A 72,089-nucleotide genomic window follows, 5' to 3' on the forward strand; every position below is an offset into this window, starting at 1 on the left:
GATTGGGCCGGGTGCTGGACCCCAGGTGTGAAGTATTTCGGAGTAAACATGTCTGAGTAGCTGTTATTAGGTTATATCTAGATCACATTTTATAGTTATTTAATAAAGCTGCAAGTTGATGATATCTTACTTTTTTTCAATGTATTGCACTAAAAATATTCTTTAATCTACTTATCTCATATGTTGATTGTTCCATATATAAATATTGGGATAACATATTATACTGTGGTGCAAATAGATAAAGTTGTCAGCCTTGTATTAGATGTAAAGGATTTTCACCAGGAACTTATTTGTACAATCTTCATTTACCACTGTGCAGCCAAATAGACCTGAAGTGGTTTTCCTGGGGTTTGTACCATCTTATTTATGCTAACACACATAATCCTTTTATTCAGTGTGACTAAGGCTGAGTGTGCTACAAGTTTTGCAGAGGATCAGGTCATTTTCCAGAGGTGTGAAGTTCTGGTAATACAATCTTCCAGTTCTAATTTTGTTCTGCAATTCTACACTGTATTTGTACATTCCCATTGCACTGTAGTTTAGGAATAGAGTTGGGATGCTGATGGTAAAGTCATTCTGCAGTGTGGTTGGGGTAGGATTGGGAACACTTAAGGCCAAATCCAACAGCGAAATGTGCAAACTTTGGAACAAGGTGAAAACTTTGTGGAACTGTTTTGAAAATGTCTCTAGTTATGACACTGGGACATCTATTGTTGAGCTGTACTTGGAAATGCTTCTAGTTTCTATGATGAGTCAGGGGAACATCGATGAATACGATGCCCCATTGAACTAGGGTGAAGATCTCCAGATGCTGATGGCATGAGACTCCTTAAAGAGAAATCTCCACCCAAAACCTAAAAGTTAGGGGCCTACTTATCGAGCCCTAAACCATCATCATCATCATCACCATTTATTTATATAGCGCCACAGATTCCCCAGCGCTGTACAGAGAACTCATTCACATCAGCCCTGCCCCTTTGGAGCACCCAGAGGAAACCCACGCAAACACAGGGAGAACATACAAACTCCACACAGATAAGGCCATGGTTGGGATTTGAACTCATGACCATAGCGCTGTGAGGCAGAAGTGCTAACCACTTAGCCACCGTGCTGCCCATAATGTAATTATATACATCAGTACGAAAACGGCTTTTTCCACATGGTTTAGGCATTTTTTTAAATAAACTGACTATTTCAGAAAAGCACAGGAGTTCCTGGAGGTCACTGAAACAACAGATAGCATGTAGTTGATGTTGAAGAAGAGGAAGTCAGAGATAGAATACATTTGCTGTGCTCTGATAAAAATTGAATTGTATTAATAGAAAGTATCATCTTCTATTGCAGTGTTATCCAAATGTTTTCATATCTTGCCCTGAATATGTTATGGATTCATACTGGCCAGAAAATTCTAAACCACTTACTAATATCCATGACACAGAAACTACTTGGTTCTCTTGTAAGTTGCACTGTACTACAGGGTCACCGTCTGTTGTCTGATGGAAGTATCCAAGGGTCCATGCACTACGGCCTCTTTGTTTTGTGCTATAATATCTGACACATTCAATTTAATATATTTTGCTTGTAAGTGGAGCAGATGTAGGAAATAGACTTCCAGTAAAAACATATTAAATGAACATACTGTTGTGAATTTATTAAACAGATAACTACACAAAAATGGACGATGTGGTCTAGTCATGTAGATATATCAGTGATGTGCTATAGACAACAATATGTAGCAGTGTACACTTAGAATGGGACATATTAATATTTATTGATTTACAGCTCTTATATCTCTGGTCATGTTGATTTAACAGTGTTAATAATGTAACAAGCTGATGTCCAATACTGTTTTACTGTGTTTGTTTCCAGTGTATAAAGTATATATTTAACATGTACTTTGCATCAAAATGCTGTTTTGCATTGCAATAAATATACATTTAATAGATTAATGAAATATACGCGTATAGTTGCCACACAGAATATCCGTTAATTACATTGATTTTTTTCATGATGTTATTTATTAAAGCAGCAATGCTCTGTCTGATACTTTCTGCTGTTGCTGGACTACTACTATCTTTAGTCGCCCTGTATCTGTTAGTGTTAGTCATCTTGCATCTTGTTGTTTTTGTACATTTACCTGCAACGTCTTTACAGACCCACCAGCCTAGTCATATATAGCAGAAATAGCCTATTTCAGGACAACCTGTGCCTCTTCAGGTGTTGTGAAACTACATCTCCCAACATACTCTGCCAGGTATCTGCTGACTATCAAATGACAAAGCATGCTGGGGCTTGTAGTTTCACAACAGCTGGAGAGTCACAGGTTTCCAGACCTGGATTATTCCAATAAAAATGTGCTTGTATTTCTCAGCTTGTGCATTACTGTTTAACTACTAACCCACAATGCAATCCGGGACTGAAATGTTAATTTTTGGAGATAGCAACAAGATGCGATTCACACTTGGTCATGGAGGAGTGATAATTTAAAAAAGAAAAAAAGAAGAAACAATGCCAATATGTATTTTTTCTTCCGGGACCCACACCAAGGATAATTGACATCATCTCTACTTACATACTGCCAAGATATTTTGGCAACAGCTGTGCTATACTATTGTGTAAACTAAAATATACTCTACAACACATGGCTTGGAGATAGAATATTGCATTTCTACTTACACGCCTTCATTCTTGACATTAGGTTAAAAAAAACTTAAACTGTTGCTCAGCCTTGCCATGTCCTCATAGAATCATTTGTGCCAAGTTCTACATTAATCCTAGCTGAAAGCCAAAAACATTTGTATAGATTCCTATCCAAATTATCACAGAAACAAAGTAAGCAGTGGTTGAAAGTTTAAAACTACACATTATCCAATATTTAAAGGAAAGTGTTTATGACATGCATATAAGGATATATATGCATTCTTGTAAACACCAATATATATATATATATATATATATATATATATATATATATATATATATATATCCACATTACTGCATACCAACTCAACATATAGTTTAATTTAATGTCAGCATTTTCTTCTTCAAAAGTTCAAGGTCTGGGACATCATCTTCCACCACTCCATGAGCTCCTGCTTTTCCTCCTCTTTCCTTTCTGATAGAGACTCCAGATCAAAATCAATCTGTTTTAATGAAACAATGGATACCAGTGAAACCAAGATTTGTAATCATTCTAACATGGTGCATGTAAATGCTGAATTCAAGGATGTGATCTTAGTACAGGTTTGATAGCAGCATTTTGTGGATTAAAGAATATTATTTGCAATATCCAATTGTGTATGGAATATGACAGGTTATGTGTGTTCCTGGGTCGGCAGGAGTGCAGCAGACATCGCTGGACTCTCCTCATTCCATTTTAGTCAGAATGCTGTGTACTGGCATCACAGTGTCTGATTTGTGACTTAAAGGCAGAAAAAAAACAAGAAATGTAAAAAAACCTCCCAAAAACGGAGCACAAAATGTACTTAAAATCTAGATATGTCATTCATTTCAAATAATGTACAAATATCTAATACTCAGTCACTCAGTTCAACCTCAATAGTGATGGTGCGGGCTCCAGCCAAGGACAGCTCCCTAAATGAACATCTGGCAGTTCTCAACTTTTCTGTTATGCAAATTGTGTTATTCTACACTGCTACTTACTATCACTCAGAATTATTCTATTTATCAATAGAAGAAAACCCATAAATCCAGTGAATATATAATTTTTCCTATTTATCAAACCCCTCTGGCCATTGAAGACTATGTGGGGCAGTCCAGCAAAGGTTCCCCTCCAAGCGTATTTAACAAGAACAGCGGCAGAACAAGTACTGCCACTGTTCTCTGATTGCTAATGCCAGAACATGGAAAAATGCTTTATTATTAAAATGAAGCATATTTTCTTATTTAATTTTTATTTTCTTTCTATTTTTTTATTTTTTTTGTTTCACTTTATTTCTTCTACTTTTTTGTCTTTTCCTTTTCTGGGCTTTCTGTTCCAGTGCACATGTGCTGATTGACAACAGGCTGGCCGGGTGAGCAGTAGGACTTCTCTTACTGCTACCAGACAGTGAGCCAGGAAGCCCCAGCGACATCATTTTTTTTATAAATTGTCAGGTTGAAGATTTTCTATTGCTTCTTAATGGCAGGGGTCTTGATGAATAGAGTCCTTGGTGTATTTTCACAAGAGAACTAGTTATTCGTTTGTGTTATAAATGTGAGAACTGGTTATAGACCGCAACAGTGCTATAAAAATAAACAGTATCTCTATGGACATATATGTGTCTATCACAATCAAAGTGTCTTAGAAGTAATGGGTTCTGCTAGCCACTTACCTTGGTAGCAGGGCTATAGGCAACAGCTACTTTTTTAGTGATTGCAAGATACCCAGGAGCTGACGCGGTGACCTTGTAGTTCCCAGGTGAAAGCAGCCTCCAGTAATCACCATCCTTACCTAATAAACACAGGAAACAACTAGTAAACTTAATAAATTAGTTGTGCTGCTTAAATATACAGCAGCATAAATGTAAACAAGCGACATTATTACATTTGTTTGTATTCCAAATGTGGGACTGATCTGGCTGACACTGTTATGACAGGTAGGTACTTCTTTTTTATCCCTCTTTACATAACTACATTAACAGGATCTTTTCAATTTTCTAGACTTCCTGCTGAATCTTGATCACCCCTCTCAGTTTCTCATGTGTCAGTGGAGAAGTAGATGGATGAGAGGGATACAAGTGTTCATTACTCAAGAAATAAGCATTACTAGGATAAACAGACCAGCCTAAGATATAGATAGCTTATGTTATTCCATTGTTGTTTTGCTCTAGTTGTTATCACATTCGTTTCTTAATCACTTTGAATGTTTAGCAGAATAATTTTCAAACATTCCATTTTGAATGCATTGATATACAATTGTAAAAAATGTCTTATTTGTTAGCGACATTTATTTAATTTAAATCTTAATTGCAAACAGACGGGGCAGTCACAGACTGAGAAGTGGGAGTTCTTAAGCTGGTGGGCACATTCCCATTTCCATACAGTATGTCCACATTGTTATAAATTAGAATAATGAATATGTGAGAAATTACCTTGTGCACACTACAGTTACACTAGGCCCCCATCCAATAGGCACAGCAGACATCCACTTTCATAGGCTACAACACCTGTCCTCCCAAAAATGGAGCTGATATTTGGGGTTACATGTAATGTAAGTGTATAGTTTTCTGAGTACAAACTACGATTCTCCGCAAACCCTCCTATTGACTAGTTTTCTAGCATGATAGCAGTGTAAGTTTGTGTCTGTGTGTGGCTGAAGGGATAACACTACAGGATTACCGGTCTGTATCCCCACCACTACTTCTCCCCCTGTGTCCATATATGCCCCCATTATTCCTATAGATCTCTTTGCATCTCTGCTTCCCAAGTCCGACTTGACCATAGCTGTTGTTTTTTGCTGATATCCAAATCCACATTCACACATCACAAAATAACTTGCATATTTTTACTACAAGTATTACTGTCATGCTTCTCATCCATCAACAGCAGAGGGTTAACCAACAAAAGTCATCAATAAAACAGAATAGCAGCTGCGGCTCTCTCATGGATGGGTGTCACAGATAGTATTGCAAATAAAAGACCCCAAACTAGACCTCTTACTCCCTGGTCGTCTATAGCAACTCAGAACGGAGTTCTTGCAAATACTTTCTAACAGGAGCTCTTCTCGTGGCTGTTGCATATGTCTACTAGTGCTCAGCATTACACCCTAGAAACCTGATTGTTTGGCTGCATTCACCTGAGATTACATCATGGTTGATTCCATCTACAGATATTGTAGAATTAGCAATTGGATTCCCCTGGTGGTCTTTGACAAATCCTTTCACCCCACGATGCACCTGAAATACATATGCAAGTCATTGGTTTACTGGAAAAGTTCAAGTCATATACATAAATTGCCAGCTCTTAAAAGTATCAAAACAATATTATAGAATGTTACAAAAAGAGGAGAACCTTACAGAAAAAACTGTTAATGAAGTGTGCTGAGAAGAGTCTTTCATGTTTCAATTTTAACATTTCTATTTAGTAAATGTGAATGCTATTAATTTAATGTCAGTGCTGGTTGGAAGGAAATAGATCTATTTAGTAATGTGAATGCTATTCATTTAATGTTGAGGCTGATTACAGGGAGGTTGGCCTAATTATTAAACGTGGGTGCAATTGATTTAAAGCTGGAGTTGGATGGAGCTTTCTATACTTCATGTACCAATCTTTATTTTCCAAACATTCCAGGATCCAGACAATTTACTTTTTCAATCTTTTACCCTCAATGAGCTAGAAACAGTAGAGAAGAGCTTCAAGATCAGACTAACTGCATAGAAGCAAACTAATAAACTGTTAGAATGGCAGTATGAAAGTACTGAGGGGCTTATTTATGAAACTAAAAATCTGACGTTTTCAAGGATTAACCTCAAAATTCTTATTTACTGTCACTGCATCACAGCAGATATCATAGATATCTGTTGCTTTGCATATCTCTTAGTTTTACTGAACAGTCCCCATAACAGTGTATGGGCACTGCTCAGTATCGCTATTTACTAAAGTTTGATAAAAAAATGTTATAATTTTTTTAGCATGTTAATGTACGCCAGCTGACAATATCATAATTGAAAAATTTCAGTGCTGTTAGCGCATGTGTGGAGGGATCATGTGATCCCTTTCTCTCACACACCGCTCTCTCTCTCTCTGCAACTGTATAGTGCAGATATGTTTGTGTGCATGCCCGAGGTTTTCAGTCGGCGCATGAGCACTGGAGTGAGAAGAGGACACCCGTGGATCGCATACTTCTTCGGAAGTGTAGAGGCAGTGGTAAGTATGTTTTCCACTTCAAAGGAACAGCAGTTTTTCAGAACTGCTGTTCCTGTGTTGCTTTTTTCATAAATATGAGAAATAGTTCAATCCTTATCAATGCGATAAGGATCGAAAACTAATTTTCATTTTATACGATGGTTGATTAATGTGCCCCTGAGAGTGTTAAAAGTCACTTTACTTTCACTTTAGGAAATAATCTAATTTCAGATCAGATGGCATTGTCATCTATACCATAAGTAAACTGTCATATAGGTATATGGTGCTGGGAAAGTTTAGTTATTCTTTAATAAACACAAGCAATGTAACGATACAACATATATGTAAAAAAGTATATTATACCTGCTTAATATAGTTGACCAGAGAGTCTTTGTTTTCTTCCCAGTAATTCTTCAGTAATTCCTCAGGTGGGAACTTGTCACAGCTCAGCTCCACAGTTATTTCAAAACAGTTACTGCTCAAATAATTGAAATCTTGCATACCTATAATTATAACGCATTGTTTAATGGTGTTCACTGAACAATCCACAACAGCATATTATATATGCATATTATATATGTTGGCAATAATTTAGTTTACTTTTTAGATATGATCTTTAAAGCAGCTTTGAGAACACTAAAATAAATACTCTGCAAAGGGCTGGATACACCACTGTGCATCAGGTATATTATAGTCTTGAGAATTATTAAGATTTAATGACATCTTCAGTGCAGTTTCAACACTAGCACTATCCACACAAGTTTGAAGCACATCCAGCTACCGTTATAAAGGCAAAAAAGAACCTTCCACTCCACTGTCCACCATCTACCTCATGGGGCTAGATTTACTAAACTGCGGGTTTGAAAAAGTGGGGATGTTGCCTATAGCAACCAATCAGATTCCAGCTATAATTTTGTAGAAGGTACTAAATAAATGAAAGCTAGAATCTGATTGGTTGCTATAGGCAACATCCCCACTTTTTCAAACCCGCAGCTTAGTAAATCTAGCCCATAGTCTTAAAAATGATTGTACGATTTTTAAGAGCCTCCCCCTCTGCCACTCTGATATGGGATCAATTGAAACCCTCTTCTACACCTTCAGCACCAGTCCTTTCCTACTGCTAAGTTCATTTACTTAACTTTGTGTGGTTGTGCATCAACAACATCTGACTATAAGCCAGAGCCAGGTGATCACTGTGGGAAAAACATATTGCAGACCATACACATCTACTTTGCATTTACAACTGCATGTCACCATGTACAATGTAAATGTCACACACATATCTAGTACACAAACCTGCGCATGTCTAAGTAAGGAAAATATTTACTCCTTGTTCATTTCACTGCGCATAGGTCACATATGAACAGTCACATAATATATAAACACTTGACTGCAAATTTCACAGTTTAGAATATGATATACTATATACACACTGGTCCAATTAGATGAATAAGTACATATCAAACACGCACTAGAAGACCACAGACCCACTCACAAGATATGTGCGCGAAAAATGGCTGGCACATTGTTGAGGTTACAATAGTGGTAAAAGGTGTGAAGACATTTAGGAGTGACATTTAGTAACAGAGGTTTAGGCAGATATGGGTAGGTACCCTAACTGTGCAGCAAAACAGACTTAAGTAAAACGTGGTTGGAGCAGACATCTGTTCATGAGTAAAACGGAAAGAGACTGAGGGATATAGCAAAAGGAAAATCAATCTATGATAGCTAAGTACAGAGAGAGAAAATAAAGAAAGACAGTAATTAGTGGGTGAAAGGATAGACGTGGGAGTTGAAGCAGAGAGAGAGAGAATGAAGGACGTAAACATGGGTGAAAAGTAGAAATATGACAGAATGGATGCACAAACTTCAAGCGGTGTGGAAGTATAGTAAATAGACAAATAAAAAAGATAAACACTGACATATAATGAAAATGATCCACAAAGTCTAATCCACAAATTCCAATCTTTCAGTATGTCCATATCCTGATGCTATGAAAATTATGACGATCTGGTTGGCTACATGGTGTTCTAACCCAGACCACTTCAAAACTGAAGACATCCCAGATGAACAGAAGATGGAGATTAAATAGAATAGGAACTGAGGGATGAATATAAGCCCGAGGGATTTTAAAAGCTGAGGATGGCTCTGTGGACTGTAGTGATACTCTAGGTTTAATAATTTGACTAAGGGAGTACTCCCATCTGATGTCACGGAGGAGGGATCATCGGTGGCGATATATTGGATGGGCGGAGAATTAACAGTATCTTGTGCTGCTGGACGTTGCCCACCCACCCTCCCTGTTGTTGGATGTTGTTTGGAGACCATAGGTGGATGGTTTGGTTATCTGCAGTTTTGAAGGCAGTCTTGGTATGTGAGAGTGTATGGTGGACATCACATGTGGCAGGGCCGAAAATCGCAGTGTAGTCAACGGCCAGTGGTGAGGGCACATTACGGTAGTGGGCACACTTAACCCACCTCTTTTCGATGGAATTGGCTATAGTCTCGGTCCAAGTACCGCAAGGGAGGGTTGGCTTGTGGTTGCTTTCATTAGCCCAGAAGGGGGAGCGGGTTCTGTAGTGCTTGGGGCGGCTGCCCCATTTATGGTAGATATGTGTGCCCAGGGTGTGTTGGCTGTCTCCCGTTTGCGGATGTCCCATGGTAAATGCTGGGGCATCCTGGGTTGCCTGGCGGATGTCAAACTGACTGCTCTCTTTCTCCACCACCATACCATTACAAAATAAATTCCTTAACTTTCGCCCACATCTAAGTTGTTGTGTTATTTATTTCATGATTAGTTAAACGGAGTTTAAGGGAAGGAAAGGATGTCAGCCGTTAAGCATTTTATAGGGTGCTCAAACCCTAGACAAAGACACTGTAAAAAATATCAATTGGCTACATTTATTTTACTCTTTGATCCATTATGTCTGTTGAATAAATACAGATTTGTGAGTAAAACGTACCTCCAGGAACACTGTACCATGCAGCACCATTCGTGGTTCCATCCACAAAACTGCTCTCATCATCATTCTTGCGACATGGTGTCCGGTTTGGGTCAGACATGGCTGGGTTTAGAGAAGAATATGAACGGGCCAAGCTTTGGAAAATGCTGTCATCAGGACAAGCACTGTATTCATGAGCACTGCCTGCAGGTAGAAGGAATACAATGAATAAACGAGGAAGCAGTAGAAAGGCAAGTCTTTAACAAATGGTATTTAGTAACCAGACCATAGAAAAATAAAATATTCTCGTACTCAAAACAGTGATTACATGTAACCATGCAGTCCATAAATCTAATATTACAGTAAGGACTTTGGCGATTACAGAACGGGTATTGCATGGTCATACTTGTTAAGGTATGGGGAAACCATCATCAGGGAAAGCTTAGGAATTGTATCGAGAAGCTTTTCATGTATAAAGCAAATGAAGAAAAAGCCCTATTGCCAGCAAAAACACCTGTTTTTGCCAGCAATAGGCCTTTTAGCCCTTTGATAAATCAGCCCGTATATCCTTGTTTACTTAAGTAAAAAAAAGTTAAAGATACAATATTTATGTAAACTGCATATTTAATTTTATTAACAAAGTAACATAGTTGATGAGGCTGAAAAAAGACACCAGACCATCAAGTTCAACCTATTTTGGATCTCCTGCGATCCTGCACTTATATTTGAAATTGATCCAGAGTAAACAACCGCCAATCTGTTTCAATTGTGAAAATCCCCCCAGACCCAATATTGCAGTCCTATTTTTACCCTATATCCACTACTATCCTTCATTTTAATTAACGGTCGTATCCCTGGATACACTTTTCCGCTAAAAAATTGTCTAATCCTTTCTTAAACATATCTATTAAATCTGCCATTACAACCTTCCCTGGCAGTGAATTCCATATCTTGACTGCCCTTACTGTAAAGAACCCCTTCCTTTGCTGGTTGTGAAATTACTTTTCCTCTAACCTTAGGGGGTGACCGTGTGTCCTGTGTATAGTCCTTGGGGTAAAAAGTTCCCATGAAAGTTCTCTGTATTGACCCTTAATATATTTGTACATAGTAATCATATCTCCTCTTAGTCGCCTCTTTTCTAAAGTAAACATGCCTAAACTGGCTAACCTTTCCTCATAAGTTAATGACTCCATACCCTTTATCAATTTTGCTGCCCTTCTCTGAACCCTTTCTAGTTCCAAATTATTTTTTTTATAGAGTGGTGCCCAGAACTGTACTGCATATTCAAGATGAGGTCTTACCAACAATTTATACAGTGGCAAAATTACACTGTCTTCCATTGCATCTATGCCCCTTTTTATGCATGCCAATACTTTGTTTGCCCTTGCAGCTTCTGCTTGACATTGAGCACTATTGCTAAGTCTACTGTCTACAAGCACTCCCAAATCCTTTTCCATTATAGATTCTCCTAAATTAATTCCATTTAATTTATAGATTGCGTTCTTGTTTTTGATCCCTAAATGCATAACCTTACATTTATTCATGTTAAACCTCATATTCCATTTGGCCGCCCAATCCTTCAGTTTTTTTAAGTCCCTCTGTAGAGAAGCTACATCTTCCTCTGATTTTATTACCTTACAGAGTTTAGTGTCATCTGCAAAAATAGAAACTTTACTCTCTAAACCATCACCAAGATCAATAATAAATATATTAAAAAGGAGTGACCCCAGCATGGAACCTTGAGGTACTCCACTTAAAACTTTTGACCAATTACAAAATGTTCCATTTATCACAACTCTCTGTTCCCTATTCTCTAACCAGTTTTTGATCCAAGTACAAATGTTGTTTACTAGACCCAGTCCCCTTGTTTTGTAAAACAAACTCTTTTGTGGCACAATATCAAAGGCCTTTGCAAACTCTAAGTAGACCACATCTACTGTGCTGCCCTGGTCTAAGTTTCCACTAACTTCCTCATAGAAATGAATTAATTAGTTTGACATGACCTATCCCTCACAAATCCATGCTGATTCCCACTAATAATCTTATTGCGCACCAAGTAATCCAGAATACTATCCCTTAATATACCTTCCAGTAGTTTCCCCACTATTGATGTCAGGCTTACAGGTCTATAATTCCCTGGTTGTGATCTCGTCCCCTTTTTAAAGAACGGCACCACATCTGTTACTCACCAATCCTTTGGTGCTGAGCTGATGAGATTGAATCTTTGAAAATTAAGAATAGCAGTCTAGCTATTTCTGAGTTTAGTTCCATAAGAGCTTTAGGATAATTTTTAGGGGAAAAAAAAGTTAATTTTGTCCTTACAATTATTCTACGTTAGTTTGTCATCAAGTATACTGATTAGAAAACTATGTGCAATCCAGTTATATTATATAAAGCAACTATATTCATGTTACTTTAAAATAGTCTACAACTTGCTATGAGGTTTTCATGACTACGCACTGAACAGAGGGGTTATTATTATTATTATTATTATTATTATTATTATTATTATTATAACAGATTTGTAAGGCGCCACAGTGCTCTGCAGCACCGTAAAGTAGGGAAAATAGAAAATATAAGGACATACAGGGCAGACAAAAAATATACAAACATGAAAACAAAGGGTATGGAGGACACTGCTCATTAGAGAGGGTACATTCTAAGTGGAAGAGGGCACAGGTGAAACAAGAGGAGTGAGGTTCAGAGTGGAGATTGGGTCAGTTGTGAAGGTGCATTAGTGTGAGTAGCATCATCAGGGATAAAGTAATTTCTAAAAAGGAGACATTTTTTCACAGAGCATATAAAGATGAAAAGGCTGTGGGAAAGCCTGATTGGGAGTGGCAGGAAATTCCATAAGTGTGGAGGAGCACGGGAGAAGTCTTGCTGTCATTAGTGAGAGGTGGTTACCAGAGACAAGAGGTAGATCTAAGAGGGCGGGAGGAGAGTATTTTGAAATGAGATTCGTGATGCATGAAGGGGTGGTGTTGTTGAGGGCTTTGCTTGATAAGGTGAGTAATTTGGATTGGATTCTGGAGGACACAGGGAGCCAGTGTAGGGATTTGCAAAGTTTTGCAGCAGATGTGGAACAGTTAGCGAGAAACATTAGTCTTACAGCAGCATTTAGGATGGATTGAAATGTGGTTACATTGGTGTCAGGAAAGCCAGATAGCAGGAGGTTGCACTAGTCAGGACAGGAGATGATGAGAGAATGGATAAGAGTTTTGGTAGTATGTTGATTAAGAAAGCACATATACTGGCAATGATTTTAAGGTGTTGTCAGCAGGAATGGGGGAGAATCTGGATGTGAGGAATAAAGAAGAGCGTGGAGTCAAGTGTGACACCAAGACAGCGGACTTGAGAGACTTATGAAATGGTGGTGCTATTAACAGTGAGTGTATTTTGAGGGGAAGTAGTGGGAGAAGGGAAGATAATAAGTTATTTTTTGAACACTGAGCTTTAGGTAGCATTGGGACATCCATTTGGAGAATGAGTATGGAAAAGGACACTTGGACTATGCAGTAAGCAGATCATTGATCGCATTTGGGAGAACAGTTTCAGAAGCCTGATTGCAGAGAGTCGAGAATTGAGTGAGAGAAGAGAAAGTGAGACAGGGGAGGAGAAAATAAGCTGTTAGAATGAGAGAGAGGCTGGTTCAACAGATGGTTTCCTTAGCATTGGTAAGATGAGTGCATGGTTAAAGGAGGATGGAAATGTGCTACTGGACAGAGACAGTTTGAAGAGGTGAAATAGGGGTAGACATGCGTTGAGGGAGAGGTAGCGGAGAAGTTGGGAGAGAATAGGATTTTAGGGTGAAAAGATGAGATGAATGCAGAGACTTCTTCAGTTACTGGAGAGAATGAGATGAGGGTGGATTGGGAAGTGTAGGTGAAGGTGGGTAGAGTGGGTGAAGTGTGTGAAATTTGGCATGAGGAAATATCTTGTCGAATGGTGACAATTTTGTCTTTGAAATAAGTGGCAAATTCATGGGCTGTGAGGAAGGAAGGGGGAGAAGGTGCAGGTGGACAGAGAATGAGTTGAAGGTGGCAAAGAGGTTATTGATGTGTGTTAGAAGATTGGATGGATACTAGGTTAAGTTGTGTTGACCACTAGTGCGTTCTGTTTTAGATTTTTTTTGTCTTTAAATCTCCACTCTTCCAAGCAATAGTTTAAATGTATGGGGCCTTCAAACCTATGTACTACCTCCCCTAAAATGTAATTTTATTTATACCATTTGTATACAACTTGTTAAAACACAAACAATTGAATCTTTTATTATTAAACAAGGTAAAAAAACACTCATTCTGAGATTTGCAGCCCAAAAAAAATTGCCTTCATTCTTCTGCCCCCAAAATATTCTGCTTTGGTTGGCTGCCTGGGTGGCCTCATTACAGGTCCACCCGGACAACACAACTATGCTTCCTACAGTGGCTATACCTCCTGAAACTAATGTTCTTTCAGCTATAAAATTAATGAACCAACCATATTAAGCAGCTAATTTTGATACACAGTGTTTATTATTTTTATAGGGAAAAGTAAACAAAGTAAAATAAATACAGAACATATAACATTAAATTATTACTTTTCAGCATTAATACATTTACCATGTTCCTTGTTAATGTATGATATTACACACAGATGCAGTCCACAAGTACTACCTTAAAACTGAAATCCTATGAGCAATGTAAGCAGTCGTTTGTTCATTACATACTGCAGCTGGTTTGGTGCTCACATAAGCAGAGACCAGTTTACAGAAGTGCTTTATTCTTATGTGTCCCTCCAATAGTTTTACCAGTTACAGATGTTCACTATGTTATTGTAACTTTTTTGAATAACAGTTCTTTTTTACACGCTGTCATGAGACACACATCTACGTAATAGGTGTCTGTTTATCTCCCTCAGCGGTGCGTCTCTCAAGATTACGCAAGTACTGCATCCATATACTAGGATTCAGCCAAATAACAAATACTGTTATAAAGGATTTTGCTAAATACTGTGAAATGAATCCTGGATTGAGTACATCCTGGGTTAGAGGCACAAAATATAGTTTAACAATATATCTATACATGAATAAATATTTAAGTATGGGATTTAAGTATGGGATTGAAAGTCAAATAAATATATATCCTATTTTAATTTAAGAATAATACGCATGTAATGCTAAATTGCTCACCAGCAGATTATACATATATACACATACACACACACACACACACACACACACACACACACAAATATACATATATATATATATATGCACACACACACGCACATATATATATATATATATATATATATATATATATACATACAAATGCACACACACACACACACACACACACACACACACACACTGCATGCTTTGTGTCCTTGCAAATGTGTATTTTAGTCTTATTTGTCTAGAGAGCATATATCTTACAAACGGCCAGCAGAGGGTGCTTTGTAATCAAGAATAAAAAAATAGATTTAAGTACTAGCATGTTTTATTTCTGCTGTTTAGTGGTGTGATGAATACATAGACATGCACTCATCACATCACATGTGTGAACATGGTGGCACTACCATTGGCACACAATGGAGTGGGCAGAGTTAAAGTGCACGTCCACCTTGCTTCTGGATTTTACACAATCTTCACAGTTTGTATTGTACTTGAAATTTGTGTGTGTTATAAATGCTGCTTTCTCACTGTAATACAGGCCTGTCCAACCTGCGGCCCTCCAGATGTTGTGAAACTACAAGCCCCAGCATGCTTTGCTGGTAGACAACCAGTTGATAGCTGGAAGGGCATGCTGGGACTTGTAGTTTCACAACATCTGGAGGGCCGCAGGTTGGACAGGCCTGCTGTAATAGATACAGAAGACTTACCACTGCGAGTCTTGTCATATGGATAGTTGGCGACCAGATCACCTCCATGGAGATTAGCAGAAAGAACAAAAGGGATATCCATAATCCAGTGAATTATTGCTCTAGTTTCAGGGGCAAGCTGGAAAATGCAAGTATATGGTTACAATGTATCACATCCCAACTCATTCACACTGTAACCCCAAATGTCTTTAAAATGGCTCTACTTAACTAGCGTTTTCCATGCCTTAAAAGAGCCAGGAGCTTATAAGAATGCGTAAAACATTGAATATAAAGAGTACAACATACTATGATTATTAATTAATTATCCATGTAGTTTTTATGTTGCAATAATGCATAAATATCTCTGAAATTTATGACTGATATTTGTTAGTTTTTTTTGTAAGATTATTGAAATTAGATGCGTGTGAAATATTTTTGTGGGTGAGCATAACCCCTTTAGTCCTTGCAAAAATTAGTCAGGGGTCTGGGCTTTGGGTGGTGAATCTCACATAGCAGAAATTAGATCATGATATTAAACATGTGGAGATGAGATTTATGACATCACTACTTTTATTAGGATTCTGCTGTTCTATAAAACTCAATTAATATCAGAAGTCCTTCTACATATAGAAATGGATCTTCAGTCATACTTATATTCTATGCTAGAACATATAGAGAGTTAGATAAAACAATGGACATAAGTACAACATTTTATTTGCAGTGCAATTTAGGCCTGTTTTTTTCATGTCAAACAATAGGAGCATAAATATACTCTTATGAATTTATAATTTATACAACAAAATGATTGGCTTTATGATTATAAGTTCATCATCAGAACAAACAAGAAAATATGCTTAGAAATGTGCAATGTGATACTTATTTTCTCCAAAGATGAGTTTGGTGACTCGGCATTAAACACCCGTATAAGAGAAGTGGCAAGTATGTGTGGGCATGACTTTCACAGATAAATGTGCAAAAATTAATCTTAAAACATTTCAAGGGGTTATTAACTATAAATGGTATATTCTTTGGTTGCCCTCCTCTCAAATATGGCAAAGCATGCGTCCTTCACATACAGCAGAGTCTAACCTCTCCCACTAGGGCAGCGCAGAAGAAATGGTGGTGGTCAAACGGAGACAACTATTTAAAGGGAAGAACTATTCAAGGTGAAGGAGAGCAATTAAAAAATATGTATTTTAAAGGGACTCTAGCAGAAAAGATAATTAGGGAAATTACGAATAATGACCCTCTATAAATATCTATTGGGCAGACAGCACTGCATTATGAACTCGCATGTAATCCAGAATGAAGCAAATAACACTACTGTAGGATGGTGCAGTTTCATGTAATAACGAAAGTTGGTTGTACCTTGTAAAACTCAACTCCATGTCACAAGATGTAATGGAGAGATAAGTGTACAGAACAATTTTAACTAGAGGACCTCACTTATGAGCTGCACTTGATACAAACTGCAATACACATTGCACTTGTTCTAATGCATCTGGATTGGGCCTCTAGGTAACACACTGTGTAAAAGTGTAAATACAGGGCCAGATTATCGCTAAATGATCTAGACCCTAGGTTCCCAAACTGTGCGCCGCGGCTCCCAGGGGTGCCGCGGCGCTGTCACAGGGGCGCCGTTTACAGGAAGAAGAGGAAGGAAAAATAAAAAAAATAAAAAAAAACTACTTACCAATCCGGCGGCGCCCGGGACCCAGCATCCTCCTCCTTCCTCACGTCTCACTGAATGCACGCCCGGCATTCAGTGAGAAACGAGGAAGGAGGAGGATGCTGGGTCCCGGGCGCCGCCGGATTGGTAAGTAGTTTTTTTCTTCTTCCTGTCCACGGCGGGGGCACAGTGAGGGGCAGAGGCAGAGGGGACAGAGCGGGCAGAGGCTGAGGGGACAGAGCGGGCAGAGGCTGAGGGGACAGAGCGGGCAGATGCTGAGGGGACAGAGCGGGTAGAGGCAGAGGGGATAGAGCGGGCAGATGCTGAGGGGACAGAGCGGGCAGGGGCTGAGGGGACAGAGCGGGCAGAGGCTGAGGGTACAGAGCGGGCAGAGGCAGAGGGGACAGAGCGGGCAGAGGCTAAGGGGACAGAGCAGGGAGATGCTGAGGGGACAGAGCGGGCAGAGGCAGAGGGGGCAGAGGCTGAGGGGACAGAGCGGGCAGAGGCAGAGCGGGCAGATGCTGAGGGGACAGAGCGGGCAGAGGCAGAGGGGACAGAGCGGGCAGAGGCAGAGGGGACAGATCGGGCAGATGCTGAAGGGATAGAGCGGGCAGAGGCTGAGGGGACAGAGCGGACAGATGCTGAGGCGGCAGAGCGGGCAGAGGCTGAGGGGACAGAGCGGGCAGAGGCAGAGGGGACAGAGCGGGCAGAGGCTAAGGGGACAGAGCGGGGAGATGCTGAGGGGACAGAGCGGGCAGAGGCAGAGGGGGCAGAGGCTGAGGGGACAGAGCGGGCAGAGGCAGAGCGGGCAGATGCTGAGGGGACAGAGCGGGCAGAGGCAGAGGGGACAGAGCGGGCAGAGGCAGAGGGGACAGAGCGGGCAGATGCTGAAGGGACAGAGCGGGCAGAGGCTCAGGGGACAGAGCGGACAGATGCTGAGGGGGCAGAGCGGGCAGAGGCTGAGGGGACAGAGCGGGCAGATGCTGAGGGGACAGAGCGGGTAGAGGCAGAGGGGGCAGAGCGGGCAGAGGCAGAGGGGACAGAGTGGGCAGATGCTGAGGGGACAGAGCGGCAAGAGGCTGAGGGGACAGAGCGGGCAGAGGCTGAGGGGACAGAGCGGGCAAAGGCTGAGGGGACAGAGCGGGCAGATGCTGAGGGGACAGAGCGGGCAGAGGCTGAGGTGACAGAGCGGGCAGCGGCTGAGGGGACAGAGCGGGCAGATGCTGAGGGGACAGAGCGGGTAGAGGCAGAGGGGGCAGAGCGGGCAGAGGCTGAGGGGACAGAGCGGGCAGATGCTGAGGGGACAGAGCGGCAAGAGGCTGAGGGGACAGAGCGGGCAGAGGCTGAGTGGACAGAGCGGGCAGAGGCTGAGGGGACAGAGCGGGCAGAGGCTGAGGTGACAGAGCGGGCAGAGGCTGAGGGGACAGAGCGGGCAGAGGCTGAGGGGACAGAGCAGGCAGATGCTGAGGGAGCAGAGCGGGCAGATGCTGAGGGGGCAGAGGCTGAGGGGACAGAGCGGGCAGAGGCTGAGGGGACAGAACGGGCAGAGGCTGAGGGGACAGAGCGGGCAGAGGCTGAGGGGGCAGAACGGGCAGAGGCTGAGGGGACAGAGCGGGCAGAGGCAGAGCGGGCAGATGCTGAGGGGACAGAGGGGGCAGATGCTGAGGGGACAGAACGGGCAGAGGCTGAGGGGACAGAGCGGGCAGAGGCTGAGGGGGCAGAGCGTGGGGGCACAGCGTGTTTGGATGCAGGGGGCACAGAGTATGTGGATGCAGGGGGCACAGTGTGTGTGGATGCAGGGGGCACAGAGTGTGTGGATGCAGGGGGCACAGTGTGTGTGGATGCAGGGGGCAGAGCCGTAACGAGGGTGGTGCGGGCGGTGCCGTCGCCCAGGGCGCAAGGTCAAGGGGGCGCAGCAGCCACCCGCTACCTGCCTCCAGAGAGAGACATTTACTTACAAGCTTCAACCCTTAAGTCCCGCAGTGGAACGCATGTGCGTTCCACTGACAGGAAGTTCGGCATTTGGAACGCAGTTTGCGTTCCAAATGCCTTCACCTCGTGGTCCCCCTTCTCCGCTGCCCAGTCCTTCATTCCTCCGGTGACCTGGTCCAGCCCGTTGCCCAGGTGGGCGATGCCCACCGCCCCCAGCTCCTGGCTCAGGATTTCGCCCCCGGTCAGGTACACCTTGCCCCGCAGCCGAGCAGTGTCCCGTAGGAAGAGGGCTGTGCCGAACACCTCCCCGGCCTGTGCCCTAAAGCCCAGACGGCCGAGCTTCTCCGCGTACATGGAGCAGGTCTTCGTGCTGTTATTGGTCAGGTAGAACACCCGCTTCCCGGCATGCTTCAGCCCATTAACCAGTTCGGGTGCACCGGGCACAGCCTCGTCCCCCCGCCACAGCACCCCGTCGCAGTCAAGCACCGTGTCCACCGAGGCCAGGAAACGCCGGGACAGCTCCCCTGACAGGCGTGTACACTTGGAGACCGCCATCTTTCTTCTGGGGCAGCTTGTGACAGGACTGCTTAGATCATGGAGACACAGGTTATTACTGTTCAATCTGTTATGTTATTTACATATAGATAAATGATTGTACCACACACTGCAAAATAATTGTGGTACAACTGATTTTGAGTTATGAAGCTATGACAGCTAAGTGACATGCAGTGAGTCATGTACAAAACACGATATACCTGACATGATGCATTGTTTGGTGAAAGAAAAAAGAAAAATATGTACATATTGCAGTTTTATGGCAAAAAAAATATACTTTTTTCAATACATCAGCTATGGTAAAATTTATGAGAAAATAAAATTTATTTACTGAGCTATATGAGAAAAACATATTGTGTACATCCAGTCCAGCTGTCTCCTTCTATGTCCACATCTATTAAGTGACACACTATACATATATATATATATATATATATATATATGAATTATTTCAGTAAAGTGCTAGCCACACCCACATTAGGTTGGCCACGCCCACTTGTCAAATGACACTCCTACTTACATGGGGGGGCGCCGGTGCCCTGTCTCGCCCAGGGCACCAAAACTTCTAGTTACGGCACTGGCAGGGGGCATAGTGTGTGTGGATGTAGGGGGCACTGAGTGTGTGGATGCAGGGGGCACAGAGTATGTGGATGCAGGGGGCATAGTGTGTGTGGATGCAGGGGGCACTGAGTGTGTGGATGCAGGGGGCACAGAGTATGTGGATGCAGGGGGCACAGTGTGTGTGGATGTAGGGGGCACAGTGTGTGTGGATGCAGGGGGCACAGTGTGTGTGGATGCAGGGGGCACTGAGTGTGTGGATGCAGGGGGCACAGAGTATGTGGATGCAGGGGGCACAGTGTGTGTGGATGTAGGGGGCACTGAGTGTGTGGATGCAGGGGGCACAGTGTGTGTGGATGCAGGGGGCACAGTGTGTGTGGATGTAGGGGGCACTGAGTGTGTGGATGCAGGGGGCACAGAGTATGTGGATGCAGGGGGCACAGTGTGTGTGGATGCAGGGGGCACAGTGTGTGTGGATGTAGGGGGCACTAAGTGTGTGGATGCAGGGGGCACAGAGTGTGTTAGCTGTAAATTTTTCTTTGACAGAAATATAATTGAAAAAAATATACATAAATAAATTCTTTTCCCTTGGATTTATGTGTATTATTTTTGTATACAAATAAATTTTCTATTTCTGTTCTGACCTAAATACTTATTATGTCTTTTTGACTACTTATAAAATGGGACTGCTCGGTAATTATTTTGGAGGGGTGCCTTGAATAATTTTTGGAGACTCTAAGGGTGCCGCGAACTGCAAAAGTTTGGGAACCACTGATCTAGACTCAAACATAGAGCCCAGTAGCCCTAGCTGGTTCCTCCAAGAAACCTGCAGTTTGTTTTTTTGTTTTTGATCTTTTAGTTTTTTTTTAATATTCTGGTGAGGTGAGGTCTGTTCTGTGTGGGGCCCCAGGATTGGAATTGTAAAATGGGCTGTTCGAGACCCACGTCTATCGTCTGGGGGATCTCAGATTATCGGGCCAAGCCTGGCCTAAAGAGTGCTTCCCCTGGCTGGCACCTCTTTCACCCTCCACTTCTTTTCTTTACCCCACTCCTCCCCTCCCCCCTTATCTAAACTATTCCAACAAGTGATAACGAAGTGTTTGAGGTAAACTGAATTTTGAATAAAGTTTGTTCTTGAATAAGTACATTATAAACGCGCAATGTTTTTAACCAACATATAAGACAAACAAAAATAATAATGAGGAGAGAACTGGTGAGAGTGAGAGAACTGGCGAGTTCTTGACTCAATTGTCTTTCTCTAGGAGGCTGCATTATTCTCATCTTTACAGCAGAGTGTAGAGTATTGCTGAATACTAGGAGTATAATTGAGTGTACACTGTAATATATATGTACACACTCGATGGCCACTGTATTAGGTAAACCTTTATGCTTCGATGCATGGATTCCAAAAGGTGCTGGAAACATTCCTTAGAGATTCTGGTCCATGTTGCCAAGGTGTTTTCACCCACAGATCTGCCACTCACCGGATGTTTTTGTTTTCATACCATTCTCTGTAAACGCTAGAGACTGTTGTGTGAGAAAATCCCAGGAGATCAGCGGTTTCTGAGATACTCAAAACACCCCGTCTGGCACCAACCAAGTTACTTAGATCATATTTCTGTACTGTTCTGGTGTTTGGTCTGAACACTAAAAGCAACAACTGAACCTCTTGACCATGGCTGCATACTTTTATGCATTGAGTCCACATGTTTGGCTGTTGGTCAGTTTAATATGTATTGCAATATGTGGAACTAACATTCCCTGTGTATGATAAAGAGTGAAGCTGGAAGTAGCTAGAATAACATTAATAATGTATTTGGTGAGTGCAGAAGATCCAAAGTTCTGGTTTATTTCCAGAATCTTGTCTAGGGCCCCATTTGGTCTAAATCGGGGTCCATGTAAACGTCCCCTCACACCATTTTAGAATGTACTCTTTAATTGAATTAAACTTTTCTCCGAAAATACTGCTTCACATATCGCTAAAATTAATAATAGGAATGTGAGGACATCCGGGCTGTGTGTATTACATGTGTCATTTTTGTGTGTGTGACGCTTTTTTTATTACATTGCTCGCAATGTGGTTAGAAATGTGCTTCTCTGCCCACATGTAATATTGAAGCACAAAATGGGTCCCATTAGAAGTATAAAGCGAGATCCGAATAGGCCGTCAGCTCTAAACTTGTACCAAATTTAAATCCTTTTGCCTAGTGGAAACAAAGAACACTACTAAAGATGCTCCCTCTTCACCCCTTTATTTAATTTCAATAATTTTGCTCAGCAAAAGGAAATACCATTTCTCCACCGATCCACAAAACTAGGCGCACCAGTGTGCCTACTCTGTACTTGGCAAGGAACGCCCTCACTCTGCCTAATTCTTCTCTTTAACCTGTGCGAAGTTCTGCTCTATGTAAACTTATGGTGGCAATCTAGATGCACTTGTGCAAATCAAGACGCACAGTGGGACCATCGCTTCATAAATGTCCTTCAGAGTCTTCAGAAAACAAAGAACCACATGCATCTAAAATGTTAAAATGGAGATGAGTACATAAATCGCAGTTTGCATGGTAATATATGCTTTTGTAAGGTAAGTTTTAAAAAATCTGCATAGGTAATTGGAGAACAGGAATGCAGAAAATGTAATACTGTTTTATACAGACATAAAAATGTGTATAAAGAGGGACACTGTGTTTCATGTAATACAATACAGGTTAAGGCTAGACATAGGTGAGTCCTATTGGCAGATTCACTTACTGCATAATATTCACAGCAACCCAAATAATAAAATTTTTAACCTGAAGTTATTGCATAAATTGATTGATACCTTGGTGTTTTCGTCCACGGCCTTCTTCATGTTAAGCAGCAAATGATTGTTGTTTCCACCTTCCCTCTCGTTAATGTACACAATACGATCCAAATCAGGGAAGTTTCTGTTTAAGTCTATACCTTGTGCATTGCTACGACCAACGAACCAGTCCTTTATATCTCCAAGCTTGTACCCATGTAAACAAAAAGAACAAAAAGAAGTCATAATGTATACAGCATAAAATATAAAACGATATTCAAGAAGAATGTCTTTACTTTTAGCATGTTTAGTCTGTTTGAAGAATGTGTAACTCCCTGACTGGTCCTGTATTAGCTGCTAACAAAGACACCTATGCACCCATGGTGTGAAGTCGCAGTGGAATGGCAACAACATTCTATAATTTAACATAATAACATAATACAAACAGGATAACATAAGATCAAATAAATAATACCTATATACAAGTAATAACAAGGAAAGGAATGGTAATAGATGGAAGTTGCAAAGGGCTTACACACAGATATAAATCCTGTTTATACCTAGGGAAGGGCTCGCAAATTTTAGCCCAGGGGGCAAAACTTGACTCAGCAGCCTATTAGAAATGTTTGAAAGGAAAAAAAAATGCACGTGGCCCAGTGACCCAGCCCAAGGTATCCCACTATGGGACCAGCCCCTGGGGAGATGTCCTCCTGCCCCCCAGCCCAGCCTGCCCCTGGTTATACCTGTAAGACACATTCCAGGTGACACCCAGTTCCAACCTACACCCTCTGTAAAAAGCATTGGCTGCATCACCACCACCCGTAGTGTCTGAGTCCTAGAGGTAACTATATCCAATATACTTGCTTAGTTTTCATACCTCCGTTCCAGGATATTTGTGATAATTTTGTTATTACGCACCTGCCAACTCAGTGTTGGTGAAGTGGGAGGGGACTGAAGATATGATTTGCATCATCAGGGCACATACCCAAACTTTCAGGTAGGTAAGTGCCCTTGCGGAGAATTGTCTGCTTTCTCATATTAGTTGTCACTGGAATCTCACGTACACTCTAGAAGACTATACAACAATGCCATGAACTAGAACACCATGTTCCATCCTAATATGCGTAATCACTGCCCTAACAACTCCAGCGACCCGCAATACAAACTACTGTGTACTGATCTAATACCACTTCATAATATGAGAACAGGGGAGTGTGGGTGGGGAAGTGACTGACCCAATGACTTTCTTGTGACTGACATCACCAAGCCTATACGCTAGTCAGCCCTAAAATCTTTCTCCTTAAATAATCCCAATCATGTTCTATCCACTTCCTTTCAAACCCAAGGCTCCTTTCCTTAACCTTGTCATCTCACTCCTACACTTAGGGGTATATTTACTAAACTGCGGGTTTGAAAAAATGGAAATGTTGTCTATATCAACCAATCAGATTCAAGCTGTCATTTATTTAGAACATTCTACAAAATGACAGCCAGAATCTAACTGGTTGCTATAGGCAACATCTCCACTTCTTCAGTGTTCAAATCTAGATTGACCCAAAGGGGCATTTAAACCCGTTAATACATTATACTCTTACTGGACTCAAAATCTTAGTGCACGATTAAATCAACTCCCCTCAAATATATAAATGAATTATCTGTGGCACTTGTATAATTATAATTAGTTTTCTTGACCTTGGTTATGCTATGCATTTACATTCAGTTCTGATGACCAGTAGGGGGTGCAAGTCAACCTTAATTCAGAATAAATATCCACAGAAAATGTTATTCTTGAGAATGCTGAAGTGGAAAATGTGAGGACTTTTATTTTGATTATAATGGTTAAGGAATAAAAACCACATATTGATAATGGATTTGTAGCATAAAGTCTAAATAACATAATTGTTGTCTTTCAGATTATTTTGTGCTGCCCTATGTGGGTTGGTAAACTAGCAAATCACTATTATTCCCATGAGATAAATTTATTCCAATAATTAGCATTTTCAGACATCTCCCTCTCATAGATTAGTGAGTCCACCAGGTACCTGTATGGAGGTAGATTCCTCTGAGAGCCCCTTATTTCATCTGCAGAAATAACTTGATATATTTTCATGGAATATGTCTGCTGAGGACTCAGTCATTTACATGAGGCAAATGTGAAGTGTAAGAAGTGGAATTCTAATTTTCTTTATAAGATAAAATATTTACTTTGAAATATTGCTCAAGGTTGCCAAGATTTGTATATACTTTATGAAAAACACACCACATATTACATTATGGAGGAATCTCATCTGATATTGTGAAGAAAAAAAATCTGTGAACATAAAAATTTGTACAATAATCTCAGGGGTATATTTACTAAACTGCAAGTTTGAAAAAGTGGAGATGTTGCCTATAGCAACCAATCAGATTCTAGCTGTCATTTTGTAGAACGTTGTAAGTAAATGATAACTAGAAGCTGATTGGTTGCTATAGGGAACATCTCCACTTTTTCAAACCCGCAGTTTAGTTAATCTACCCCTCAGTGTTTTATGGTTGGATGCTGAAGGCATTGTATTATTTCTCCCCAAGGGGCCTATTTGTCAAATGTTTCATAGCACTAAATCCTGTGAAAACAGCAGTTCCCACAGGATTAAGGCAAATTTAAGTCTCGGATCAATTCACCAACAGTGTTCAACGATCAATACCGCCTCCCCATAGAAACCAGAAAGGGAGCAGTTTAAAAATCTTAGTTTTTTGGAATTTGTCCTCGGTTGCTAATTCCCTCTGAGGGTGACGCTGGCAACTCTTACCTCTGTGTAAAGACTAGTGGAAGAGGAGAGTGAACAGCGTAGACGGATCTCTTCTGAGTCTTATCTGGTAGGCTGCACACTCCTTCCCTCCTTCCTGCCTACAGTTCATATTCTTCCTCTGTGTATTGCAGTGTTTATTATGCAGCTTGTGATTAAACTAATCTCAGCGTGGTCATTCAGCGATATGTGTTTTTATACTTGCTAATTTACTGCATTCTGTTTTTCCTATCTGACATACTGTGCTTCCATATTCCCACACACCACCTAGCAGGATCGTTTCAATTCTATAAATATAAGACCTTCAAAACATCATAATTTGCACAAATGAATAAGACCAGAGAGAAGGGCAGTGTCTGTCCTTCATGGAGCTGTGCAAGCTGAGGATGACAAATTCAATAGAGTTCTGTCCGCTCATATGCAGCAGACAAAGGCTTGGAGCAGATAAGGAAGTCTTACACTCCTGGGTGCCTTGGCGTTCTGCTTGCTAGGACAGCCATTTATCGCTGGTACTCTCTCCCCTGATATCAAATTATTAATTGCTACGAAGAATAATTTCTTATGATAAGTGTAAATAAAAAATGATGATTAACTGGCAGAAACTACAGAGGATAATAAATAGACTCTTTAGTCTTAACATCTTGTCACTTTGCTGCAAAACAATAGTTATCTGTTAATAGATAGTGTTGTGTGTTCATTATGCAGCCTATGCCAAGTGAATGGAGCAGATGATAGTAGTGCGTGTAGAGTCACTATGAAAAGAAATATATTTACCCTCCTGACACTGGTCTTTGTAAACTTGTCAGTTGCTATTCACATAGTGATTAGCAGCATCTCTGCCTCACAGCACTGGGGTCATGAGTTTGATTCCCGACCATGGCATTATCTATGTGAAGTTTGTATGTTCTCCCCGTGTTTGCGTGGGTTTCCTCCCACACTCCAAAAACATACTAGTAGGTTAATTGGCTGCTATCAAAAATGACCCAGGTCTCTCTCTCTCTATATGTTAGGGAATTTAGACTGTAAGCTGCAATGGGGCAGGGACTGATGTGAGTGAGTTCTCTGTACAGCGCTGCGGAATTAGTGGTGATATATAAATAGCTGATGATGATGATACAGCAAGTACCAACATTCTATTCAGGATGAGAGCAGTGTGAGCTACTGTGGGCAGAATGCTGGGAGATATCATTTATTTACACAGTAACTCTACCATGCACTACTTATTACTACTTACGTTTGTGAGGAGAACCCCATTAAACTTAACTTACTTGCTGTGCAGCTTTTTCAAATCCATCTGGGTTCATGGAAGGCATGATGTGTATCCGGGTATTGTGGATCAGATTGATGATTGTTTCATTTCCTTTCTGATATTCATTGCAGAGATACTGAGCAAAATAAATAAGAAGTTCTCTACCTACAGCTTCGTTCCCGTGCATGTTTCCAACATACTTAAACTCGGGCTCACCTGGAAGAGATCAGAACACTTTAAATATTTGGCTCGCCTATATTTACATTTTCTTAATCAAATATTCTTTGTATTTAATATCAGTTTTTGTAATCAAATTCTTATTTTGTAAATTAAATGATTTTACTGCATTTCTCTAAAGCAAGGTGTCTGAACTAAACACAGATCAGTAGGGTACTTCCACTTGTTCAATTAAACTGATAATCATGGTGTAATGTATTGGAAAAGTATAAAACATTCAAAACAGATTAGAAGTAGAGTATTTTTTAAACATTGAAGATACAAAGGATTTCCCACTGAATATATTTATATACATTACGTGGGATGTAAAATAAATGTATACCCTTTAAAGTATATACACTATTACAGTAAAGAATCTCTGTTCATTTTTCCCTGCACCTCTATGGGCTGCAAGGAAAAATGAGCAGAGATTTGAATCCCAACATCAGCACGATGCCTCTTCGTGGACTGTTCCCGAGACACGGTGCGCTGAATTGAATCTCCCCCAGAGTGTCACAGGAACTGTTAACCATTGACTGTGAAATCCTGCTTACAGGTAAGCGTGAAGTGAGAGGGACTTTGCCAACATATAGCCAATGAGAACATCTAAACAGTAACAATAGCACAGAATAGTCATGTGAGACTACCAAATTGGTGCAGGAAGATAGTGCATACTTGCCTACATTTGGGAAGTCCCATCCGGGAGAGGGGTGTGTCTAGAAGGCCGGAGGGGGTGGGGCGTGGCCAATCGCGTAATTTTGGCCCCACCCCTCGCGACAAGTATGCCGTTTTGTCGTGGGGGCGGGGCTAAAAATGTGAATCACGTCATTTTAGACCCGCAATTGCAAGATGCGGGAGATTTGACAGCTCTCCCGGGGGTCAGTGAGACCGACCCGAATTTCGGGACCCCCCTCCCGGACATTCCGGGAGAGTTGGCAAGTATGAGATAGTGGTATGAAATGCACATTTACATGAAACGGGCATACATCAGACTTGTTCAGCGTTTCCTTGTTTCAGTATGTAGTGTATTCATGAGTCCTCCCTGCCAACAGTCCCTAGTTTCATGCGACAGTCACAATTTTTGACAGCCAAAGGGGGCTACAAGATGGGAGTATGCTGTCACCACAAATGGGGGTGCTTTGGGTGAAACAGAGTGTGGCCTAATTTGTCTCAATTTTCCAAACAGTATTGCTGGAAGATATGATGATGGACACATGTATCTGTCGCACTGTATGTGCACGATCACAGTACAACACTGCAGAATCTGTAAGAAAACGATGGCAACATTACAGATATAGCTTGTTAAACATTTCTAGGCATACACAATATTTCAAAAATGAAAACGTAGTTCTTTAAGTACATTTTCCCAGCTGCAGAATAAGATGTCAGTTTGCTGTTACAGCTGCAATGAGACACTTTAATTAACTATCATTTCAGCATCCTCCTAAGTGCCTTTACAATAGTTATATAGTAAAATGTTAATAGTTCCAAGCTGTAAAGTAGCCTCATAAAATCTTTATCAAGGAACAGTTATACTGTACAGAGCACATTCTGCTGACAAACCTGCTAAAGAAAACCTCTATTACAAGTAGGATTTATTTTCATATTGGCTTTATAATAGTAAAACATTGAAAAATAACCAATTCCCTCTCAAGAGTCCCATTTATCCTCATAAATGTATGTATTAAAGAGCACCTACTAGCAGCCTTGGCTTAGCACTGGCAGGTCAGATAGTCCTCCCAGCGCATTTCAGAGTGAACGCTCTGTGCTGTGGGGAGAAGCCTCTGTCTGCTATTAGTTAGCCTAGGTGTGTGGAGAGCTGGACAAATCCCTGTGTAAGGTGTAAATGCACTTGTTTTGGAATGCACAGTTCCAGAAATTCTTTTGACTCCACAGTTTTTACTGTTTAGAGATGACTTTTAATGTCCTCCCAGCAGGCAATGCCCCTTATAAATGTGCCCATTCAACCCCTTATCTCATTTACATACTCCATACTTACCAACTTTAGAAAGTTGGTTTCCGGGAGCCTGCCAGGCGGAGGAGAGCGTGATGGGGGGCGGGGCTCCAAAATGCACCGGGAATCGCGGAGTTTGGGACCTAATTCTGTACTTCACTAGGAAGTGGGCACTTCCTAGTGAAGTGGGCAGATCCGGGAGATTTCCACACTCTCCTGGGAGTCAATGAGACTCTCGCAAAATGCGGGAGTCTCCCGGAGAGTTGGCAAGTATGACATACTCTTGTCTTGCAATATGAAATCCTGTTTCTGAAATTGGGCCTATAATTTGGCGCCTTGCCTGCACAGCAAGGAACGCACCCAATCACCTCCCATCAGAAGGTGCAAAGTTTGTACCACCACACAGAGCCGTAATTTAAAATGTTAGCGCCTGGAGCGAGAAATAAAAATGCCGCCCCCCTAGCCCTCACTTTTAACCAAATGAACATAAAATATTTATAAACTGTGCCACCCCTTCAGTGTTGCGCCCTGGGCAGTCACCCCTATCGCACAGCTCTTGTTACAGCAAATCCATGAGCTTACAAGTAAAAATGAGTGTGTTTGTGTAAAGATAAGAATGTGACATCACAATTTGTTGCGCGTCAGAGGTTGGGCTATGAGCCATCTGCATTTATCTCATTTTAATAATCGTGCTCTTTGAAATAAAATCTTTCATACTGATGAACCTACTCTATAGTTTAACACATCACTAACATTGCTAACTTGCTATGTAAAGCAATGCAGGTTTGCAAAAGCCTAGATGCATCAAGTGAACTTTACACAGTCGTTTTGCACTTTGTACATTAAGCTGACTGGGTCTGATCCATCAAGGAACACAGTGAATGCAATTTTTTTTAAAATTGAATAGAAATTGCATGCAGGTACTTAAACGGTTATAAGTACACACTGTATATAAGGCATTTGTTTGTATGCAAACACAACAGACAGACACAACACACTGCAGGATACACATATATATATATATATATAAAGTCTCATCAGAACATTGTTAAATACATTAACAAATGTTAATAATATAATCATTAATAAAATACGTTTTAAAAAAAAAAAAAATCAGTTTGTTTCACATGAAATTTATTTATCATGATGATCTTAATGCCACATAAAATGCATTTTGACAGTTGCTCTTAATTGCAAATACATGTTCCAGCATGCATACAAGCCGATCATCACATCAATCTGCACTTACACCTGCCCTGTAGCTGGTGCAAGTGGTGTGGCTAAACATTGTGTACCTAAGAGATGGCCAAAGTTTGAATCGGATGGATTTGTGCGCGCTCGGCCTGTACGCTGCCTGTGTGCATACGTCCCCCTTCTCTCCCCCGTTCTGCACTTGAAATCGTAGGCTGTCGTAAATTAACTGCACGCACTGGCGTTCACTGGTGTATAGGCCATTTCTGAGCATACACAGAGCAATTTTACACAAAATACAGCAAGTATCAGGATTTACTTAATGAATGAGGCCCACTGTGTGTAGACAAGAGGAGCACTGTAACACTAATGGGCGCCATCATGCAACTAGATTGCTCATGGTAAAATATTAAACAGATTTAATTAATGAAAGGATAAGTTTATAACAGCTCAGCCAATTGGTTATGGTTTATATTGCTCTTATAGTCCTGTCTGACACACAAGTTATCATGAGGACTCTCTATAGTACAGTAGTGGTATGATACCTCCACCTTTTGGAACACACTCTGAAGCCAATGTAATGGGTTTTCAAACACCACAGCCAGCAGGTCAGATTATGAAGACAGAAGGGTTGTGGGCAGTAAACCTCAGAACCTTAATTTAAAGGGCAACACTTTCACTGCTACAGACAACTACCCACTCCTACTGCTCCTGTCTGAAGAATCAGTACCTTTACTCATAGTTGCCTACTCTCCCAGAATGTCCGGGAGACTCCCGAATTTCTGGGAGTCTTCTCAGACTCCAGGGAGGGCAGGCAATATTCCCTGATCCTGGACGGCTGTATAAGCTAAATGGAGGGGCGGGGCCTAGTGACATCATGGACGCCCATCGTGGCCCCACCCCTTGTTTTTATAGGTCCAGAGTAGGGATGTCCGGTTTTGGGGGTGGGGGCAGGGCTAATGACACAATTCTACAAGCCCTGCCCCCACACACCCACCTGCACCCCAGACCTCCAGGGAATCATCTTGCCCATGTTGGCAGGTATGCCTTTACTTAGGTAAAGCAGAGGGACACCTATCCTTAGTTACATCATTTTTAGCTCCTCTCATGACTTATAAGACGGTGGAAGTCTCTCACTCACACAAAGGATTACATTTCAGTTCTCACTGCTATTAATAGGTATCTGCTGGGCAAGACAGTGGGGATTTCAACAGGGTAACTGTAACTGAGGTATAATCAAGACACAAATTTACTGAAAACACGTAAACATAGCACCTAGGAAGGGACAGGCCAGAAGGAGCCATCTATACCTGTAACTAAGCACTGTGACGGGGATTAGTACTACGCTCAGGTACAACGCAATATAATATTAAATTATTATTTCTATCCAATGATAAAACAAACATAGGAAAAACTCTTTAAGATTAACACATACAGAATTACACAGAAAGCATTTGCAATTTGATATGGAGAAAATTGAAAGCCGCCTTAGAAACCTGAGCAATGTGACATATGGAACGCAAAATGTCACCTAATAATAATATACTGTTCTGGATAAATAGATAAGAAACAACTCTTACACAATGCTTCTGTTTCCTTAGGATGGGCAGGGACTGTAAAATAATGCTGCACTTTACTCCAGGAAAAGGAATCACAATAAAGAAAATTTAATTTGATATGTTTAATCCGATTGATTGAAGTGGGTGCCAAGCCAGTGGTTTGTTAGGAAGAATAAGGAACATCTTTTCATTATGAAGTAATAAAGGGAACCTGCCAGGTTTCTTATTTGTCTAAGAAAAATATGTTCTCCTTATACACCCTTTTTGCTTTGGATAAGCCCCCCCCCCCCCCTCTGCCTTTGCCCCCAGAATAGCCTGAATTCTTTATGAAAAGAAGCTGGAGACATTCCTTAGAGATTCTGGTCCATGTTGACATGATGGCATCACGCAGTTACTGCAGATCTCAAAGGTGCTGTATTTGACCGAGATCTGGCGTGTGCTTTGTGACATAGGGCGTTATCCAATACTCACGTGGGCTGTAGCATTTAAATTATACTCATTTGATATTAAGAGGCCTAATGTGTGTCAAGAAAAAAATCCCCACACTATTAAACCCCCACCATCTTGCACTGTTGACACAAGGCAGGATGAATCCATGAGTAGAAATTGAGATTCATCAGACAAGGTGGCGTTTTTCCACTCTTCAGCTGTCCAGTTTTGGTGGCCTGTTCCCACTATGGCCTCAGTTTCCTGTTCTTAGCTGAAAGGAGAGGAACTTTGTGTGATCTTCTGCTGCTGTCGCTGATCCATTTCAAGGTTCGATGTAGTGTGCATTTATATATACTCTTCTGCATACCACCGTTGTCACACATATATATTTGTGTTACTGCTGCCTTCCTGTCAGCTTGAACCAGTGTCAGTAGATTCTTTGACCTCTGTCATTAACAAGAAATTATTATACCTATTTGCTTGTATCCCAAGTTATAACTAAAGTCATTTTGGGTTTCACCAAGCTAGAAATAATCAAATAAACTGGCTGATCTTGTTACTTGACCCAAACTCCCGATACGGATTACGGACATTATCAAAGTTAGCCACTCATGTAGGTGGTCAAATTAGAAATATCTGGACAGATCTGGACGCTCAGCTCAATGGATGACATTGCAGTGACACAATGATGAGCATTACAGTCTCACAATTCTAGGGTCATGGGTTCAATTACAACCAGACTCCAAACTCTTCACTCCTCACCCACTCCAAAGACATACTGGTGGGTTAATTGGATTCTGATAAAATGTGTCTAGTCCGTGTGATATGGAATAGACTATAAGCTCCACTATGTAACATGTAGGCACTATGTAAATATATGTTAATGACTATTAATAAAAGTGATGACCATGCACAACCTGAGGTGATCAGATTTAGAAACTTTCCCAGTAACGATCAGATTCTGTCCATTGCTTTTTTGCAGCCACACCTGCCAATATCTCTAGGAATATTGTATTTTGTGAGACCAGCAATACTTGTTAAAGAGGTTGCCTGCTAGATAAATATAATATAAATGAATAATAATTTTGTTGTCATTAGGCACGTGTAGGAGTATTATTCTTAGAAAAGTTACTTGTTTCATTTCATTTATATATCATTTTAATTATTACTTGATTAGTATAAAAATGTTATTGCAGTTTTAAATATAATTTGCGTAAAAATTATCTTAACCTGATATATAGCGTCACTCGAAATATAAAGTATGGAAAATAGTGGCAAAACCTAGCAATATATATATATATATATATATATATGTGTGTGTGTACTACTACATTAAGAATGGCAATAAAACACTGCAGGCGCAGCTACAGTAGTTTCCTAGCCATTTCAGTCATTCAGCCATTTCAGTCAGCATAACAAATTGAATTTCACTTAGGTACTGCGCAACACTGGAAACTGTGCTGATGACGCATCACATGGATGTGTGTGGGAGTATAATAGGAACGATTTCTGGCAAACAAAGGTGCTGTATGTACTATACTCCTAATGGGGCATACAAGAGACAACAGCTGGCCTTTTAAAGCAGGTAAACACATTGAAGGTAAATACTATGTTCAGGGTCTTGACGCATGACAAGGTTTTTTTTCCATGTAGTTAAAGAATAAAATCCACTAATGGCAGTCATCACTAGTATTCATTCGCCTATTCCCTATTTCATTATATAGAAGTGAATAAATACTATCCTACCATATTCCCCAATGATTTTTCTGCTTAAAATCCAGGGTGAATGAAGTAGTCATACAAAAAATATCATTTATTTTATTAAGCTCAAGATTCACCCATTGGGTATAAACTACCCCACCCCCCAAAAAGTATACACATGGGCATCAATGTGCATGATCAAAAATAAACGAGCAATACAGATGCAAAATGACATATGTCATAATAAAATACCAGGGACAATTTGTAAAGTCACCAGGCCTCCATACACCTGTACCCTCTGTTATCTCCAGACTACAAGTCTGCACGCCATACTCCTCTTCCACACTTGACCAGTGACCTGTACTCCGGGAAATCCCAGAGTACAAGTCATGTGACAGAGGTCAGTAGGGGGCGTGACGATGTTGCTGCATCACTATAGCCCCCGTCCCTACTTAAATTACAGCAGTCCAAGCTATTGAATTGGGGGGCTTAATGACACAATTAAGCCCCACCTCCCGCTATTCAAGGCTGTGAATTTTGCCATTTTATAGGATCTGGTAGGTATGCTTACTCTACCAGGAGTCTGGGAGGACTCCTCGAAATTCGGGAGCCTTCCGGAAATTCCGTGAGAGTAGGCAAGTATGCTGTACCTACAATGCGTTTTTGTAGTATATCTTAGTTACATACAGTTGTTCTGTGATGGCAACTGGCAGGCATATGTGTAATTTTCAATTCAATGACTATGTGGTGTCAGTATCACTCAGCATTTACACCTGCCCTTTAGAAGGTGCAAAAGATATGATTGAAAACGAAAGTTTGTACCACAAACACAGGACCTGACTTGGCCGCATCTGCGTTGGAACACCCTTACTGTATATGGCCTGCGTTAGTCGGCCCCTTCTCTCCCCCGTTCTGCCTCTCAAGTTGTAGGGGGTCACAAGTGTCATTTGTCTATGGAGATGAATTGCATGCAACTACGCTGATTGCTGTAATATCTTTTCTGGGCATGCCCGGTGCGGAATCATGCAAGATACGCTACACAAATGGACGTATGTCCAAACATGAATCAGGCGCAAGGTGTGGGTGGGCAGTGCACTTACTGATTGCAGGATGCAGCATAGAGTGACACCACTTACCTGTGCATTCTCCTGTAGTCATTGAACTTGCAGTTCACTGACTGCCTGACATTGTATTACCAGTCACTGCTCTGCTAGTACAATGAGATTTACTAGTACAATGTGTCACAGTGCAGTCCTTGCAGCAATCTCTGTTTATAGCATATAGTAGGTGGAGAAGACGAGGTAAGAACCTCTTTTCTGCTACCACTAGAATTTCTTACCTCACCTAACTGGACAACTTGGAAATTGTCTCTGTAGAAACTGCCGAAGGGATGAATTATTTGAAGCATTGGGTATGGAAAAAACTATTACTATTAAACTAATATTTTCAGACACTAGATGAAGCATAGCTGTGGTGAAATGTTTGTGTTTTTTCTTGTTTGCTAGTGCTAAGTCATGTTTAAAGTACATAACCATGTTCTAGTTAGGCTGAAAGTGAGTAGGTCACTAAGTGGTATTGTTATTGTGTTTACTCATTGTGTAAAAGTAGGTACCTTTAGTTGACAAGTATATCTGTAAACTTCCACTGTCAATGATGTTGGATTTGGCACAACAGAAAGTGAAACAAGATTTGTTATACAGGGTCTAGTACAACAATGGCACAATCTTTGTGAAAGTTCCATTGATCCACATTTAAAAAAATATATAAAAATAACATTTGCCTAAAAGTATATAATTTTGCTAAATGGAGGATACTTTTGAAGACAATTCACAATTCATAAGAACAACACTGGATAATGTGATCAGCAGGGGAGGACTGGCAAATTTTACTTGGCACTTTAATGGAAAAAAAAATGAAGGTCGCCCAGTGACCCAGCCCAAGTTAGTCCACTATGGGACTGACAGATGCCCCCTCTGCCCCCCAGCCCAGCCTGCCCCTGGTGATCAGTGTATAGTATTGACCTATTTTATAAATAACTTTTGATCATATTGATAATTACATATTAATATGCAAATAGTGCAGATTATAGCCTGAAAGTTTTTGGAATGATAGAGTTCTGCAAAAAATGTATGTGGGACTGTTCTGTTCATTGAAGTCATAAAAGAAAATGTCAAAGTTATTTCTATAGAAACATGCTCAATTTAAGCAGTTTTAAATGTGGGAGGAATAGCACTGTGAAGATAAAAACTGTGATTTCGGTATAAAACACTTTGAAGATAAACTGGTTGATTTTTGGGAGCTCCAGCGCAGCAAATTATTTTCTCAAAGTTATTCAAAATAAATCTTATTATAATAGCAGAATTACAATATGCTTTTGTATGCTAGCCGTCTGGAATACTGATGTCAGCGATATAGCATGATAAAGAGTACAATTTCCTGGCTGCAAATAATACAACATTTCCTATATTGTGATACAATCTGCAAAGGAAACCATTTATTTTCATCAAGGTCCCAGATCTCTTGAGGATAGACTTCACTATGGTAACAATCTCACTGCTCCCAGATTCTTCCCATTATGGGAAGCATGTCACAGTGCAAATATTAACACCAAATAATGAGGCTATATCCTCCGAACCTTCAAGCAGCAGAGCATGTCTCTGCACTGCAACAGTATATACATAGTAATATCATGGTTCAAGAGATCTACACAGGGCACAGACACACTGTCAACATCATAACATCTGAAATATTGTAATTAAAACAGTTTAACATAAAAATTGTGACTAGGCTACATCAGTGGATCCCAAACTTTTTCAGTTCGAGGCAACCCTAGGGTCACAATAATTACCAAGTAGTTCCCCGCCTTCTTACCACCGGCCCTGGCCACGGCACCCCTGTGAGTTCGCTGTGGCACCCCAGGGAGCCGTGGCACACAGTTTGGGAACCACTGGGCTATATAACAAGACTTAATACACTTCAAGAGTAGTCTTAGTAGATCATTATAAAAATGTGCTACATTCTGAACATTGACGAGTCCCAGAAAGTATGTAACGAAGGCCCAGTAAAATAACACCAGCGCATACTTGCCAACTTTCCCGGAATGTCCGGGAGACTCTCGCATTTTGCGACAGTCTCACCGACTCCCGGGAGAGTGTGGCAATCTCCCACATCTGGCAGAATTCTGCCTCACTTCCAAAACGCTGCGATTCACCGGTAATCGCGGCGTTTGGCCCCGTCCCCTACTGTCAAGTGACGTGTTTGCATCATTACGTCACGGGGCGGGGCCAAAACGACGTAAATTTTGGAGCCCCGCCCCCATCACGCCCCCACCCCCCCTGGCAGGCTCCTGAAAGCCAACTTCAGCAAGTTGGCAAGTATGCACCAGCATAATGAGGAAAAAAATGTGAAGTACTATGTGTGGTACCATCTAGAAATTATCTTTAAACCAGTTTCCTGGGTCTTTCTGCTAATTAAGATTTGAGTACCATCAGTTCATTTTTTAATACTAAGAGCAAGTATATGGTAGTTAGTTTCGCAAACAATATGCCTTGTCTCATGCTCCATTAAGGAGAGGTTGTACATTATTTATTTAGTACATTCTACAAAATGACAGATAGAATCTGAACGGTTGCTATAGGCAACATCTCCACTTTTCAAACCCGCCGGAAGATCCCTCAGTCCTATAGAAAGATGGTATGTATATTTGTGCCATCTTTTAAGTGTTTTCACCTTTCCATTGTTATAACAAAATGCATATGTCCCAAGTTAAGCAGTGCTGAGAATAAAATATATATGAAAGTGATATTCAAAAAATATTGTTTTAATTTTACAATGTTGTGTTTTGTGATCTATGTATGATTGTCCTGATTGGTATCTTCCAAAAGGCTACTGGTTTGTCAATGCTAAATGACCCCCTCCCCCCCTGAATTCTGCCTATAGTCATCAATTATTATTATTATTATTATTATTATTATTATTATTATTATTATTATTATCTCTCTCATCTGAACCTATACCGATGAATAGCATATTTCCATGAAATGTGCTACATGCTGTTGTTTTAACAGAGCTTAACAATGAACACAGGGTGACAGCAGATGGTCACTACACACACAGCAGCAGGAGTGAACATATTAATTCAGCTAAGAACACTAACCAGAGCCAGCAGAAGGACCAATGAAATCATCTCCGTCTGCTAATCCTCTGTCACCATGGTAACATCTCCTAGAGAAGTCTTTCATGTCTGAATCAAGCAGCAACTAGTCAGGTGCTTATTCCCCATACCCATTATATGTAAGGGAAATCATTGTGTTAAATCAATGGGTGACTAGAAACCTGGGTACTAACAAAAATAATTATGGTAATACATGCTAAAAGTAGCAAATAATAGGAAACATCTATAATAATCTAACAATGATAATAAAAATTGCACTATAAATGTAAGTTAAATATCAAATAAAAAATGGTATTTACAAAGTCTTTTCAAGTTTACATGTTGAATCTGCTGAATTGCGGAGCTGCGGATTCTGTGGAACATTATAAATAAACTACGGTGATGATACTAGAAAAATTAGTATTAGATTTAACATTCAATTTTGTTGAATCTGCTGAATTCCTGCACAAGAACCTATAAATCTGCTCAGGCACATTACACAATTGTTGTACTTGTTAAATCTATGTTTGTTTGTTTGTTTTTCTTTTTATTCATTTTTTTAAGTCATTCAAAAATTAAAGAAAGTGGCCCCACAATTTTTCAGAGAAGGACAAAACCGCCCTTCCCACACCTAACACCCACCTTATTGAGCTATCACTCCATTTCTCCCCTTCCCCTATTCAACCTGAAGCAACGGTCACATGTCACAATCACAACCCAATGTGTAATTACTGCCTGTCCCCTGACTCTCTCCCTCCATCCCCCACACCTTCCTTACATCCTATTTTTATTCCTTTATGGTTAGTTTAAATGTTATTTGATTTGAACAAACTGTGGACCTTGCGTATGTACCGTTTCTGTTCCTGCTCTGATTGTATTTGCCATATGTGTCTATTTAAAATAAAAATAAACTATGTAACTTATTTAATTAGGAAACAGTTAATAGTTTCCATTTTATTTGTATTTAGGTTTAGTTTTTCTGTGTTGCCCTCCCCCCTTGCTACAGTATTCCACTGACCAAACCGCAAATTTTTCCAATTTGTGTAAACTAAATATATGCAAATCAACTACCAACATGTGACTTACAGAGCTGTAGAGTTGCTTAGGTTGGTGCTACACATGCGCTTGGCTTTTTGTTAAGAACATGGTGAAAAATGATTCCTCTCCCTATACTACCTTACACCCACTGCTCGTCAATTCATCCCCTGGGCTTTTTGGTCCAAGGTACTCACAAACATATATTGTCAGATGAACGGGTTGTTCACCGCAATCCGACTGTGATATCCTGCTCTGAGGAGTTCTTGTCGGACCTTTGCTGATTAAACAGTCTGCTCACATCACAGCCTGAAATTTTCTGTCAGGTGCTCAGTCTGTTTCACCTGGCACTTCAAGTTCTTGTACAGGTATCACGATCCCGGAGTGCACTCTTATACCCATTGTTGCCCTTTGCTGTTGATGTTTAACCACAGAGTTCCACAGTGAGTTTAGACAGCGTTCTTCATGTAACAATATCAAGATAAGCTGTCTTGGTACTTCCAAATGCAGCCCAAAAATCATCCCCATTTCAAGTCACTGAGGTCTCCTCTTGTGATTTGGGACCTCATAATCTGTGATATCCACTTAATTTACCTAACAGGGTTCATAGACAAACTATCGTTCTGCTAGTTGAGGGCACGGAGGGTTAACATTAAATATATTTTGCTTTAAAGTTTAGAAAATATATTTAGCAATTGATCTTTTCCCTAATGATTTACCTCAAAATATCAAGCTGTGATCTCATCCTTTATAAATATTTAGCTGCTATATCTAGAATACAAAATAATATTTTTTAACGTCTTCATGAATTGAGATATAAAAAAGTAAAGGTCAACTATTTTGTTTTACCATTAACTGAATGAAAAATTAGAATGTATGAGCAGGTTTGTGCATTACTGCTTGTGACGTCCGTGAGTACACGCGGTCGCCTAGGAAATTGTATTTTGCATATCCTTCTGTGCAATAAATATTCATATTCATGGAAGCTGACAGGAAGAAAACAGTCGTTGAATAAATCTGAATCTATTGAGTTTTAGAAAAACTATTTCAAATATTCATTGAAAGTATTTGCATTGTGTGCATTTACATGTTTATATGGTATTTCCAAACCCTGTAAAATAACTGCATTGTGCATTGTGCAATACCGTAAGCAAAAGTGAAAATGTGTTCAAACATTCAATAGTTCAGAACTATATATATACTATATATGTTAATATTTACAATTCAATCTCCGTTTCTTAAATATGCATCTGCGACAAAGCAGAAAAATGTTATCTTTTACATGTTCAAGCTGAACACTGTACATGGAAACACATATTTAAAATATCCTTAACTGTATATAATTTTGTTTACCATGTGCTCCCATTGAGATGAATGCAAGTTATCGCACATCAGAGGCACTGAAATGGACCAATAACCATTAAAAAAAACACACACACTGCAGCAGAACGCACACTAAACTGACATAATAAAGCAAATAAACGCATCTGTTTATAAGCGATTAACTTGCGTTAGAATCATAGAATTATAACATTGGTGTGTGCATAGCCTTTGTATGTTTTTTGCTTGCAATGCTCACTTGAGGGATTGAAAATTTTTGCGATTCAGCCTTATAATGAGTCCACGTTTCCAACCAGAGGTGACATCCTAGGCTGAGATTTATTGGAGAAAAGAGTGGCCAATATAGGATGTTACCCCAGGACCAATTCATTATGATACTGTCATGGTAAAGAGTTGGACTAAGCTCAGGAGGTGAGAGCTTTAGGAAAATGAAAGTAGTAAACAGGAGTCCAGCAAAGTGGCAGAAACGACGGTAACTTAAAGGTGAAACTCCCACAAAGGAATCTGCTGGGATTTTATGAATGTGTCTCCCTTGAAAAATAGTTAACTGTGTGTATCTGGAGTTTCCTTATCCACATCCATTCCCACCGTCAATATAAAGTAAAGCATTAAAGAGTTACTTAAACAACTAGTGCAACATTCTTTGATGTGCTTTAGCCCACATATCCAAGGCTAGGATCAATGGCTTTACATATTATTATTATCTTTAATTTATAAGGCGCCACAAAGGGTCCACAGCGCCGTCCATGACATATACAGAAAACAGTGACCCATGACACAACATGATACAGAAAGAACAAAAAATGAAGAACAAAAATATATACACACATAGGTAACATGGTAATGCAAATCAAATTATTTCTGTGACAATGAGTGAAAGTGATGGTAGAAATCAGCGAGAAGTAGGCCATAGTTTAAGAAAACAGGGCTAGGGAAGCAGGCCAAGAATTACAGGGGGTGATGGAATAGTAGAATAAGCACACAAGGAAAGAGGGCCCTGCTCCTGAGAGCTTACATCCTTCTTGGGTCCCGTCATTTGCGGATCCTCCCTCCTCCCTCCTCCTTCCCCGCCCTCTCTAGCTGTGCATTGAGCTCATTGAGTTACTGTACTTACTGTTTACTGTACTGTGCTGTCTCCCATTGTATTGTAATTTGTTTGTCCCTGTACGGCGCTATGGACACCTTGTGGCGCCTTATAAATAAAAATTAATAATAATAATAATAATAATTATAATAAAGGAAAGAGGGAGACACAAATAGGGTGGTACTAAACGGGGGAGAGAGTCAGGATAAGGGAGTTAGGAGGAGGACTGATAGACTTGAATAAAGAAGTGAGTCTTAAGGGCACGCTTGAAGCCTTTGAGAGTAGATGCTAACCTGATGGAACTTGGAAGATTGTTCCACAGCTGGGGAGCAGCCCAAGCAAAGTCCTGGAGATGGGAGTGAAAAGAGGTGATCAGTGAAGTAGTGAGGAGGCAGTCACAGGCTGAGTGGAGAGACGTGTAGGAGTGTAGGCAGAGATGAGATTGGAAATGTAGGGAGGGGAGGATTGATAAAGAGCTTTAAAGGTGAGGGTGATGAGTTTAAATTTAATTCTTTAGGCCATGGGGAGCCAATGTAGTGACTGTTGGAGGGAGACAGCAGAGATAGAGTAGCGGGAGACAAAAATGAGGTGGGCAGCAGCATTGAGGATAGACTTAAGAGTGTCAAGGTAAGCGCCAGGTAGGACACAGAGAAGAAGGTTACAATAGTCAAGGCGAGAGATTACAAGCAAGTGAACAAGGGTTTTTGTAGCTTCCGTGGTGAGAAAGGGGCGTATCTTGGATATATTCCGAAGGTGGAAATGCAGGATTTTGAGAGGGACTGAATGTGAGGCTTGAAGGAGAGGGAGGAATCAAAGATGACCCCAAGGCATCGGACTCGAGGGAGAGACGAGGGTACATAAATGTTAGTCTTCACTCCGTATAACCCAGTTTTATTGTCCCAGGTGAGTGTATCAGTAAATAGGTCCTAAAACATCAGCACACACAAATACTATATGTCCAGATTTCTAACAGAACAATGGCTACTAAGGGAAGTATAGCTTTTCTTTCACAAAATCCATGTGACCTTTCTTATAACAGGAGGTAAAGCATTTTGTTTGTTTTGGTTTCTTGGAAATGTTGGCAGTAATAGCCAAAAAGAGAAAGAGGGGTTGTGATAATGGAGGTACTATTACTATTAATACCAGTACAGGGACTCACATTCAATCTATTAGTCTGTATCTATTTCATTAAAAAAATTATATTTACTTCAATTTATTAAAATATCATCCAATAGAATGGTTACAATTGTTTTTTCGCAAAATATAAGGTTAAAATGTGTGTGAAAATAGTAAGAAATCTGTGTAAAATTATGAGCTGGGCTGAATGAGGTGTATAATGTCAAGTGTTCATCAGAGAACATCAAGCTTGTCATTGGTGCAGAACTCATTTAAATAAACATTGATATAATAAACAGATATTTGATAAGCCACAAAACAGCCTGACTCAGTTATTGTGCATATTTCACATATTGTAAAGTCAACATCTATTCTGTGCTATGTAATTGTTTGAATTGCATTACACCAAATACTTCAGATTACATCTAGATTTGTACTTCTTGCTTTATCATGTTAGGCTGCTTTGTTGCCTTTGGGCAAATGTAAGCTTTAGTAAGCACTTTCAGTTCTCAGTACAACAGAAGTGTTGACCAAAAAATTGCAATTTCCTTATAGTCTTGTCACCGTGTGTGCGTAATTTGGACTAAGACTTCTTGTCTTATTGAAAAGTGTTTATAAAATGTTATATATCTAAATAGATTACTAAGTTCTTTCCAAGTATTTTGGACAAATACAAAATTGAATCAAAATCCTATTAAGCATAGAATTATGTCAGGGGAAAAGCAAATATGTTTTATCACATATTCACATTTGTCTGCAGTTACTGTGCGGTACTTCCTGAACTATGCAGTAAAATTAGGATTTGGTTTAGTAAATGATAAAGATTCCATATAAACCAAATCTTAAAAAAAAAGGTGAAGATGGTTGGTTAGAATCCTGAATTGAAAATTTATGCTATTTATTATTTACATATTATATTTTATTTATTTAGCCTCAGAGCTCTCTCTATTTGTACTCAAAACCAGAAGTGGAGAATAAGGCAATGTACATCATGCATCACTATTGGTAGTAAGAAGGGAAATTTGCAAAAGTGCTTTTATTTACTGGAATGATCTCATTGACCAGTTGAAATGTTGGGAACTATGCAATTAAAACGCAGATAACTCTTCACTGTCACTCACCATATGCCAATAAATATTGCTATGTTTGATAACATGTTCCAGAGAATAGCTGGTGCAGATGGTGCAGATAAGTTACATGCTGAACACATTTCTACAGTATAATATTGCAGGAGAAACCACATTGCAATCTTATGATGAAAGCATGTCTGGATTATAATTTCAAAAATATGGTTAAATTAGAATAGATTTTTCATCCCTCGGTACAGTACAGTGTGGTACCTCCGATAAACAGCTTCAGGTACCAGCTACTTGGAAGGACACCTGTATATATGCCAATATTGCCCAGACACAGTTAACTAGTTACTGCATTGATGGTTTATTGATGTTTATAGTATCTTCTGTCTCAATACACACAGCAATGATTAGGTCCAAAACATGTGGGGCCCCCTCTTTGGTTACTTTGAGGTTACCCTGCTGCAGAGGTGCTCAACCCCAGTCCTCAAGAGCTACCAGCTCATGTTTTCAGGATTTCTGCCTATAGAAACAGGTGGGATAATTACTGACCCAACCAAACAGATTAACTCACCTGTACATGATTTAAGAAATCCTGAAAACATGAACTGTTGGTAGCTCTGAGTTTAAGGACTGAGTTTGGGCACCTCTGCCCTACTGGATTACTATGTAGTGCATCCAAATAACTACAGCGGGAATATCATACCTAGTGAAAAGGGCAAGACACTCAATGACATTAGAAGACGGCCCAGATAGGTGTCCCACTAAATGAGAGGCTGTGGCGTCTTTTGTATTGGCAGCAGAACCAGATTTACTCACTGTGAATCTAGATGACAATGCAGTAACTGCCCAATGGAAATAAGTGTCCTTATACCATTCACACTTATTTGCTGCTAAATTCACCAGATTAAATACACCCAACGCACAAATGACCATGTCGTTCATTGTAATTAGTTGCTGTGACGTGACCCAGCCTGATCCTTGTTAAGTGAAGTGCTGGTATCAGGGGGTATACTGGAACTTGGCCAGTATTGTAACTAAACATGGCCCTATATAAGTGTTAATATGATGTCAGGGGGAATTTTTAATATAGTACCTATGGGGCTGTATTAATATATTTATTGGACTGTACTAAGGCAATGCTCATGGGACTGTAGTAATATACTGGTTAATAGAGATGCATTTATATAGTGACTGTGCAGATACACTGGGGCACAAGGGGTATAAAGATCTTTCATTTCATGTTTGTATTTGGGTTTTTTTAGCATCTCCTCTGTGAAAGGTTAAATTTAATTAATTCCAGTATTGCTGAGTGCGAGAGAAGTGATACCCATCAAAGATACAGCTGCAAGTAATCTGTACTCTCAGATTGTAGTGTATGAAATGGTCATGGTGCTGCAATGGGCTGTATCCTATGATGGTCATAGGGGTGGAGGGATTTATCATTTCTACACTGAAGACCTCTTCTTTCTTTTGGTCTTCATTTGGCCTATGGTCAAAAATCAGTACAATGTTCTACAATGTGATAGGAATTAACATATTTTAACCCTTTTCGGGTGTTGGGGTTGGTAGTAATTGCAGTCTTCGCAACCCATGGTAGTTACATAACTAATTCCCACAGTAAATAGCATGTCTGGCAAGTGACCTAGTATGTGTCTTCTTGTAACTTAATACAGCACGTAAAGAGTACTTCAATCATGGAAAATAATCTTTGATTAGGCATGGTAAAAATAGAATCTGTTTATCCAGTTAGTGTGAACTGAAGTGCACCAGGTTTATTGAGGCAAAATGCAAGTGGATTATTGTTAATCAGTTTGTTATCTATCTCTACATTGGCTATTTGGTTCCATATGGATGAAAAAGGACGTTGTTCCATGGAAAAGGATGCATTCATATACTGTGACCTGGGGCACCGAGAGGGGGAGGGTGTGGGTATTAATTACCAGGGCCCGGGGCATGCCAGGGGGCACAGGCCCGCACTGCAGACAACAAGGGGTGGCTAATTGGGACAGCCCTTTCAGTGACAGGCTGAACTAATGGAGACAGGCAGCCAGGCAACAAATCAGACTGCTGCCAGGCTGCCTGTGTATATATGTGGAATTGTGTGTGTATGTATATGGCATTGTGCATTTATGTATATGACATTTGCATGTATGTATATGGCATTGTGCATGTAGGTATATAGGTATATGGCATTGTGTGCGTGTGTATGTATATGTCATTGTGCGCATGTGTGATGTGTCTGAGGGGGTGACGTAGTGTGTCTGGGGGGTGGCGTGATGGGTGATGTGGCATGATGCGTGATGTAGTTGAGGGGTAGCGTGATGTAGCTGAGGGGAGGCATGATGTGTCTGGGGGGTGATGTGGTGGGTGATATGTCAGGGGGTGGTGTGATGTGGGATGTAGTTGAGGGGTGGCGTGATGTGGCTGTGGAGGGTGTGATAAATGTAATATTTTATTATAATGTAAATATTATATACTGCATGATCTGTGTCATGTACGGTGTACACTTATTGCTTGCTTTTCCATATTTACATTTTCCAACAGCTCCCAACATTCCAGGATCCATACAAGAATCCAGTACCAGGATGTGAAAGCTGCAATAACAGGTAGGTGAGAATAACAGCATTTTAATACATAATGGGGAATTCAATTAGCCGCAAAGTGTCTCTGGAACATCTGCGAGACTCTTTGCGGTGGAGATTTGACAGAAATCTCCTCCCATTTCTCCTCGCATCTCTATGGGGTGCGAGGGAAAATGATCAGAGATTTTTACCGTAATTGTCGGCAGTGTGCGCTGTACGATGTCTGCGTGTCACATTGCCGGCAATTGAATTTCCACTAATATGTCATGTCTAAAGAAATGCAGCCATGCCCATGTTGACCACGCCCCCAACATTATGTGGCCACGCCCCTTTGGAATATCAGTATGATTCAATCCAGAAGTAGAAAAGTGATTGTATGGAAATGTAGACAGTGCTGTTCACACTGCTTAGTTCAGACCCAATGATGTCAAATATGTGGCATGGTGGTGGGAGCAGCCGTACACAGAGCTACAGTGTTTTGTAGTGATGATAGAAGTTTTCCAAATACGGTAAAGTAGGTGAACTTGAAATATTAATGTCAGAAGAGAATTGGGATATAGTAGGCAAAACTGAAATATAGTTGGAAGAATAGGTAATGGACTTATTAACTAATATAATGTATAGGGGGCATTTAGGTATTAGTGATCATAATGTGATAGGATTTGACTTGTGTTTTAAGAAGATGTTTTGTAGGAGGGCTACTACTTCAGAAACGCTACATAGACTATGGTAGTTCCCTCTTAAACAAAACCACAGAGGCCAAATGGGTCACTTCTAAAAAGTATGTTTAACACGTTCTATAGCAGTTATATAGCTTATGGCAACCAAAGCTTTAGGAGTAAAAAGTAACTAATGTGGCCAAATATTATTACATCCCCTATGTCCTAGAGTGGGAGGAGTAGAGCAGTAGAGCATAATAAGGGGAAGGGATGTTACTGAAAAGAGTGGTGGAAGTGAAGTGTTAGGATGGAATAAGAACAAGTTGAGTGTTATAGCAGAACATATGTCAACTGTGAGATAAGGATAGTTCAGAGCACAACAAAACTAATCTAAGCAAGAGTCAGATCCTTGGGTGCATCCTGGAAGATATAGTGTGGGATATAGAGGCTAAAAGTATCCTTTTGTTGCAGCTGAACAGGGTCTAAATGAGAGATTCCAAATCCGAGAGCACTCTAATGTGACGCCCATGCAGAATCTGGATACTACAATACATGGGATCACCTGGTATGGCAAGAGACAATAGTGAGAGAAGCCCTGCAAGCGGGGAAAGGGGAAGCAATAATCAGCCACCCAAAGCCACAGAGCAGGAGGAGAAAACTGCAGTGAGGCTTACCCATTATATAGCTAACGAGTGTCAGCTCCTGAGACAAGCACCCCTTTGATGATAAATGTGATTACAAATAAGTGATTATTCTGCAACATTGACATCTGCATATATAATGTATGCTACAGAGCTTTGTGAAGATGAAATAGTGTGTAGCAAGACTTTGTAAATAATTATACCACAAATAAATACAAAAAAGTAAACTAAACTTAATCTTATTACCTATGCTGTATTTACATTGGTTCAGAGTTTTGTGCTATTTGTTCTTTTGATAAACAATATGGGCCTCTTTCAATAGTAGGAGTAAATCCAGCTAGACAGTGTTGGCAACACCATGTCTCACTGTAGGGGAGGGGGATGGATTTCAAAAGTGTGGAAAGATTCAGAGATGGTAGCTCAACTCTAAATCACAGTGTAAAAATAAAGTTGTCCAGTATTTGTGTGTTACATTCAGAAGTAGGCAGTATTTCCTCTACATGCAAACATACAGTGTTTGCACTGTATGTACAGCAACATGATTGGTCCATTTAGTAAAGGAACGCAAGACCATACCATATGTGCCCTATAGGCAAAAACAAGTTTGCATTTACACCCATTGCAGTGTAACATGGTTTGCTCTGTTGCAAATTCTATACCTATGCAAAATGTGGACTTAACTCTAAATAAAACCTCTTTGTGGGTACAATTTGAATGGGTGAGGTTTACAATTCACAATCTATGCCCACTCTCAGGGGCAGGCTGGGGAGCAGGGGGACATCTGCCCCTGGGCCGGTCCCATAGTGGGCTACCTTGGGCTGGGTCACTGGCAGGGGAGGGCTGGTAAATTTTAGCCAGGGGAGCAAGACTTGAGTCAGCAGCCTATTAGGATCATTTTAAAGGGAAAAAATGCAGGTGACCAAGCCCAAAGTAGTCCACTATGGGACCACCCGGGGGGCAGATAAAAACATATTGCTTACAATAGTTGATGAAAAAAATTGACAAGTAATTCTGCATAATATAATAATCAGAAGACTGTTGAGTTTATGTTTGTCACAGCTTGTGTCGCAGCAGTAGCAGTTGAGGGAGGGCTCATGTTGGTTGTCCCGAGTTGAAGTGGGGCTGTATTGATGGATGTATACTGTATATATATTATTCATTCGCTTGGATTTGTCACTAGGATGGGAGGTGTCAGGTGACTGGTTGCTGGGCACTATTAACATGACCCTTGGATTGTGGATTATGCTGCATTTTATACATGGCCTAGTGGACAATGGGATGGCCTGGTATTCCCCACCCCCCTTAAAGGTTTTCTCTCCACTGCTTGGGAGCATATTTATTATTGTATGAGTGATGGGTGCCTGATAGCGGGACAGAGCAGTAGATAGTATCCCCTATCTAATGTCATGCAGCTCCAGTACATCTACTTTTATTATGCGCTGACTGTGTATATGAAGGACCATTTTGTGAAATTGTAACTCAATTAAATCTATTATTGTGAACAGTTACCTTCTTAGTTTTGCCATTTGTTTCATTGTGTATCAGAAGAAAATACAAGGTTTACCACAGTTTGTGCTAGGTATAATTTGGAATTGCTTTCTGAATACAGTCAGTCATTTTGTTTTCTTGTCGTTCAATCAGCCATTTTGGTGCTTTTTAGATTCTGAAACTCTATTATGGTCATATAACATTCCTGCAGTACTACAAACGCCACTATTTATAATGTTGCATTCTGTTCAGAGTTCCCTAGATAATCCAAACTTCTATGATCTTATCACCTGTCTGACATACTGTATATACCTGTCCCATCTGTGCTGTTTATTTCATTCTCACATCTTCATTAGATAATGAGCTCTAGGAAGTAGTCCTCTCTGTGTTAATAAATAAATGGCCCTGTATTGTTATTAGGGAATGTTCAGTTGTTTCCCTTATTGTATAACGCAGTCAAATATCAAATATGTGCCCCAGTGTATAAATAAGGGTAGATAAGAAGAAAACAAATGAAATTGCTATTTTCCACAATAACTCACGCTACATTTCCCCGTGTGTTTGCATTGCACTTGCAACACTTAGGGCTAGATTTACTAAGCTACGGGTTTGAAAAAGTGAGGACGTTGCCTATAGCAACCAATCAGATTCTAGCTTTCATTTATTTGGTACCTTCTACAAAATGATAGCTAGAATCTGATTGAATTTATAGGTTTATGTCAGTTTCTTCATCCTTTACAGACGTTAAAGTGAAAATTCTGAATAAATAAAGAATGGCTGATACTTTCCTTATATATTGCTAATATCATAAGTAATGCTCTTTTTATCATGATAATTTTGTTACTGGGTGGCACTCTTTATAAGTTATTTGCTTATTTTACCCTGAGAGAACATGAACAGTATCTCACATTCATATAGAAATACAGAAAAATAGGATACTTATAGAGTAAACTATATGTTCTACTGAACATTTAAAAAATCTAAAAGTGAAAATAGTACACATTTATAAATAATAACATATGTGGGTATATTTACTAAAATGTGGGTATGAAAAAGGTGGAGATGTTGCCTATAGCAACCAATCAGATTCTAGCTGTCATTTTGTAGAATGTACTAAATAAATGATAACTAGAATCTGATTGGTTGCTATAGGCAAAATCTGCACTTTTTCAAAGCAGCAGTTTAGTAAATATACCATATGGTCTTCATTTTAAGACAACACAACAGTATATGGAGAGTAGGAATTCTACAGTCAGTTATAGAAAACAGTCTGTTTTAGGTGCCAAAAGAAGGAAACATCCAAAGAAATCTAAAAACCAAGATGAGGTTCAGGCAGCGAGAATACAAATGACACAGCTCCTTGGTGTTATTAACATGGAAAATTGTATTAATATATGTGACCTGGGAATACTTTCTGTAGAACTATCAGTATGCACATCACCTTCCATTGTGTGATGGTGCATGTGGTATTGTGAGCAAAGAATTGTAAATATGCACCAATGTGTATTATATATCATACTGCCTAAGCCAGTATTTCTTTATACTAGTATATATAACGTTACGCTGCTACTTTATGCATGTGGAGTCATCCTGTATCTTACTCTGTAGAACCTGCATCATACTCTTAGTTACTGTATATCAGTGCACACAACTGTTCATGTCACCATACATAAAATGTGTGTCAATATATGTACAAAGCATCATGGGTGCTGTCATGCTGTATCATTGGAAAATGTCACAAGTACTCCATAGGCCTCAACAACACCATTTGTACTCAATTTATATGTGATACTTGTGTGAACACAGGAGTAGAATGAGAGCACAAAAATCTTCGATCACTAATAATTTTATAAATAACGATATTGAATGTAATTGTGTTGAAAACTGGTAACATTTTAATCATATAATATATACCGGTTTATATTACATTATCTATTGCTCATTGTTAACCATTTGTTGCATTACATAATCATGTATCATTGTATTGTAAATGTTATTTTGTGAAATTCTAGCCCTATTTATGCTCTTTGGTGTTGTGCATGTTTTAGGATAGATTTGTATGTTTCATGCACATCCCATTATACCAGTATATATGATACCTGGTGATAATTTGCAGAGATTCCATGTGTTAAGCGTTTATTTAAACGTATGTAATAGATGATGTTTTATGGATCTTTTCCAGATGGACGCAGTAACATTGTGACAGGTCTGGTGTGTTTCGCTATTAGTCACTGCTGTTTGGAAGCAGATGTATTTATATGATTGTGAATGGAGACTCACCAGGCTCATGTTCTCCGGGCTTGTCAGATATCTCTATGACCAGCAGCTCCCGGCCCTCGTAGCTCCGTCCCACCGTGTAGATCCTGCTGATGGACGGACACTGCAGCCACACAGCCACCAGCGCTTCCCGCAGTTCGGGGTAACGGTGATACTCAAACGAGATACCTCCAGACTCCTGGCTCAGCCTCCGCCGCCTGCCCTGAGCCTCGGAGGAAGAGGAGATGGAGCAGCCTTGGAGCAGCAGCAGCCCGCAGGCAGCCAGCCACAGTGACCCCCGCATCATCTAACCTATGGGCTACCTGTCTAAGGCAGAGATTGGAATGGATACAGCACCTACCCGGCTCTATAATCCTACTGACCCTATTATCTAGTCACAGATCTGTCATCTACCATTACCTGCCTTATACTGCAATAACCCCAGTCACTGACTAGCATGTGATATTCTGATAGCTCCAGTAACCCTATATCCTTCCTGTGTCTTGTATATATATATATATCTATCTATATCTCTCCCAGCTTCTTCCCTTTGTCTCCGTATCTCTGTTCTCTGTCACTAACTGCTGATCTGTGTTTTTCCAGCCCTCTCTGACAATCCTCCTCCTCCTCCTCCTGTGTGTCAGGCTCTCCACCCTCCTCTTACCTTCTCATCCTCAGCGAGGGATCAGCTGCTCCTGCAACCCATCCCCTCCTTTTTCGTGTCTCCCCACTAACAGCACTGAAGAAAATGGGAAATAGGATAAATGTGTCAGTTTAATGGGGGGGGGGGGAATCCCCCACAAACTGTTGATCAGAATATTACTTAATAGTTTAGACTATTTTAAACCAGGCTTGATTAAGTATACATGAACACTGTATTGAAAACAATATACTGGGCATATGGTAAAAATGTGTAAAGATTATCCAATAAGCCATCCATCCAAAAAGAGCTATGATAATTTTCTTTTCAGATAATGCTGATCACTACCGAGCAGGGGAGGGCTGGTAAACTTTAGCCCGGGGGGCAAGACTTGACTCAGCAGCCTATTTTAAATTAAAATAAATGCAGGTGTCCCAGTGACCCAGCCCAAGGTAGTCTACTATGGGACTGTACCGGGGGGGCAGATGCCCCCCTGCCTCCTAGCCCAGTCTGCCCCTGCTACCGAGCCCCTCTGCTGACAGCATACATGTAGCTCTTATAATAAACGTTCTCTTATCCGCTGAAGTTCTTGTATCTTGTACAACAACATACTGTGATATTTTATGCTTTACAAAATGTAAAGGGTTCTCTGCCAAAGAGGAATTATGAGAATCTGTATTTTACAAATCTGTTTATACAGAGCCTATAAAAAACATATTTACTTGGACTACTGTGTAATACTTTATGAGTAGAGGAAGCAGAAACAGGGATTAGGTATAAGCCGGAACTGCCGGAATGAGTCTACTTCCTATAGCGCGGTTTTTGCACACTTTGCAGGACAAATTTAAAATGGCAATGTCCTTCAAGGCAAAAACTGCAGCATAATACATTTATTCTCTGGTGTCTTGAGTGAAGCTTGCCTTATATATATATATATATATATATATATATATATATATATATATATATATATAATACATATATAACATACATGCCAACTTTCAAAACTTCTCCCCCGGCAGATCCCCTCAAAGTACCCTAGCCATCAACAATGGCTGCCGGAATGGTGTTCTGATGATTTTGACCATTCATTCCGGCTGCCGGAATGGGGTTCTGAGTACCCTAATCATCCGTTCTGGCTGCCAGAATGGGTCTCAGAGTACCTTGACCATTCATTCCGGCTGCTGGAATGGGACTCTGAGGATCTTGACCATCCATTCCAGCTACCAGTATTGATGGCTAGGGTACTCTAGCCCCATTCCGGCAGGTGGTAGTCACATTTTCGATGCTTACAAAACCGGCAAAATTTGACACGTAAATACCAATAAACAAAAGAAAGACACAATCATTACATTGACAACTTGAATGCTGACAGCATGTAATCATCAACAGCAATAACACCCAACTTATATAATACCGATAAATATAAAAAACTGACAAATGATATTCAACGCTTACAATGATAGACATGTGTTTAACAATGACATAAATGAAATCCTGACCGCTATATTCAATGCAGAGAACACTAAATGCCTACATCACAAAATTAAACCACAGTTATAAAGATGACAGATTTTAGATCCCAACATAACACTGATGTTATTTTTCCCAAAAACCATGTAATCAAGTAGTAAATACCCACATTTTTAATGTAAAATAATATACTTTTATTGATCTTGCCACCATTTGTAATGTATCCCTCCCACCTAAGTCAAAAACAACATCATGGTCATCTTTTTTCCATAGCTCCCCGTGACCTTTGTAATCATATAAAGGTACTTGGCCATATTTCTAATGTAAAATAATATACTTTGATTGATTGTGGCCCAATTAGTAACGTACAAATATTTTAACAGTAGGCAGACTATGTCTCACATAAAGCAAAGTAAACAATACAACAGTGCACATGTGTTCAATAATATCAAGGTACTTCCATTCAATTTATATAAAACACACACATACATCTACACAAGTCTAATATATAAAATTAATTTTTATTTAAAATGAATACCATTACACTCCATGAAATTGTCATTTTAATAAAGTCATAATTGTTCAAAATAATGACCTATAATCAGAATACATTGATGATGTCACAGAAATATGAATATATTAATGCTATCATCATCATCATCATTTATTTATATAGCGCCACTGATTCCGCAGCAATGTACAGAGAACTCATTCACATCAGTCCCTGCCCTCATAACAGTCTAATTCTATTCTATCAGATGTGAATGATTAACTTATTGATACATTTCGCACCTCGGAATATGCCCTATAAAAATGTTTGGAGCGCATTTGCACGCTGCCATTTCTACGATTTTGCAGAGCTTGCTGGTTATTGTCGTGGATCTGGCTTTGCTGACCCAGTTCCTTTCTCCTGTATTCACGCCTGGATACAGTAAAAATATTGCTTTTTTTAAAGCAAAACTGTCGAGTACCTCAAATCGCCGTTCAAGTCTCACAGAGGCTGAAATCAAAATTTTAGTTTCACATGTAATTTTTATTTATTTATTGACCCACCAATCAGTAAATATGTCCATATCACATTTAACAGTTATTTTAAATAATTCAAATTGTATAATCTATACCTATACTTTCATGGACATGTAAAATGTGTATCAAAATTTAATTTGATGCATAGTTGCTGTATGCAATGTATAATCTGTATAGATTTCCTGTAAAGCACAATTTTTTTACACCACATTTTTATTTAAAGTCGTACCATCTATTGTCTTTAGACATTATAGATATCAAATCGGATTTAAAATGAGCACCTCTATCCATTATTTTGTTTTGTTTTTTACAATTAAGAAATAAATTTCAAACAGCTTTTGCTAGGTCAATATAGATAAACAATAGCTGTATTGCAGACAAGGTCTATAGTTTGTTATCAATTATATTATGTAAATATGGGGCCCACATGTTTTTGTAAATGCACATATTTGTTGTTGACACACATACCTTTTTTCTGTTAATTTGAAATTCAAGATGTACTGTCTCTCTTTTATTGCTTTAAATTGAGTTTAACAACAGGCCTATTTGAATTCTGCAAACTGTCAAACAATGTAGTGGTTATTGACCCCATGTCAATCTACTTAATGGTGGGTGTTAAACATTTCTTTATTGTTTGGTAAATGCACATTTTATGTAAAACACAATTACTACATTTTAAAAAAAAGGACTTTTCTTTATTTTACACAAATCAAGTAGAAATCATGGTAAATCTACTTTAAAACTTTATTGTCTTACATTTATTATTGCTTTTTTAATTATATATTTTAGGTATTGCGAGTCAAGGACAAGATTCTTGTCAAGGTGGGTTTGAAGACCAGCTACCAGGTGAGGATGAAGATCTGGAATCTCAATGCCAAAGCTGTTTCTGCAGTCCATGGCACCCCTCGAAGTGAAGAAACCTGTAAAAAGCGGTACCGTGAGTGCCGTAAGAGCACCAAGGCCAAGATGGCGAAGGCAGGCAGAGCGTCTATCGGTAGAAAGAGGTCGAAGGATCACTTCAAGCAATGGCAGGAGAAGTTGATGACCTTAACACATCTGATGAAGATATTTAGTCAGTGAAAACCCCGAAAGATGTCTCTAAGTCTATGGTTAGCTTTGTAATAATATATATTTTTATCAATAAAGTTTTATTGAAAAATTTTGCATAGATATGGGGTACAGAACATAAAAAGGGGGTTAGACAATGCAAGGGGAAGAGGGGGTGGGAAGAGGAGGGACCCAAAGAGTCCCCCCATCAGAAGGGGAGGGGAAAAGTTGCTGAGTATTGTAGCATAACATAATATTCTAATAATAATAAATAATCATATTATATAGGGGAAAAAAAGACTTTATTCAACCTGCATATCCAGAAAAGACATAACATAGCAACATGAAGAAGTATAGGTCTTCCAACGAGAGAAGATGGAACCCTTAACCTACTAATCGACCTGAAGGGTTTCAAGCAGGATTTGTAGTGAGTGGGTAGGAGAGAGGTTAGGGGGTCCACCAGGCGTTCCTTTTCCTTCGGTAACATATATATGCCACTTTAGACACTTCATGATGAGGGCCGAAGCGGAGGTAGAGTAGGGTGTATTGATTGTCTTCATCTCTAAACTGCTGAATATTAGAGATGATTTTGTGTATTGTAGGAGGAGCAACTTACAATTTTGGGCTATTGCTGCTCTGGTTGCTATCAAAATATGACCCAAAAGAAATTTGTCATGTTTAGGGAGGGAGGCAGGGTATAGATGACGTAGTGCCATTCCTGGATCCATGTCGATAGGGCCACCCATAACGGTAGAGCAAAAATCAAAAATCTCTTGCCAGAGTGGGCGTATGATAGGGCAAGACCAAAAGACATGGAATATATCAACTATATGTTCGCATTGACGCCAACATAATTTTGTCTGGGAGGCCATATAACATGGAGCCTGGCCAGGGTGAGGTATAGTCTGTTAACCAATTTAACATGTATGGTTTTTGCACTTGGATATGTGGTGTGAGGTAGGGAACATAGTTACCCACTGTTGGGGATGGGGGGTCTAGTTCCCATTTGGTTTGGGATGGGGACTTTATGGAGACTGAAAGAGACTGAAGGTATTGATACCAAAAGGTTATACCTCCTCTGTTAGGGCTTTTCAACAATCTGTCCACCATGGGGTTGGAAGGTAGGACTAAGGAGTGAGGTGTCTTGGAGGCCGAGCTTATCCAGTGACGAATTTGAGCATATTTAAAAAATTCTCTGGAGTGTTATGTGTGTATCGTCGCTAACCAATAACGATTGTCGAACCTTGATTTGTGTTTCCAAAGCACAAAGATTTATTTGCAATAAGTGGAAAAATATGCTCAAGCGAAGTAATAGTAAATACAGCCGTTACTTATCGCAGGCGCTCTGGATCCAGTGCAGTCATTCAATCCTGAAGTCTGGGGACAAGATGTCTGCACTCTGGATCACAAGCTGCTGCTTATATACACAATCAAATACAGTAATACAATGAAGATGGTATAGCTTGCATCTATTGGTCCGGGTCTCAGGAATGTCCAAGGGGTCGTCAATCATTGGCTGGTTCATCCTAAGGAATCCAAAGGAGGGGGTCATCTCTGCAGGGGGTATGCTCTGCTCTTCCCACCCGGATTCCTTAGTCTTAAGTAGTTCATAATTCCCTATCATTCATAACTTGCGTATGCACTCCGCGATTCCCTCGCAGAGTGAACCAAACAGTAGGATATGTAATAAGGTTCATTATGATACCACTCATGATGTTATTCCTTTAACCCATTCCGTGTATTTCACTAATATGCATGTAACTCTGATATAACATATAAATACTACTATATTTCGACATAACTGACTATGTGTTGCAATTACCATTAATGTGTACTATTTTATAAGTATGCGTGTTTGTGCGAATGTATGGTAAAAGACCGATTACTGTTGCTGCCACGTGTAGTGGATGCGCACGCCCTTTCACGCCGTAGCGTGCCCTTGTACGTCATAGCGTACCGTACGCATCTTTTCAGACAAAGACAACCAAGTTTGCTAGACTTTAATTGAAATGACTTTATCCAATTTGCTGACTTCGACAGTTCCACCCTTTGATAGTGTAATAAACTATCACCCAATCACCGTTTCAAGTTCAGGATTATACAATACTTCTTCACAGACCATGATCTCAGTATCTGGTACCACCCTTTCAGTCTCTTTCTCAGTGTTACTCCCATGAGACCGTTTTCCACACTTCAACACAGTAGGAACACATTTGACAACTAAACCAATTGCTAAGATGACACCCAGTATAAGGAGAAGGAGCTTACCTACACTCGCAATCATTTCCTGTACCCACTCCCCCAGACCGGAGAACCATTTTGCTGGGTTCAACCATGAAAACCAACCCGCCACCTTTTCCCCGACCTCATATAACGAAGAATTATGGCTCTTTCGAAATTCCCATTTCAGCTGCAAAATTTCATCCATCTTCCGGTCTATAACCTCTTTAGGGTCTTCAGTATTATTAGTAATGTACGTGCAACATTTGACACCGAACTGGGTGGCCAGTGTCACACAGTACCCACCAGTAATAGAGGTGAGATAATTTAGTACCAGTCTATGTTGCACCAACTCCTTCTTGTACGCTTGTAGCTCCCTTCCAGTATACCTGAAAGTGTCATCATACATCTCGGTGATATTATCTATTAATTTAGCTAGGTCTTGGATATATTTAAAGTTTAATGTTCCCCGAGCGGTCCTGGTGAGATCTAGAGCAACCATAACTTGGAAACCAGCAGTTTCACTAATCAATTTTGTAGCTATGGGTTCCTCACCAGGAATCATATTTCTCTTGCCACGGTGTTCATACTGTGTGTGTATGTATGGTGGTGATGTAGTCTTGTGAATATCTACCATTTCTTCATGAGTAATAGTCATGATTTCAGGAACCAGTTTAGCTAAGAAACACAAGCCCTTGGAACTCGGAGTCACCCAGGAGTAAGCTTTTCTTCCACAAACAAAATACACATCCTCAGGGAGAACATAAGGGACGGTATGCCCATGAATTATGTCACACAGAGTTTTGATAAAACTACCCATGCCAAGTGTCTCCATCTGCTCTAGACATGTGTCGGCATTAATGACATTTTCACATTTATCTGTAGAGACTTTTCCAATAGATACCTTCTTATGTTTGGTTATACGCCCTAACTTGTGACTTCCATCAGCATTCCTGCCTAGTAGTGACCTTGTGAGTCTCTCTCTAAAATGAGTGTGGCGAGCCATTGTCTGATCTGATAGGTCAGCCTCCCAATTCTCCAGGCGCTTTGCATGAGATATGTTTAGGCATAGCAAAGATCTGCCTATGGAGTATTGTCGAAGCGTCAGACTAGGGGACCTAGTGTTATTGTACCTCCCTTCTATGGGCCTCCCACCCCTTAATTCGAGTACTTCGGATATGTTTAAAGGGAATGGCACTAGTCCTATGTTATGCTGCCCTTGAGGCACATGAGAGCACACCCAACATTCGGTTTGGTTTAGTACCTTACCCACCAGGGAGTGATAATCCTCCAAAGGATGCCCGCCTATATTCAGAGTACTGGGGGACTGGCATCGTTGGATGCATCTCTCTTCAACTAGGGAGTTGCAGAACTTGCAGATACAATACTCATCAGACAATAGCCCCTCACACTGCCTCCGAGTTCCTGAGCTAGCAGACCTTTTCATAACCCCTGGACCAAGTTTGATAATGGGCTGCTCAGGATATCCTATTAACTTTTCTTCGGCCTCCATTTCATCCGTATCACTCCCAGAACTCTCCTCCGTCCTCCATTCTCCTTCACAAAAATAGAATGTCCTAGAAAAAGTAAAAACAAGGAAAATCCTGGAACAAAAGAAAAACAAAAACCGCCACTCCATCGCTGGAAAGATAGTTCTGAGGCAACGTCTCTGGTTCAGGTGTCTCAACTGCAGGCTTTAGATCTCCCGGAACAGGTTCACAAGTGACAGTTCTATGTCGTCAGTCTGAGTCTTGTCTTGCACTTTCTCCGGATTATGGACTCTCCTGCAGTGGGTGGAATGGACCCAAGTGTCTCTCTCTGCAACCTTCAGTGATCTAGTACTGGTCAGCAGCACTTGGTACGGGCCTTCCCAACGGTCTGTGTGACAGACCCGGGCCTTATATTGAGAATATCGTGCCAACCCGGTCTGTCCTCAGTGGGCCAATTGAACAACCATGGCCCACTCTGTTATTAAATGCCGCCCGGTGGCCAGATCTGTTATTACTGTGGTGTCCAGAGAGGGAGGGGAGAGGCAGCTCACAGGAAGTGTGAATCAGCTGTGGACCCTGTGACATCAAAAAGTAGTGGAACGGGTTAAAAAAAGGAGGGTCAGGACCTTATCTAAAATCAGTAGGGGGTCTCTCCCTGTTTGCTAACTATTGTTCTAGCAAGTCTGCAACACAGTCTGAATGGCACCATCACAGCAAGGGGTGACCACTGATGTCATGCACTATTTCCACCCCGGTTACCACCCAAACTCTTCACACCACCAATCACAAGAGGACAGTGAGTGGGGGGGGGGGGTGGTGAGAAGGGACCAAAAAGGAGCTGTCTGGGGGATGGGGGGGTTGTGGGAGAATCTGGAGACAGCAAGGACCTGTTAGAGAGTAACCGTATTCTCGCAGGGCCTTAAAGGAATGCTTGAGGCAGGAGCTTCTTGACAGAGATCGGACAGTGTACCTCTAGGACTGATTCTGTTACCACTCCATCGGGAGACACTCGCAGATTCTGGGGAATTGGTGAGCCTACATCCGTAGGGAGACTGATACCCAGGGTCCCACCAAGCTGGTGGAGAGTTGGCCGAGCGGCTGGGATCAGCAAGATACACAGACCCACCTTAAGGATCAGAAACCCTGGCCCACTTGGATTGTCAGCTGTGGATTTTATTACCAGGAGTTTGGGCCTGCTAGGACTCTGTGCTTGGAGGTAACCTGCTGGGGATTTTGTTGGGGAGTTTTACTTGCACTGGTGATTTTCTGACACTTGATATATTTGGCGGGGGGAACAAGTTTCTCCTTGGGGAGCACTGTTGTATTTTACTAAGTGTGTGCACTTTGTTTAATAAAAGGGATTATTATTTCTTTCCTGTCTCCTTACCTGTGTGACCTGTGAACCTAGAGGACCGGGTATCTAGAGAGCTTTGGTAATAACCCCGGTGTCCTCACAATTTTGGTGGCAAACAGTGGGGTCACACAGTCCCAACGTTTGGGTAGAGCGCAGGGACTCGTATCCAGATACGGTCAGGCTCTGTAAGGACACAAGGCAACAGTCTGTCAGCACCAGTGTTAGTAAAAAAAAACCCTAGCTAGGAAGTCAGCAGGAATGGCCACAGAAGCAGAGCAGATCAGCTTAAAAGCCACAGAGAGATTCTATATGAAAGCAAGGAAACAACACTTGCAGGGGTTCTGCAGAACCAAAGGGGTGGACTTTGATGACACAGACGTGCGTGAAGTTCTGGTGGCCAAACTAATGGAATGGGAAAAGGCCCACCCTGAGGAGATGGAAGAGTCAGAGGTGGAAGAGGAGGAGGCCAAAGACCAGCCACAGAGACCCCCTAGTGGGACACAACCCAGACCACCGTCCGGCACTCCAGCAGTGCTGCAAGATTGGCTGACAGCACTGGGGGAAAGGGCAACCCTGCATGAAAGGGCAGCCGTACTCCAAGCAATGTTGGGGGTAGCATATGAGGTACCCCAGATTCAGAGAGTAGAAGGTCGGGGAGAGGCCCGGTTGAGACCTCAGCTGGGATATAGTGGAGTCCCAATTTTTAAAGAGGCAGACACAGACATTGATACCCATCTCCAGGTTTTTGAAAACTTGATGGGAGTCCATGGGATTGAGGAGGAAGAGTGGTCCAAATATCTGGGACCCAGCCTGACTGGGAGAGCGCTGGAAGCTTACCAGGCTCTAAGCCCTCACGAATGTGGGGATTATGGTACAGTGAAAAAGGCACTGATGGTAAAATTCCAGTTAAATGCAGATACAAGTTCAGGACTTTGAATAAAGGAGGGTCACAGTCGCACCAGGAATTTGCCAGCCAGCTACAGAGGGCCTGCGAGAAATGGATGGAAGGGAAAGGGGCCCGCTCCGCTAAGCAAATTAAAGAGCTCATTATGCTGGAGCAGCTGACTCTAAAAATGGCCCCAGAGATCCGGGAATGGCTGGCGGACAGAAAACCTGAGACCCTGGAGGAGGCAGCAGGGCTAGCTGATGAGTATGTGGTGAGTCGACCAAGATGGAGAGCCCCTAGTATGCCTAGTCAAGCAGCTGCAGGGAGGGGGAGCCGAACAATTCCAGCAGGTCTGGTGACACCGGGGGCCCCCTTTATTAGAGAGAACTCTGCCCGGAATCCAAGAGATGAACCAGCCCGATCCAGACCCTGGGACCTGAATCCAAAGAGGTGCTTTCGGTGCAACCAGGTGGGGCACTTCCAGAGAGATTGCCCCCGTACCAGAAGTCCGATCCCAGGAGCCAGAGCTGCACCAGTGGCCGCTGTACAGTATGCCCCAGGAGATTTTGAAATCGGCATTGAGGCCGAGCCACCCTGTCCTGATGTGCCAGAGGCAAGGGACGGGGTGTATGTGGTGAACCTGATTTTGGGGAAGGGGAGGCAGAGCCCTAGGAATATGCAGGGTCATCTACAGGACGTGTGGGTGGGGGACTGCAAGGTCCAGGGGTTGAGAGACTCAGGAGCATCCCTGACCCTGGTGGAGCCTGATATAATTAAAAGATCCCAAGTTATGGAGGGACAGCAGGTCCGGATTTCCACGGTGGGGGGCCATCTTGCAGATATTCAGGTGGCCCGGGTACATTTGGATTGGGGGGCGGGATTTGGAATGGTGGAGGTGGGCATTCTGGATGGACTACCAGCAAAAGTGATTTTGGGGAATGATTTGGGCCAGGGATTGGTCACTCACTTTGTGCAAGCTGTGACCCGCAGCCAGAGCCGAGCACAAGCCACAGCAGCACAAGAAGCCGCAACGCCAAGGAGACCACCAAGATTAACCCCGGCAACCAGAACCAAGGAGCCAGAGGCAGCACCGTTGGTGAGTAACCCAGAAATATCTGATGTTGTACCAGAAATTGATTTGGGGGAGGAGGACAGAAGGGAATTTAGGAAGGCCCAACAGACTGACCCATCCCTAGCCAAACTGAGGAGTGCAGCAGACGCTGGGGGAGGGGAAGTGGCAGGCAGTAAAGTAGTGTGGGACAAAGGACTGTTATATAGGGTAGTCACCCCCACCCTAGATCAAGACCCAGGGACAGAAGTGAAGCAGTTGGTAGTACCATGGGCTTACCGGACCCATTTATTAGCGCTGGCCCATGACATTCCAGCAGCGGGGCACTTTGGGACCAGAAAAACGTTGGCCCGGTTGTTGCGGACTTTTTTCTGGCCTCAAGTCACCCAGGATGTGAAACGTTACAAAGCCTCCTGTGACACCTGTCAGAGAATAGGGAGAGCCCCTAAGAAAGTTCCACTACAATCCCTGCCTATAATTGAGGAGCCCTTTGCCCGGGTGGCTATAGATATCGTAGGTCCATTAGCCATCCCCAGTCACACCGGAAAAAGATTCATCCTCACCCTGGTGGACTTTGCCACCAGATACCCAGAGGCAGTAGCCCTGTCGTCCATAGACGCAGAGCATGTGGCCCAGGCTCTGGTGGACATTTTCAGCCGGGTAGGATATCCCAGGGAAGTGGTTACTGACCAGGGGACCCAATTCCAAGGGGACCTAGTCCAGACCCTATGGGAAAAGTGGGGCATTAAGCCCCTACGAACCACCCCGTACCATCCCCAGACCAATGGGTTATGTGAGCGTTTCAATGGAACGCTGAAACACCTCCTGAAGGCATATGTACAGTCTGAAGGGAGAGACTGGGACAGGGCCCTGCAGCAGCTCCTGTTTGCATACAGGGAAGTACCCCAGGAGTCCACCGGATACTCTCCTTTCGAACTTCTGTATGGCCGGAGGGTACGAGGCCCCCTAGACCTGGTTAGAGAGAGCTGGGAAGGAACATTCCAGGCCAATGAGCAGCCTATCCTTAAATATGTAGAGAAGATGAGGGAGAGGATGAAGAGAGTAGCGCAGCTGGCGCAAGGCCATTTAAAAGGAGCCCAGGCAAGACAAAAAGAGTGGTACGATGCCCACGCTCAGGAAAGGAAGCTGAACGCAGGACAGAAGGTGATGGTGCTAATCCCAATGAGACGGAATAAACTTCAAGCCACCTGGGATGGCCCATACAAAGTGGTGAGGCAGGTAGGGCCGGTTAACTATGTAGTAGCGCTGGATGATGAGGAAACCTGGCTGAAAACCTTCCACATCAATCGACTAAAAGGTTATGTGGAACGGCAAGTGGCAGCAATGGTGGTGTGTTGTCCCCCCATGGGTCCCACAGAGGTAGACCCCCTACTGGAGATGATAGGGGAGGTGAGAGAGGAAAAGGGGGTGGAGACAGTGACAGTGGGGACGCAGCTAGGAGAGGGACAGAGGCAGGAAATGAGGGAGGTACTGGAGAAGGAGCAGGCCCAATTTACCTGTAAGCCCGGTCGTACCCACCTAGCCACCCACCATGTAGACACGGGGGAGGAGAAGCCCATAAGGCAGGTAGCATACCGCATGACCCCCGCTGTACTGGCCCAAGTACGGAAGGAGATAGAGGAAATGCTGGCCTTAGGAGTAATTAAGAAGTCAAATAGTCCATGGGCTGCAGGGGTGGTATTGGTCCCGAAGAAGGATGGGACCACCCGCTTCTGCGTGGACTACCGTAAACTAAATGAGGTCACCACCACTGATGCTTATCCCATGGCCCGAATAGATGAGCTACTAGACAGGCTAGGGGCAGCCAAGTTTGTGTCAACTTTGGATCTGAGTAAGGGCTATTGGCAAATTCCCCTCACCCCCGAGGCTCAGGAGCGGTCAGCCTTTATAACCCCACTGGGATTGTTTGAATGTACGACAATGCCGTTTGGGATGAAAAATGCTCCAGCCACATTCCAACGGATGGTTGATGACCTGTTGGGGGGGTGTCAGGAATTTGCCCAGGCTTACTTAGATGACATTGCCATCTTCAGCCAGACGTGGGAGGATCACTTAGTGCAGGTGTCAGAGGTCCTGAGGAGAATCAGGCAGGCAGGGTTGACCATTCGCCCAGACAAATGCTTCATGGGCATGGCAGAAGTGCAATACTTGGGGCACCGTGTTGGTGGGGGAATCATACGACCTGAACCGGCAAAAGTAGAAGCCATTGTTCAGTGGCCCCGACCCACCAACCAAAAGCAAGTACGAGCGTTCCTCGGGATCGCAGGGTACTACAGAAAATTTGTGCCGCAGTATAGCACTGTTGCCAGGCCCCTGACTGACTTGACAAAGAAAAAATACTCTAGACGTATAGAATGGACCCCAGAGTGCGAGGGAGCCTTTGACACTCTGAAGGCAGCATTGACCCAGTCCCCAGTGTTAGCAGCCCCAGACTTCAAGAAACGATTTCTGGTACAGACAGATGCTTCAGGGTGTGGACTCGGTGCTGTGCTCAGCCAAGTGGGGGAGGATGGGCATGAGCACCCAGTAGTTTATTTATCCCGAAAGCTGGTGGATAGAGAGGTAGCCTATGCCACCATTGAAAAAGAATGCCTGGCCATAGTGTGGGCCCTAAAGAAATTACAACCCTACATTTATGGGCAAGAGTTCACAGTAATTACAGACCACAACCCCCTTTACTGGTTACAAAGATCTGCTGGGGAAAATGGGAGGTTATTACGGTGGAGTTTAGCATTACAAGGTTATAACTTTACTATCTCGCACAAAAAGGGAAAAGACCACTCAAATGCGGACGGACTCTCCAGAAGAGAGGAGGAGAACCCTTCATTAAGGAACCCACCGTGCCAAGGAGAACATCTGGAGCCCGACCACCAGACTCCAACTGTCCCCTTGATTTAATAAGGGGGAGGTATGTGACAGACCCGGGCCTTATATTGAGAATATCGTGCCAACCCGGTCTGTCCTCAGTGGGCCAATTGAACAACCATGGCCCACTCTGTTATTAAATGCCGCCCGGTGGCCAGATCTGTTATTACTGTGGTGTCCAGAGAGGGAGGGGAGAGGCAGCTCACAGGAAGTGTGAATCAGCTGTGGACCCTGTGACATCAAAAAGTAGTGGAACGGGTTAAAAAAAGGAGGGTCAGGACCTTATCTAAAATCAGTAGGGGGTCTCTCCCTGTTTGCTAACTATTGTTCTAGCAAGTCTGCAACACAGTCTGAATGGCACCATCACAGCAAGGGGTGACCACTGATGTCATGCACTATTTCCACCCCGGTTACCACCCAAACTCTTCACACCACCAATCACAAGAGGACAGTGAGTGGGGGGGGTGGTGAGAAGGGACCAAAAAGGAGCTGTCTGGGGGATGGGGGGGTTGTGGGAGAATCTGGAGACAGCAAGGACCTGTTAGAGAGTAACCGTATTCTCGCAGGGCCTTAAAGGAATGCTTGAGGCAGGAGCTTCTTGACAGAGATCGGACAGTGTACCTCTAGGACTGATTCTGTTACCACTCCATCGGGAGACACTCGCAGATTCTGGGGAATTGGTGAGCCTACATCCGTAGGGAGACTGATACCCAGGGTCCCACCAAGCTGGTGGAGAGTTGGCCGAGCGGCTGGGATCAGCAAGATACACAGACCCACCTTAAGGATCAGAAACCCTGGCCCACTTGGATTGTCAGCTGTGGATTTTATTACCAGGAGTTTGGGCCTGCTAGGACTCTGTGCTTGGAGGTAACCTGCTGGGGATTTTGTTGGGGAGTTTTACTTGCACTGGTGATTTTCTGACACTTGATATATTTGGCGGGGGGAACAAGTTTCTCCTTGGGGAGCACTGTTGTATTTTACTAAGTGTGTGCACTTTGTTTAATAAAAGGGATTATTATTTCTTTCCTGTCTCCTTACCTGTGTGACCTGTGAACCTAGAGGACCGGGTATCTAGAGAGCTTTGGTAATAACCCCGGTGTCCTCACAGTCTGTTAAACAACCTGAACGTAAGAAATTGCGGATCATAACATAGTCTCCAGGTTCAACATCATGACAGTTCGTTTCTGGCATACCAGGTGACAGCATTTTTAGTTTTTGTTGTTGTTGTTTCAGCTGTCTACTCATTCTTATAAGATATTGTACAGTCACTTCATTATTACACTTTAAGTCGTCTTGTGGACTCACGATCAAATGAGGTTGTCGTCCGAACAGTATCTCAAAGGGGGACAGATTAAGAGGAGGTCTAGGAGTGGTTCGAATGCTGTGGAGGACCAACGGCAAAGCCTCAGGCCATGCCAACCCAGTTTCAGCCATTATCTTACCTAGTTTGTTCTTGATAGTACTGTTTACTCTCTCCACCTTACCACTGGCTTGTGGTCGGTAAGGGGTGTGAAGTCTGCTACTGATTCCCATGAGTTTACACATATTTTGGAAGACATCACCAGTAAAATGGGTACCCCTATCACTTTCAATGATTCTAGGGATACCGAACCTACACACAAAGTCTTGTACAATTTTCTTTGCAGTGAACACAGCAGTATTACTGGCTGCCGGATATGCTTCTACCCAACCGGAAAACACATCAATACACACTAACACATACTTTAGATTCCTGCACGGTGGTAATTGGATATAGTCAATTTGTATTACCTGAAAAGGTCCGTCTGTAGGAGGGATGTGGGATGGCTCAGTTGGAATAGTTTTCCCAACATTTTTCCTCAAACAAATAAGACATGACATTGCTTTCTTACCAGCCTGAGAGGAAAATCCGGGAGCACACCAGTATGCTCTCACCAGTTTGCGCATACCTTCTTTACCCAGGTGATTCAGGCCGTGTGCTGCTTCAGCCAGGCTTGGATAGTATGTTCGGGGAGCTACAGGCTTACCTTGTCCATCCCTCCAGAGTCCTGAGGACTCTTGACCACATCCCTTCGCCTTCCAGACCGCCTTTTCCTGCAGGGAACACAAATCTTGCATTTCAATTAATTTCTGCATGTCTAATGTCTGAAAAACCATCATAGTCTCGGTCGATACAGTCATAGTGTCACGGGCACTAGGAGTCTTTACCCAGGGATCACCAGGTGATAGGCTTACCAGAGCAGTATAGGTGGTAATATGGTACTCTGGTAGCAGGGTGATCACGGAACAGGAAATAGCAGATGATGAGATGCTCAGGAAAGTCTATGACTAGCAGCACTGGCAATATGGAGGTAATAATACACGAGGAACTGTATGGACAAAGGACACGTGAAGGTAGTCAGTGGTCTGCGGTAGCAAGTTGTACCACTGCTATAGTGAGGAGGAATGTCCAACAGAAACGAGGAGGTGATGAGAGTCAGCGGTCTGCGGATAGCAAGTTGTACCACTGTCTGAGTGAAGGAATGGAATCCAAGTGGAGGTATCCGGGGAGTCAGTGGTCTGCGTTAGCAAGTTGTACCACTGCTATGTGAGAGGATACTGGAACAGGTGATACTGGAAACAGGGATCAGTGGTCTGCCACTAGCAAGTTGTACCACTGAATATATATGTGAGGAGGTGCACGGGGAGAGACTGCAACACAAGATATACACGGGCACCTTAAACTTGATCCACAGTAATATGCACAATATATATATATATGACTGAACAGCACTGCAATAATAGAAAGTCTCTTGAAGTAATCCGGCACGAGATAACACAGTCAATGATGGCAATAGACTCAGCGGATAGCAAACTCCAGAGGAGAACCAACACAGTCCAGCAAGATATGCAATACACCAGCACAGTCAATGAGAAGTATGCATACCGTGGTTCAGAAGCAGGCAGTCAGACAGGAGTGCAGAGATACCTGAACGGCAGGAGGCCGGCAGGATGCAAAGTCCCTGGATGGGTGAAGCGGTGGTCTAGTCGGTGCAGCGCACAGGTAGGTAGACCAGCAGGGAAACAAATATACAGGAATCAGTAGAGCGTGGAACTGGACTCCTGGAGGACCCTGGAGAATGGTGATGGTCTAGCAGAGGGGTAAGTAGAGAGACACAAATCCAATGCTGACAGGCGGGTAGAGACCAGCGGGAACACAGGAAAGCGTGGAGAGCGGATCAGCAGTAGATGGAAGAGTAGAGCTGAGGAGTAGCAGCAGCAGGTCTCTGGGGACACACGGAGGTAGCCAATAGCAACCAGCAGGTGCAGTAACGATGGGACACGGGAGAGCAGAGTTGAACTGGAACTGTCTCGAGGGAAACACGGGAGAGTTGAGATGAACTGAAGACTGAAGCGCACAGAGGCAGCGGATAGGAATCAGCCAAACAGTCACGATGAAACACAGACGAGTTGCAGGTTGAAGACTGTAGTGCACGGAGGCAGCGGATAGGAATCAGCTAACAGTCACGATGATACACAGGAGGGTAGAAGTGGTATGGGAACCACAGTAGTAGAAGTGGTTTGGAAACCACAGAGGTAGAAGTGGTTTGGAAACCACAGGAATCAGCAGCGCTGAATACACGAGGAAACACAGGAACACCTTCAGAGACTCATGGGGAATGAGACTCCAAGATCAGGCAACGTGGTGTTGACCACAGGTGCTTAATATAGGGAGTGTTGCCTGATCTGCCAATTAAGTTAAAGGAACATACACTGAAGGATTAGAAAGGGCTGCGCATGCACAGTCCCTTAGGATGGAGGACGGCCACGGTTCCTAAATGTCCGGGAAGAAGCACTCACAGTCCGGTGAGTGACAGTACCCCCCCTTTTAAAGGTGGGCACAGAACGCCTGGAACCGGGCTTGTCCGGATTTTTGGAATAAAACTTCTTCAGAAGGGCAGGAGCATTAAGATCTTCAGCTTTGATCCATGAACGCTCTTCAGGACCAAAGCCCTTCCAATGAACGAGGAAACGGAGAACTCCTCGCGAAATTTTTGCATCCAATACCTCAGTAATCTCGAAATCCTCCTCCTGATGAACTTGAACTGGCTGCGGTGCTGAGGGAGGAGTTGAGAAACGGTTGATGATGAGAGGTTTGAGCAAGGACACATGGAAGGCATTGGAAATCCGAAGATTCTTAGGAAGAAGAAGTTTAACACATACTGGATTGATAACTTGAATGATCCTATATGGACCAATAAAACAAGGGGCGAATTTCATAGATGGAACCTTCAAACGAATATTTTTGGTAGATAACCAGACACGATCTCCAATTTTTAGTGGTGGAATAGCCCGCCTCTTCTTATCTGCGAAAGACTTATATTTGTTAGATGTCTTCTTTAAATAGGTTTTGACCTGAGACCAGATATTTTTGAAGGTCTGACAAGCAGTCTCCACAGCAGGAACTTGGGTGGGCGGGAGGGCAGGAAATTCCGGAAAAGACGGATGGTGACCGTAGACCACAAAGAATGGAGTTTTGGATGATGACTCATGGTACATGTTGTTATGGGCGAATTCAGCCCAAGGAAGCAATTCTACCCAGTTGTCTTGATTGGCTGAAGAGAACATCCTTATAAAAGTCTCAAGATCTTGATTGACTCGTTCCGTTTGTCCGTTAGATTGCGGATGGTAAGAAGATGAGAGTGCTAATCGTATGCCCAAGGTTTTACAAAGGGCCCGCCAGAATCTGGAAACGAATTGTACTCCTCTATCTGACACAATCTCAGACGGACATCCATGGATGCGGAAGATTTCTTTAATGAAATGTTCAGCCAGAGTAGACGAGGAAGGTAAACCAGACAGAGGGACGAAATGAGCCATCTTCGAAAATCTGTCTACCACTACCCAAATAGTATTGTGATTCTTACTTGGTGGCAAATCAGTAACGAAATCCATACTAATATGGGTCCAAGGCTTGGACGGAATGGGTAGTGGTCGCAGCAACCCTGCTGGAGTTCTGCGGGAGGATTTGAACTGAGAACATAAATCACAGGAAGCAATAAACTCTTTGACGTCTCTCCTCATTGAAGGCCACCAGTAACTTCGAGAAAGAATCTCAAAGGTCTTGTGTTCACCGGCGTGTCCAGAAAAACGAGAGGCATGGAACCACGAAAGGATTTTCCTCCTCAGAGTAGGAGGCACGAGGGTCTTCCCAAATGGTAGCATTTTGGTGGATGAAGCAGCCAGTGAAATACATTTGGGGTCTAGAATAGCATGGTTGGGAACCTCTTCTACATCAGAGGAAGTCACAAAAGCTCGAGATAGAGCATCAGCTTTCTTGTTCTTAGCGGCTGGTTTGAAGGTTATAATTAATTCAAAACGGGAAAAGAAAAGAGACCATCTTGCTTGACGAGGGTTCAAGCATTGGGCAGATTGCAGATATGACAAGTTCTTATGATCCGTGAAGATCGTCACCGGATGGCGAGCTCCTTCCAACAAGTATCTCCATTCCTCTAATGCAGCTTTGATGGCCAGCAACTCCTTGTCCCCGATTGTATAATTTTTCTCTGCGGGCAGAAGACCCCGAGAGTAGAAGGCACAAGGATGTAATTTTTGTTGCTCCGAGCGTTGGGAGAGAATGGCTCCTAAGCCCACATTAGAGGCATCTACTTCTAGGAAGAAGGGGAGTGTCACATCAGGCTGTCGAAGAATGGGAGCAGACGAGAAGGACTCTTTGAGAATTTGAAAGGCTTGGAGAGCCTCAGATGACCATTGCTTAGTATTAGCCCCTTTCCGAGTCAGGGCCACAATAGGAGATGCAATGGATGAAAAGTCTTGAATGAAGCGTCTATAGTAATTGGCAAAACCTAAAAAACGCTGGATAGCACGAAGAGTAGTTGGCTGGGGCCAATGTAATACAGCATTTACTTTGTCTGGATCCATCTTCAGGCCAACTCCGGAAACTATATACCCCAAGAATGGAATCTGGGGCAACTCGATTGAACATTTTTCTAATTTACAGAACAATGAATTTTTCCGTAGTCTGGAGAGGACCTCTGCCACATGTTGGTGATGAGAAGGCAGGTCCTGTGAAAAGATCAATATGTCGTCCAGGTAGACAACGACACATACATATAATAAGTCCCGAAAGATCTCATTGATGAAGCCTTGGAAAACAGCGGGGGCATTAAACAGCCCGAAAGGCATTACTAGATATTCGTAATGCCCATCTCTGGTGTTGAACGCTGTCTTCCATTCGTGACCGGAACGGATTCTAATTAAATTGTAGGCACCACGAAGATCCAACTTAGTAAAGATCCGAGCTCCCTTGATGCGATCGAATAGCTCAGTGATCAGCAGAATGGGATACCGATTCTTGATAGTAATGGCGTTGAGTCC

At 41.8% G+C, this 72,089-nt stretch overlaps 1 protein-coding gene across 2 annotated transcripts; it reads right to left on the reverse strand.

The window, feature by feature from the left end:
- Positions 1 to 1,625: 1,625 nt before the first annotated feature.
- Positions 1,626 to 52,274, reverse strand: CPE (carboxypeptidase E). 2 transcript variants are annotated; one of them, XM_075197962.1, is made up of 9 exons: positions 51,666 to 52,274; positions 27,180 to 27,376; positions 23,165 to 23,332; positions 15,651 to 15,768; positions 9,810 to 9,992; positions 7,210 to 7,349; positions 5,798 to 5,897; positions 4,335 to 4,453; positions 1,626 to 3,143 (listed from the first exon to the last, which is right to left on the reverse strand). In XM_075197962.1, exons 1-9 carry the CDS (start codon positions 51,946 to 51,948, stop codon positions 3,045 to 3,047), a joined length of 1,407 nt encoding a protein of 468 aa, XP_075054063.1. In that variant the 5' UTR covers positions 51,949 to 52,274; the 3' UTR covers positions 1,626 to 3,044. The 2 variants fall into 2 exon arrangements, with proteins under 2 accessions (XP_075054063.1, XP_075054057.1); XM_075197956.1 differs by having other exon boundaries at positions 9,810 to 9,988; positions 15,647 to 15,768; positions 51,666 to 52,273.
- Positions 52,275 to 72,089: the final 19,815 nt, after the last annotated feature.

The sequence above is a fragment of the Mixophyes fleayi genome, chromosome 1, assembly GCF_038048845.1.
Source record: "Mixophyes fleayi isolate aMixFle1 chromosome 1, aMixFle1.hap1, whole genome shotgun sequence".
Classification (NCBI taxonomy): Eukaryota; Metazoa; Chordata; class Amphibia; order Anura; family Limnodynastidae; genus Mixophyes; species Mixophyes fleayi.

Excerpts from the sequence above, each read along its gene's own strand:
- CPE (XM_075197962.1), bottom strand. The coding sequence starts at position 51,948 with ATGATGCGGGGGTCACTGTGGCTGGCTGCCTGCGGGCTGCTGCTGCTC. Across the intron at positions 23,333-27,179 it reads TTGAAAAAGCTGCACAGCAA|CTTGGAGATATAAAGGACTG; the intron begins GTAAGTTAAGTT and ends CATGGGTACAAG. Across the intron at positions 15,769-23,164 it reads CCGTGGACGAAAACACCAAG|CTTGCCCCTGAAACTAGAGC; the intron begins GTATCAATCAAT and ends TGCATTTTCCAG.